A 72,089-nucleotide genomic window follows, 5' to 3' on the forward strand; every position below is an offset into this window, starting at 1 on the left:
AGGTATAACACCTCAGCCATGAGGGATGGGATATGTTGTTATGTGGTGCATGGGGACACCAAAGCCCTCTTGCGCTGGTGTCGTTCGCGGATCGGGGAATTAACTCAGCCAGAAGGCTAGTGAATTGGGTCGAGACAACAGAAGCAACTAGCAAGCATAACAAAAAAATGGTGTTATACACTACAGGCCATAAGGTCCGAGGCCCATTAGAGCTTGGATCGAAAACCCAGGCCACCCCAGTGGTGCTGGGTGTGGATATCGAACTGAAAAAATCTTCAGCGTCGCTTTAGGTGGCGTCACTTCAGTCGGTCATGGCATAGCGATGCACAGGGTTCAACTGGAACCCTAATTTTTGGATGGAAAGCAAGGTTTCGATGTTGGGGTCTGAGAAACCATAAGAATTCAAAGAATCGAAAATTCAACAATATTCATCGGATTTTTTGAGAAACCCATTGTCACCGACAATGGTTTGGTCTTAGAATACGACGACAGCTCATGGTTTTCTAGGAAAAACGATGGTGAGGCCATGGCCGACTGCAAGTGGCACTGTGTTCGTGGGTTCGACGCCAAAAACAACGTTGTCTTCTTCGACGGAGCAAGAGGCTGGGCTCCAATGCATCTCCACTCAAAAGCTCGCGTGTAGGCTCGGCTCCAGCAACACAAGTTGTTGGGCTCGGCAGCTTGATAGCTGCGACTCGCTAGGGTTTCATGAAAAATTGTTGTGTTCCTTCCGAGTGCAATATATGGTTAATATAATGGCACAAGTAAGGGTGTTGAACTATAGGGACTGATTAGAACTCTACAAATTACTTGCTTTATGTGGACCCTTACTAACAATGAAAATGAAAACTAAATTTAGATTTTTGTTTTGGAAGCTAAAGTAACTTCAAATGCAAGACAAGATAAAGATGAATGATAGATTGATTCAGAAACGATGGGAACGGAACTAGAGATACCAATTTCACCATTACAAGCCAATTCCATGAAATTTAAGTCAAAACGCATTCAACTCTCTTCGTTGTGATTATTTATGATCATCCATTTGATGTGTGGTTGTGATCAAGTACTCCTAATCTGCAACCTAGTTGTGATGTTCAATTTAGATTACCAATTAAGAATCCATTAAGAACAAGAAAACTTTAAGGAACCAAATAAATCACATGGCATGATGTATGCATAACAGTTTCTTCATTCATTCATATGTCCACCAAGATTAAGCATGATTTGTACTATAACCTTGATCAAATAATATGTAAGCAGCCCTAATGGTGATCAAACATTAAGATTAACAAATAAATTATACAATAAAATCAATGAATGAAACAAGAACATAGATTGGTAATTTGAACACTTTAACTTAATAACATAGAGTAGGTTTACAAGGCTTCATTGAAATCCCCAGCTATGAACTTAATTATACAACATGATTACAGAATATATTAATATCAAGAACAACATGAATGAAATTAAATTCTGATGTTGAACTTCTCCAAGAACAGCGCGGCTGCGTGGTTTCTTTGGTGGTTGTGGATGGTGAATGGAGAAAGGATTTTGTCTCTGGAAGAAAGGCCAAAGAAGGAGAAGAGAGAGAGCTATAGGCATCCCAAGGGGAAGCTTATGTAAAAGTGGCTAAAACTCTCAGTTTTATAAGGTTAAAGAGGCTGTTATAGAATGCCAAGACATCACAGTAATAGAGCATTTATTTCAAATGTTTTTTGCTGTTATTGGTCTCTTAAAGGGCCATGTTGATCACCATATTCAATTGTACACTTTGAATCTCTCTCTACATCAGAATCTTTATTTAATTCTCCACTTTCAGCACGATTTTGCCTCATTTACCCTCAAATGGCTCTAAAATACAATTAACTGCACATTAACACAAAAGAGAGTAAAACGCAACCAGTTTAACTAAAAAAATATCACAAATAGACTAGGAATAGATGGTATAAATCTATGAAATATATGAGTTATCAAAAACCCTAATTTTTCATATATTTTTTTCAATTTTAATTCAATTCCAGCTTATAAATCATGTATAATCAAGATATAATTCAATGTATAAATATATATTTGATACAATTCATGACAATATCAATTCACATAATTCAATAATTATTAATATAATGCATACACAATATATGTAGAATCTAAAATTTGTAAAACGTAAAGTTAGGTCATGCATTATGATGAATGTTCATGTTATTAGGGCTGCAAAAATATCGAGATAAAATTTATTGCTTTGGAAGAACTTGATTGCTTGATGATGTTGATGAACTAGTTTGATGCAGAAAATTTCACGTCAGATTCCTAAGCGCAACGATAGAAACGTGTTGATAACGTGTAGTAACTTATTTTATTTGACAAGGAAGAGAGAGGGGGCGGTAAGCAGAGTAAAGAGAGAGATGTGTGTATGAGGGATGTGTGTAGGGTTGTGTTATTCCCCCTACGCAATGCCTTTATTTATAGTAATAAGGGATGGAAGAATCCTTCTCCTTCAAGGACTACAATCCTAATACGGAAGAATAACTAGTATCAGATCTAATCTAGGATTTACACAATCACACTTTAACATAATAACTATAACACATTTGAAAATATATCTCTATAAATTTCAAAAAAATGAACATCAATTGCAATTTTAGAATTCAAAAACTCATGCCAATCAAAGTTTTCAAAATCAAGTGGCTTTTTACCAGAGTGGTAGAATTGTGTTGAGTCCTTACATGATGACGTAGGTTCAAACCTCGTTGGTAGCTAATTTAACATTTAATCTAACAAAATCTATCATTTGACAACAACAAAAATAATGTTTTCAGAATCAAATTAAATTTGGAACTTTCGAAATTATGTAACAAGATAAAAAATATCTCAGCTTCGAATCTCTCTCTTTTACCCACTCTAAAGAATAGAAACTTATACTAGTGTTTAATATATTTTGATGGCATATTATTTAATAGAAACGAAAGAATTGTAAGAAATAGGGAATATATTTTTGTATATATGTATTAGAATAGAGGAAGTAAGGAAAAAAAAATTGATAAACTAGTCTTCCTGGGTTAGTGGGACTGGCTCACCATATATATGTATTTTTTTAGTTTTATATTTATAAATTCATTGAATCTAGTGGCTAAGATCTAATATGATTAAATCCAAAGGTAAAAAAAAAAAAAGATCTAACGCTCCAAATTTAAATCCAATGGCTAAAGTAATTAAAACATATTATTTTATGTGTTTTATATTCTTTCATAGTGTTCGACGAGTTTCATGGTGTCGGTTTAGTGATTTTTTAATATTTAATCTAAATATTTTTAGGTTAAAATGTTCATAAAACTAAATCAAGATAGTCTACATAATTTATTTTACTTTTAAAAAATTACTTTAAGAACAAAATTATTCTAAATTCATTTTTTAATAATCTTAGGCTAAAAATTTAACCCATGAGGGTTGGAGGAGAAAAAATGTTTCTACATTAAAACCTAAATTTTCAGAGTTAAAAATTTTAAGTTTTAACCCAAAGATTGGAGATGGTCTTAGTTGGCCTGATTTTGGATTTTCAAATACTAACTTACGGAATTTAAAAGGAACCCTGCATTCCTTTTTATTCATATGTGTTTGTATGATTCAAATATGCGTATTATTTTTTTTTTGTCAAACGATAGATTTTGTTAGATTAGCCACCGACGGAGTTTGAACCCACACTATCATGCAAGGGCTCAATACTTTTCCCCCACTGTGGTAAATGACCACTTGCGATTCAAATATCCGTGTTAGTTAACAAAGGAAACTCAAAAAATTTTAAAAATCCAATTTTAATTCCCTGCAAGTAAAGATGCCATAAACTTCACCCATCTTTACTTGGATTAATTTGGAACTTTTGGATTCCAAATAACTAACATACATTCTAAATTAAAATCTTATAACTAATACTTTATTTCTAAACCAAACCTAACAATTGCAGATTATTACTTGCAAATATTAATGAAAGTTTGCTTGATCATGATACTAACAAACACATTAAATAGTTTGAAGAAGTACAAAACAAACACTAATTAATAATTTTCTTCGATAAAAGCCAAATTCCAAAATTGGGTTGGCTTTGACACTAACATGACTATTTTATTATTCGTGTTTACATGTTGGTTTTTGTGTCAAGTAATGCTCAATCCAAACTCACTTTGTATCAAATTCAATTTGTATTATCGTATTGATCTTTCAAAGTTGCGATCGTTAATCATAAAATTGCATTAACCATGCATTAATAAGTTTAGATTTTTGAGCAATCTTTAGCTCATTCTCTTATATGTAACTTATTACGACTTTTATACATTTACATATATGTGTTATTTCATTATATTTCTAAATGTTTTATAAGAGAGAGAAAGATCTAGAGTTTGCTTTGTGAATGTGGGGGTTGCAATTGTTTCTTCATATTGAAATAATGGTCACATGGAACTTGAGAAGAAGAAAAGAAAAGAAAAGACCCAAAATTAAGCCTCCATATAGAGCCATCATTTGCGCAAACACATTCCCATAGAATTTTGTTCTAATAATTTTCTAATTCTCGTATCCCATATACCTTCCCAAATCTTTCACTAATTTGATTTGACCATGTTATCTCTCATTTGACTCCAAAATAATTAAGCACTAATATGCTCTCATTATACCCCGATAATAATTAATGCAAAGATATAATTTCGAAAATAAATTATTCCGTGTTTCCATCCACTGCCACATATCTTATTTGGTATCTAATAATTCATTTACCAACAGATTTTTTTTTGACACATTTAGTATTATAAATTGGAGGTTTTTTTTTTTTTTTTTATTCTTTTTTAAATTTGCTGGCTAATGTTTACATCTTTAGTAAGAGGACTAAACACCTATTCGGAGAAGAGAACACCCCATCTATGCGTACCTGTATTTTTAGTTGCATACGAGGCTATGGATCGAATGTGCAACTTCAGAATAATGCGGAACATAAGAGAAAACAATCGTAATACTTCAAAACTTAGCTTCAGCGCACTCATTTCTCCACGCAACATTTGACGAAACCAACTTTTTCTTCAACTCTATTTCTTGTGGCGCAAGACCCACTCACGTAAGAAACAGCTATAACAGGGAAGTACAATTCTGCAGCAGCATAGTTACAACATTTATATACATTCCAATGATCAATAAATAATAGCATACTAGCAGTGACGGACGCATAATTTTTCATTTGGGGGCATACACAAGGATAAATTCCAGTGTTCTAAACAATAATCATTGATAACATCTAGGTTAGGTTCGGGTGCAGGATTTCCAAGTCTTTAGGGAGCAATGCCAAGTTAGTTAGAAGAGGAGATTAAAAGGCTATTCGCACATTACAAAGACATGTGAGCGAGATTCAAATCTCTCTCTATTTGGAATGAATTATTGCACATCCCTTTCATATGTCTTAGTAATACTCATGAAGAACGTTTCAAATTCTCTCTATCCAAATTTTTAACAATTGAAAGATGGTCGAAGAAAAATTCTCTATTTGACATGTCTTCTTCCTATACATATGAATTTCATTGGACCCAAAAATAATCCAGCGGAAGAATTTTTTTTAGCTAGAATTACATATCCACAGGACCACAGATGAAATTTTGAAAAGGATCATGATCCCTATTGGGGTTTAATTAGGTCCACTATTGAGTAATATAAATCCTTCTCCAATGGAATCGAACAGAAACTTCAATAGGACGGTTCTGCTAGCAGCTTAGACACGGGGTGAAATTAAACTCTGTTAGATTGAATCAAAATTCTAAAAACACTCGTATTTTTGTGAAATGTGTCTTACAAACGATGTGACTAAAAATTATTCACTACTCTATAGTTTTTTTTCAAGAAATTGACTCGCAATTGTTATACCACAGGTTCGCAAATTATTGATAATTGTTGTAGACCTATTTGATCAAACTAATCTAAGAGATTGGAGAGAGAGGGGGCCGGTGGTATTGAGAGAGAAGAGAGAGTGATTTAATTGTGAAGTGTGTTTGTATCACCCATTGTGCCTTTATTTATAGTAGTAGGATAGGCAAAAACCTTTCCCTTTAGGATTACAACTCTTAATAGGCAATCAACTCCTAATAGGACTAGGATTTACACAATCACATTTCTATTCTAAATATGACTGCAACACTCCTCCTTGAGTGTGTAAATACTCAACAAACCATTGCCTCCTAATAAGAATATAAGATACATTCATATATTTACTAGGATTTACACAATCACATCCTATTCTAAATATGACCGCAACAATAATGATTTTTTGAATATACTAAGTTAATTTTTGTCTTTAAAACCTCCAAGGTCAAGAGAATAAATAATTAAACATATGTTAAGAGAACCAAAAATAATTTAACGAAATAGAGAAAATATCATATAGAAAGATTCACCACAAAAGACCTACTTAATAAAGAGCCCTGCATGTGACCTAATCAAGATTACGATGAGTCGTCTAAATTACCAATATCTATCCATATTTGATCAATAAATCAATACTTTAGCCTTGGTTCATTTGTTTTTCCATTTTTATTAGTTTGTACATGTAATAGCGTCCGGACAAATATCATTTCCATTTTTATTATTTGGTGGAATATTTGAACTCCTCCAAATTTATTATTTAAATTGATTAATTATTTGATGGAGTTTGGTCAACCGAACTTCTCATAATATGAAAAGAGTAGAATCTCACCAAGAGAACACAAAAAGTTGGTATTATGGGTGGGAATAGAAAATGACATAAATCCAAACCAATTACAAAGTAATATGTATGTGTACGCGTATGGAATTAACAATTTGGGGAAGATCGATCTCTTCTAAAATTATTTTCAACAAACTAATATAACACATTTTTTAAATCAAATTCACGCATCATCATATGTAGTGGAGAATACACAAATCCGCTTACCTGTAAAAGAATGAACAATTGTATGCAACCAAAGATCAGAGGGGGTGTGCCAATCAAAGACTCTCTAACGATCAATTTAGTAAGCAATATTATGAGACTAAGTAGTATGCAAGAGAATAAGTAAGCGAAAATTACGCTACCAAAGATGAACCTTAAAATGGTGTATTTATACTAGTCAAGATACAAACCATTTAAGATATGGAATCTGTATCAAACCCAGAGAATCCCGTAGGATATCTAGGAGTGGATATTGCATCTTCTTACGAGTATGATTACTTGCGGCGCATACCAATCCTTAGATTGTAAGAACTCCAAGAATATTCGAAACTTATTGATTCCTTTCTGGATTAGGTTTCCGTGTCTTACAGAACAAGTATGGCCAATCTTAGCAAAGTTGTCGAACTTTGCCCACTGTTTCGCAACAGGATGATGGTGTCATCATTATTCATTTGTGCAGTCTCTTTGGGGAAGTTGTTGAGTCCATGACCAGATTTATGAGGTATTCATTTTCTAATTCACCTTACTCCAACTTCGGAAAATAATGGTCCAACAATTGCACTTAACTATGTATCTGAAAATGGCTTGTTCCCCTTAAGGATGGATAGTTACCCAAAGACCATGCCTTTCAGGGTAGATAGGAATACATACCAGATTCTCATGGCATCTTGACTTCGTAACTCACAAACTTTCGAAGTATATACAAACATATTTGACGGTTGGATCGTGCAAATTAGTTTGATAGAATGCATGCACTTTTATAAAGCATCGACCCCAAAACACTGGTGTTTTTCTATACTACCGTGTATCTGCTATTTTAAATATTTTGAATTGGTAATAGGGTTTGATCATCTTATCCTTGTACGGTTGAGGATTGTAATTTTGAAGTATATACAAATATATTTGATGGTTGGACCTAAAACGACTGTTAAATCGTGAATTTTAGTTTCTAATCATCGAATCATTTTGTCCCATTACCTAATCTCCGAACGTATTTTTGGGTATTTTTTGCGTAGGAGATGTCAAAGTATATGCAAACATGCTTGATAGTTGGATCATGCAAATTAGTTTCATAGAATGCGTATCCCCTTGTAAAGCATCGATTCCAAAACACTTAAGTGTTTTTTTTTTTTGTACTTCCACTAAAGTACAATGTAAGTTTTTGTTGTATCCGTTATTTGAAATATTTTAAAGGGTTCATTCATCTTATTCTTGTAGGCTTGAGGATTGTATTTGCAAAAAATGAACTAAATCCGACCTAAAACAACAGTTAAATTGTGAACTTTAGTTTATAACCGTCGAATAATTTCATTCTGTTACCTATCCTCCGAAGTTTTTTTGGTGACTTTTTGTGTAGGAGATCTCGAATTATATGCAAACATGTTTGATGGTTGGATCATGCAAACTAGTTTCGTAGAATGTGTGTCCCCTTGTAAAGCATCGACCAAAAACCTTTGGTGCTTTTTCTCTACTTTTATGTACGCTTTCGAGAAAAAAAGGCTCAAACATAGGGTTTAGAGCTTTAGAACCCATCACAAAAATACTGAGAAAAGAAGAGAAATTTACATGATATCAATCAATGCGTGATACAAGATAAATTTGATTTTGCAATGCCTAATGCATTTGTTGGGGATTACAAAACACGTAGAGTTTATTCTTCACTTAATTACAATGAAAAAAGGCTTAGCCATAGGATTTAGAGCTTTTAAAAAAGGCTTAGCCACAAGGTTCTGAACTTAGAAAAAAGGCACAACCTTTCGTGAAAAAAAAGGCTCAGCCATAGGGTTTAGAGCTTTGGAACCCACTACGGTAATATCCTCTCCATATTCTTCCACATGAACATCATATTAAATTTTGTCACCACCTTCTTCGACATTATAGTGATATTGTTACCATGTTCTTCCACATTGTGGTGGTATAATGTGTACTTACTTCCTGGACCTCCATAACTAAAGGTGCACCTACTTCCCCTAGCTATCCGTGTGGGCCTAGGTACCGTCATATTCTGATTGTGGACTTCGGCCACCATAGCCATACCTTTACTGCTAATGTTTTTCATGACATACTTGGAGACCTTGTGCAAAGTGGTGAAATGGTCGGGTTTGACTAATGGGAAAATGAGTTATGGAAGCAAAGAAGGGAAGAAAGACAAAGAGGAAGGCACAAAGTAGAAAGAGGAAGAGGAAGGTACTGAGGAGAAAAAGGAAGAGGAAGGCACATACTTATAAATTGATGAACAAGGGTTTGCCCAGTGAACCACTCTGTCAGGTAAGTAATAGGTAAACATCGAGCAAAGGTTGAGTTGATGGATATTTATTACATGTCATTATTGGGCTTTTGACCACCAACAGTACACTTAGCCGACGAACGATGTTGTCGGGCAAACCCTTCCTAGCCGACAAATACTTAATTCGTTGGGTAAACCCTCTGTTGTTGCGTGCCTTTATTTGCATCTTCACGCTAAAATATTGCTCGACAACGTATTACTTGCTCGACAACAATTGTCCATCACGTAAAATTTTTTAGTAAACCCTAAACGTTGACCATCTTCGCCCTACCAACTAAAATATTCATCGGAGAAAGTCCTTTACGAAATTTGTTCCGTCTCGTAAATGTTTGTAAGAACAAGCCCTATTTTCTAGCAGTGAGCATTTCATTCTATTATGTTAGGGCTCACTTTGTATCTTATTTATTTACAACCAATAAAACAAGTGTCATATAATGTACGACATCATACGATTATGAACATTTTGCAAAATAACTTACGCACACAAAACACATATCATTGACCCATGAACTTAAATAATGGTTGAGATTATCAGAGTCTGTAGAAGTTTTGAGACCTTTATTGTCCCACATCGGGAAACCTTGGCATTTATATAGGTCTAGTCCTTATTCTAAACCCTATATAGCTCTTAGAAAGAGTTGTGTATTTTCAAATACACTCAACAGGTATTTGAAAGGGTGTGAAACAACCTATATATTTTCAATCACAGTTTCCAAATAAGATTTATCCTTTCTTACTCCTTCTCTTCCGTACAAAACTTCCAGAGAGTAAACACACAAAACAATTCGCCAGAATTCTATAATCCAGTGTAGGTTGTAGAATTAGATAGTTGTATCCTGGTCGAGCAAAGGTCGTAGAACCACAAGCATAAGAATGGGACGGAAATACTATTCGAAGGACATAGCTTAAATGCTAGCCTCTATCTGTGATTCAATCAAGTTAGTATCATTTTAATTCTTGTATTTATTTCTGCTATTTTATTCTGTATTGCAAGTATATTTTGTTAATAAAGAATTTAGTATTTCAAGTTTTGTTATTTTTATTTATTTCTGAATTGTTCTCCAACAATCTTCGAACAGTATGGAACAATCAGGAATTAAACCTCATTCTGAAAAAGCCTGAGAAATTTAAGGGTGGTGACTGTAAAAGATGGTAACATAAAATGTTGTTTTATTTGACAACTCTGAATCTGGCTAATGTTATGCGTGAGAATGTGCCTAGTGCGGAACGAGATAATATTCTTGCAGAAACTTTGACAATTATAGATGCCTAGAATCATAATGATTTCCTCTGCAAAAATTATATTCTAAATACATTAGATGATTCGTTGTATGATGTCTATGTGGTGTGCAAAATAGCCAAGGAACTTTGGGAATCACTTGAGAAAAAATATAAAACAGAGGATGCCGGTTCAAAGAAATTTGTTGTGGGCAAATTTTTGGACTACAAAATGGTAGATTCCAAGTCCGTTGTCTCTCAAACTGAAGATCCCCAGGAAATCATCCATGACATTCATGTTGAAGGGATGGTGATCAATAAGTCTTTTCAAGTAGCGTCTTTTATAGAGAAATTGCCACCTTCTTGGAAGGAGTTTAAGAATTATCTCAAGCATAAACATAAGGAGATAACCCTCAAGGATCTCACTGTAAGGCTGAGAATTGAGGAAGATAACCATTAGAATGAGAAGAGCCTGGTTTCGAGTATGGAAGCTAAGGCGAATGTCGTTGAAAGAAGTTCATTAAAGCAAAGGCCGAAATTCTAGAAAACTAAGAAGGAAAAAAAACTTTGTCCCTGCTGTGAAAGGCAAAGACTTCAAGAAAATTGAGGGAAGTTGTTGGGTTTGTGGAAAGCAAGGCCATAGGGCTCAAGAATGTCGTCATTGAAAGGATCAATGTCCTGGAAATCAAGGCAACAATAACCGTACAAACCTGATTGAAAATGATACGGATGCCTTGGTTGCAATGATTTCTGAAATCAACCTTGTATTTGACCACGCTGATTGGTGGATATATTTCGGTGTGACTCACCATGTATGTGGTGACAGAAATATGTTCTCTTCGTACCAGAAAGCCAAAGGGAACGAGCAGCTATTTATGGGAAATGTGTTTGCATCTGCTGTGGTTGGAATAGGGAAATGTGTTCTGAAATTCACTTCTGGAAAGGAATTAACCCTCCTTGATGTGCTGCATGTACCCGATATAAGGAAGAATCATGTTTCTGGTCCTATCCTTTGTAATAAGGGATTCAAACTAGTTTTTGAGTCCAATAAGTTTGTAATAACTAAATGGGGAATGTTTGTAAGAAAGGGTGAACTTGCTGATGGATTATTCAAACTGATTGTACTTGCTAATGTTATGAATGAAATAAATAACACTTCTGCTTATATTGTTGATTCATCTAATTTATGGCACTCTAGGTTAGGACATGTAAATTTTCGTACTCTTTTTAGAATGCATAATTTAGGTTTGCCGCCCAAACTTGATTATTTAGATACTGTTAAATGTGAGACTTGTACAGAATAGAAATTTGCAAGTCAAGGCTTTAAATCAATGCATGAAAAATCCAATGATTTGTTAGATTTAATTCATATCGACTTGTGTGATTTTAGATCATATCCAACTCGTGGTGGAAAGAACTATTATGCAACATTTGTAGATGATTTCAGTAAGTATTGTTATGGTTATTTACTTCATAGTAAAGATGAGACCTTGGATATGTTTAAGACTTATCAGACAGAGGTTGAGAATCAACTTAACAAGAAGATTAAAGTCTTAAAGTCCGATATGGGAGGAGAATATGAGTCTCATGCCTTTGATGAATTTTGTGCCACACATGGCATAATTCATCAAGCAACAACCCCTTATACACCACAACACAACGGTGTTGCCGAACGAAAAAAATAGGACTTTTAAAGACATGATCAATTTCATGTTGAATAGCTCTGGGCTTCCACACAATTTGTGAGGTGAAGCTTTACTTACTGCATATAAAATTTTGAATCGAATTCCATCTAAAACGAGAAAGGAGTCACCATATGAATTATGGAAAGGAAGAACCCCCCAACTTTTAAATTGCTTAAAGTGTAGGGTTGCCTAGTAATAGTACAAGTCTCATTGCCAAAAAGAACAAATTAGGGCCTAAAACTATAGATTGTGTTCTTATTGGTTTTGCATTTAATAGTTCAGCTTATAGATTCTTAGTTTTTCATTCCGAAGTAAGCGATATACATGTCAATACTATTATAGAATCTATAAATGCAATATTTTTTTAGGATATATTTCCATATAAAATGGGCAAGTTTAATTTCTTGAAAAAGAGATTACATGATGATGTATCTGAGGTTAATGACGAACCATGAGAATATGATGATGGTTCATCCTCATCTAGAGTTCAAGAAGAAGAAGAACTTGAACCTAAAAGGAGTAAAAGGACAAAAATTCGAAAAGACTTTGGGCCTGATTTTGTGACCTTATTAACTGAGACAGAACCTCAATCATTCAAGGAGGCCATGTTGATTCCTGAAGCTCTATTTTGGAAGGATGCAGTTAACAGTGAAGTAGATTCCATTATGAAAAATCATACATGGGAATTAGTCGATTTGCCCCTGGGTAATAAGCCAATTGGGTACAAATGGATCTTTAAGAAGAAATTAAAACCAGATGGTACAATTGATAAATATAAGGCTCGCTTGGTAGCTAAAGGATACCATCAAAAACATGGTTTAGATTTCTTTGATACATACTCGCCTGTAATGAGAATTACTTCGATAAAATTGTTGATTGCTATAGCTACACTCCATAACATGGAAATACATCAAATGGAAGTAAAGATGGCATTCTTAAATGGAGACTTAGATGAGGAAATATATATATGGAACAACCCGAGGGGTTTGTGGTTAAAAGTCAAGAACACAAAGTTTGTAAACTTGTGAAATCGCTATATGGGCTTAAACAAGCTCCAAAGCAATGGCATGAGAAATTTGACCATGATCACACGTGGGTTTAAGATAAATGAGTGTAATAAGTGTGTGTACACAAAAACTCAAAATAATGCTTGCGTTTTGTTGTGTTTATATGTAGATGATATGCTTATAATGGGGACTAACAATGAGATAATAAATTGGACCAAGAAGATATTGAAATCAAGTTTCGATATGAAAGATCTTGGTCTAGCTGATGTGATTCTTGGTATGAAAATCAAAAGAAACCAAGAAGGTTATATTCTTACACAATCCCATTATATAGAAGCTACACTTAGGAAATATGGTCATTTGGAAAGTAAAGATGCAATTACTACTTTTGATGTCAATAACAAACTAAAGAAAAGTAGTGGTGATGCTATATCTCAACGTGAATATTCACAAGTTATTGGAAGCCTTATGTACATTATGAACTATACAAGGCCTGATATAGCATACTCAGTGAGTAGACTAAGTAGATATACATGCAACCAGAGGCATGATCATTGGGAAACTTTAATTTGAGTATTGAATTATGGATTGCATTATACGGGGTATCCTCCTGTGCTTGAAGGATTTACTGATGTGAATTGGATATCCGATAGTACTGATACAAAATCCACAAGTGGATATGTATTTACTTTGGGAAGAGCAGCAATATCTTAGAAATCTTCCAAACAAACGTGCATAGCCCGATCAACGATGGAATCAGAATTTATAGCTCTCGATAAGGCTAGAGAAAAAGCTGAGTGGCTAAGAGATTTTTTGGAAGATGTTCCCATATGGCCTAAACCTATAACGACAATATGTATACACTATGATAGTTTAGCTGCACAATATCGAGCTAAAAACAGAGTATACAATGGGAAGTCTAGACAAATTAGACGTGGCTCTCTGGTGGTGTAATTTGTATTGACTATGTTAAGTCAAAAGATAATATTGCGGATCCGCTTACTAAAGGTTTGTCTAGAGAGCAAGTTAAGCATACATCGAGGGCAATGGGTTTAAAGCCAATAGAGTAAAATGAAACTGGCAAACAAAATCCTAACCTAGTTGATTGAAGATCCCATGGTCTAGGTTCAATAGGCAAACTGCTTTGGCTAGATTCAAAGAAGAAACACACTTACATACCCATTCCTACGATGGAAGAAGTGTGGTGGTTGCTGATGGGTGTAGGATACATTAGTTTAATGATATTGATACTTGTAAATCAAGTGGATTAGTAGCAGCCTATTCTTAATCAATATCACCTATATGAGAGTAAATGTGGGGTTGCATTTATGAGAATTACATGGTTACATTCTCTAAAGCTCTCAGGACTAAAAAGAACACAAACGTATGAATTTGTGATGTATTGGCGTGGCATATGTTTTGCTTATTGTCTTGGTTTACTATGGAGATGAACAGTTCAAGATTTTATATTCACTGCGTCATCTAGTAAATCTGATAAGTATATACTAAGGTAGGTTCAAATCCAAAAGACACCTCTCCTAATATATGTCACATCTATTGTTTACTCTCGTATCTTAGTTTCTCTAGGACCAAATAGTCGTCTAAAAAATGTAGGGTATTGTAGGAGTTTTGAGACCTTTATTGTCCCACATCCGGAAACATTGAGTTCTCAAAGGCCTTTATATAGGCTCAGTCCTTGATACTAGTAGTTAAGATTTGGACCATTTGGAAAATGATTAAAGGCTTGGGCCTTATGGTTGTGTGGATTAGGTTTGTATAATATAGCCTAATACAATTAATATTAATTAATCAAGATCCGCGTTGCGGCACTTGGGGCCTTGGAAGTTAAAATTAATCAAAGTTCATTATTTTTTATTTCGGATTAAGTTTTTTAATTAACATATTAATTTAAAAATAAAATAAAAATAAAAATAAAAATAAAACGTTTTGATTAAGAGACACAGCTCTTAGAAAGAGTTGTGTATTTTCAAATACGCTTAACAGGTATTTGAAATGATGTGAAACAACCTATATATTTGCAATCACACTTTCCAAACAAAATTTATCCTTTCTTCCTCCTTCTCTTCCGTACAAATTTTCAGAGAGTAAACGCACAAAATAATTCGCCAAAATTCTATAATCCAGTGCAGGTTGTAGAATTAGATAGTTGTGCCTTGATCAAGCAGACGTCGTAGAACCATAGGCACAAGAGTGGGACGGAAATACTGTTCGAATAACATAGCTTAACCGCTAGCCTCTATCTGTGATTCAATCAAGTTAGTATTATTTTAATTCTTATATTTATTTATGTAATTTCATTCTGTATTGCAAGGATATTTTGTTAATAAAGAATTTAGTATTTTCAAGTTCTGTTATGTTTATTTATTTCTGAATTGTTCTCCAACAGAGTCAACCCATGTGGAACCACAATGAATAAGGTGATTGCAGAATAAAGTGAGGTGATAATGTCTATCTGTCAAGTCTTTACATGATGAAGATAGAGGTTTCTTAAGCAGACTCCTTTAAAAGTGGCATTTTTTATGGACTCTCTATCACTTCATATTTTTTGCACAATGTTTTATAATGTTGGCACGAAATTGACATTAAACTGTGAGGTGGCAGAGAATCCAATAAAGAGTCATACTTTAAGAGAATCTCCTTAATATTTCTCGAGGTGCCATATATTCCTTTTGAACTCTTGACAACTAAATAAAGCTCCCCCCTCCCTCGCGGTCGCAATTCACCCAATACAATCATGGGGGGCGATGGCAAAAAACAGAGTTGTGGATCAGACGCTGGCGAAATTTCCACCATTGGCTGAGATGTTTAGTCGACTCTTTCCCTCGTGACGGAGTCCGAACTCCTACGAACGAGCAAACAAGGAGGAAAGAGACCCTAGCAAATCGTCATAATTAGTGGACAAGTGTAAGCTTTGCAGCCTGATAATATGGAGTAATGTGCACAATGTTTCTTGATTATGATTTTATTGTTACACCTAAAAGTGTACTACAAAACGTTGAATGAAATTCGATTGTTGTGCAAGTAAATTTGGGGTTCAGATAAAACTATTCTTCAAAATTTAAGCCAGACATTGTTTTAAATGGGTTGTAAAACAGGTGGTGGTAAAATCTCCATTTTGTAAATTTTGTGCAATCCATGCAACTTGAGTGTCTCTTTTTTTTGTTTCTTCTAATTTATTATTAAGTTTTTCGTTTGTGAATATATACGAGGGATGCTACCAATCTTTGAATTTAGACATGGGAAATGTTATTGGCATTTCAAAAATCTCATTCTACACTCCTTACAAGAGTTTTTTATTTTTTTTCAAATATGGAAAGTTTGAAGTGTAGAATGAGATTTTTAAAGTGTCATTAACAATTATCTCAAACATTTTCACTTCTTTATGTTTTTTACAGAGACACGTGCCACTCAAATAGATAAGTCACAAAAAGACCATAGAGAGTTTTTGGTGCAGAAGATTTGAAATATATACTGGTAGCATGATTGTTATTGACCTTTTTACGTGGCATTGATGTACTTTTATTTTTCCATTATAGACATGATTCTATATTTTGGATTTTTGTGTCATGAGATTTTTTAACTTTTATTTGCTTTTGGTTTTGATTAATTCAGTTTTGCTCTTTTACGGTTTTTATGTCCACCCCTATTAACTAAAAAAGGTATCCCACTACATTGACGGAAGACTAATTCTTCTCCTCATGCAACTCGGTGCCACATGATATGCAGTGTACTTTTGGCCTCCCTATCAAATAGTACACCATAATAGATTTTGTGGCCAAAAAAATTGAGTCATTAGAGTTCAAACTCAGGTTGACCCTTCAACCCTAAAACTAGTATTAATCTCTACATAGTAAATTTGTAATCTAATATTATGTAAATGAAACTTTAGTAATCTAACATTGACAGAAGGCTAATTCTTCTCCTCATGCAACTCGGTACCACATGATGTGCCGCGTACTTTTGGCCTCCAGATCAAATAGTACACCATAGTAGAGTTCGTGACCAAAAAAATTGCAGTCATTCGAGTTCAAACACATGTTGACCCTCCAACCCTAAAACTAGTATTAATCTCTCCATAGTAAATTTGTCTAATATTATGTAAATGAAATTTTAGTTTGACCCAAAAAAATATTAATGAAATTATACAAGAACATAATGGTCCAAATCAGATTAGTATCAACATTGATTCCATATGATTCATGTATAAGCCAGAAAACGGATCATCACGCATGTTTCATGCCCCTAAGCTAATTTCTTAATTATCTAAGAAAATAATACTATAATATACAGATAAAAAAATTGCAACTAATTCCATAACTGTAATAACTGAAATGGTATCAGAATATGTATTTTAATTTGGAGTCAGATTTGTTCCCTCTGTGGGAGAGAATCTGATGCGAGTTACATGGGGACACATGTGATCACATGAGGTTTGGAGTTAGGGTTCAGAAATTGGTCAACAAATTGCTTTTGTTGAAGAAATTCTACCAAAGCATGTGCTTCCAAGCTAAATAATTAAATAGGTGAACCAACCCATAAGAATAATTAATCCAACTTAAAATAATACATTCATATCCACACTGTTGTGAAATTGAGAATATGAGTAATGGAATATAAAATAAATAAGATACAATATTTACAAGGTTCAGTAAGAGTGCTTACATCTTCGGGGCAGCAGTAATACTTTCTCTCATTATCTGAAATAATAGGAGTAAAAGATAATCCTTACCATTTTTCTTTACTCTTCAATTTTCTTTTTGTTGCTAGTGGCCTTGGCTGTCATTATATGGGCAAATGAATAGGTAATTACATCATTGCTTACACAGGCATGATGACATTGCTCACAGGGGCATGATGTCATCCACTCAAACCAAATAATGGACATCCATATTTACAACACACACAAATTTGTCTTCTTTTTTAAGATTTACCCAAAACAAGTTGGATGCCAAGTGTGGCTGAACAAACGGGGTTGGAGAAACAAATTGGTATGAACTCGTCATCTACTAAATTTAGATTTAAAATATCTCATTTACAAATTAAAAGAAATAACACCAGACCGTAGTACTAAGTAGACTTGGTTATTTAGAAGTTCGTAATTGTCAAACGCAGCCGTTTACAAAGTGTCCCGCAAGAAATCCTCTTTATGTGAATTTTGTGAAATTTGGTATTATTGCTCTGCTAGGCTAGTGCTTGTTCTAGCCTGACCCGTTGTACACCTCTAGTTATCCATTGTGATCTCAAAACTGGCAACATTATATGCTCCATGCAGCAATGATGTCAAAAATTACAGAACAAAAGGCATAGCTAAACAAGTGTGCGACGAAACATTATATGAACAGAACGTTGAAAAATGAGTTTACAATTCAAAACTTGTAGATTCCGTATGAGTTCCGTTCTCTAAAACACTTGATTTCAAATCTAAGGATTCATGGTATCAATCATTGGAATTGATATCAAGCATTCATATTAAAAACACTAAAAGCGCATTCATGTAGTCTTCACCCTTGATGCAAACTTTAAAGACGAGTGACCATATTCCTTGGTCTCCATAGGACGAAGAGAACATCACTGATCTGTACATACATCAAATCCACAGTAACAGTTCAATCAAACAGATGTGTCTGCAACAGGCTTTGTTCAAAGCAATCAGGCAAATCCACTATATTTACCTTGTACCGTAATACATTCTACCACTTTTTACAAATGAAGATTCGGGGCAGGAGCAGTACTTTTGAGATCACTCCCACCAAACTGTTCTTCCCTGCTACCATCCCTATAAAGAATGCTCCCTCGATGTCCCGTTACAAAATGAAAGCGAACTCTGAAACCTATCCTGCCCCTTTACCTATCCCAACCAGCCTAGTATAAGTTTACAATTCTAACTGGAAATAAGAACACCACACCCAGGACAATGGAAGTTACAATGAAGAAAAGCACCTGAAGTGGCGAAAAATTTGGGGCGGATTTACAGGAGTTGAAAGAATTGAAGCTTCGGTTAAATCCTTGTCAAAAACGTGTACCACAAAGAGGAAGATTGTGGAAGTGACTGCCTTACTCCTGTAAAAATTGGAAGTCTGGATTGTCCGAAAGTTCTGCGGGAGGTTTTACATCTGAATAGCTCTCGTCTTGCATGGAACTCGATATATCTTCAATTGAAAAAGGAATGCTGCATTCACAAAGCATGGTTAGTAGAAGTTTCCAACATCAGCATTCATAAACGGAAATAAAACAAAGAAAAGAGACTTCCTAACCTGGAATTGTCATCCAGCAAGAAGGAGCTGCTATCATCACTGCTGGAGTCATCTGTCATTAGAAAGTTCATGCTAGAAATGACCTGCAAAAGGAAAGCAGTTTCACTATGTCAGACTATTATGATTAAGCTTTGCAGTTTCCAATCAAATTTTCAGTTTTCTCAACTCACATCAGGGGAAACACTTTGCGTGTTGTAATCATCATCCAAAAATAGTGTGCATACTCTATGAAGTTGTTGAACACTCAAGACCTGAAGAGAGAAGCATAAATGAGCTAGAGACAGTGCAAACAAGAAAATCAAATTTATTTGTAAATGAACCGAAGTCTATTAACAAGAATCCGCAGCTTCAGCCAGATGCGGACAAAAAATTCATTTCATCTTCCAGTTTCACAGAGAGACTTACAGGGCATAGGTCATTTGTTAGTTCATCATAGGAGATTCTGGACTTTTGGTGTAGAACCTGCAGAGATCAAATAAGTCTTCAGTTCAGAACTAGCTAACAACCAAATGAAAATAGATTAGCAGATGAATTTCCAATTTGAATTCAGTACCGTGCCCATTAATTTAATTAATAACCATCTTTGTACAGGAAAACGTAATCATGAAATAAGGTGACTACATTTCTCCACATTTCAATTTCAAAAATATAGAGAAAATTCGACAAAAGCAATCCTTCATTCCTTAAATAAATGAGTGTCAGAAATGTTGCTACTTGCACAATGAAAAATCAAAGTTTGGATACTTTGGAATAATTCAAATGCGAACAACCTACAAGTTGACAAGCAATGCAAAACACTTCATACAAATCTGTGATGGGAGATAAGCAAGAAAGGGAAATCCATGCCAATTTTAACTCTCTAGAGTTAACACAATTGCTCCATCTGTTGTATTTGAGTATAACGATGTTAACAGTTACAAAATTCATAACATTGTCACATTTCTTCCTTATCTGGTCTTATATTCCTCTTGATGAATAAGAAATATTTTTATTTTCATAATCCTTATATTTTTAATAACAAAGCATAAAGATATAAAGAATAAATGGTTATTAATATTTCCAGTCTTTGTATAAATATTAAATACCAGTTGGTGTGAATTGTACAATAACTACCAACAAGAACCATCAGAAGCAACACAACCGAGAAACGTACCAAGAATCCTACAGCCTGCCTAACATATTTGAGTTCATCCCATGATGAGGCAGCATACTGCAATGAGATGAAACGTCAACCAGAAATGATCAAAAGAAAGAATGACAGAACAACCAAAACTATTTTCAAGATGGAAGGCAGGGAGGATTGTAGGGACTTAAAAAAAAATTGAAAATTAACCTTTCACTGCTGGTAAGTTTAAAACAGTACCTCTTCTTTTGCTAGGCTACACCATAGCTCCAATTCAGCTAGCCCATTCTTCACATATTGGCCATTGCTGAAGGTGCAGCACTCTCGACGAAGAAGAAGGCTGCAGCAGAATCAAGCAATAAATCAGCCACAAGTTAACCCGGTCATATTTAATTTTTGTAATATTTATTGACAAATATAAGAGAGTAACTTACCTATTAAAAATCTGTACATTGATGTATGAGAACATTTGAGTAAATATCTTCTGAACAATAATTGGAGGCACCTGAAAGAAGGTCATTCATTGGATTAAAATGTCGCAAGGGGATACTAACCACCTTAAAAGTGTCACGAATATTGCTTACACAATTTTCTTTAAATGTAGTGAGAAACCCATTAAGATTTGCGATGATGCTATTCCAAGGATTAGCCCGAGGACTGTTCCCAGTTGATCCTTCAGGTGATTTTGAAACACCACCTTTTGCCGTTTTGGGTGCCTGAATCATCAAGGAAACACGTGACCCGACTTAATTAAATGATACCATAAAATATAATAAACTGAAATGTTTCATGTAAGAGATCTCTAGCATATTTAACCACAATGATTCATCAATCAAAGCTAATTCTTGGCAACCAAATTTTTGACACATCAAACACATTACCTAACTTGCATTCTCACCAACAAAATGAATCACAAACCTAACCAAACCAGTATAGAAGGCATCCGTGTTAACATAGCATATGGTAAAAATTTCCTGCCCTTGGCAAAAATTTATGAAAATGACCAGAGGTAATCTTCACACTAGCATTTAAATCACATGCCTACTTCTAGAAGGTATGAACCCAGGAGTATAGCAAAAGTTAACAGGAGAAATTAAAGCTGAAAGCAATTACTTTTCCATCCTAGGACTTAAAAGAATGTAAGAACTAAGCTAAAAACTCATGCCAAGTTCCAATGGTGTAATGCCAAACTTCATTGTACCTGGATGCAAGAAGAAAGATGAAGTGACAATTCCTTCTTCAAATTGTCTCGGACGATTCCATATATCTTTTCTACATATGCTGTAAGTTGCTGCTTAAAGAGCAAAGCTGGATACTTGGCCTCAACCTGACGTACTAAATCAGAAGCACCAACTGAAAGATTGGCAGAAGAAGATCGGAAGCCCTACAAAGCAAGAACATCATATGACAACAGGCACAAGAAGAAAGAAATCAGATACCCAGAAAAAAAAAAAATCAAAATGATACATGAATAAAATAGATTTCATTACTTGGGTCATCCTTCCAAATAAAGATGTAGGGGTAGGAGGCTTTCGTGGAGCAGTTCTTAAACTCCGCTGGAGCAAGAACAACAATGTAGATGTATTGGAAAGCCAATAAGCCATATGATCATTGTTATCCTGGTCCTGTAAAGAAACATGTCATCAAACTCAAGTTCTGAAAACAGTGCAGCATAAAGTCCCAAATTGCTTTGGACCCCTGCATTTCTTAAAAAACCAAATCTTGTTTTCTCTTGATAGCTTCAAAAGCTTTTATTTTATTGATTTGGTTAACCACTATAAATATGTGGTTATCCACTTAAATAAATAGTGGTCCTTCATGAATATGTGGACACATCTTTAGAGAGTTTCCTGTGTGCTATACAAAATTCAACAGTTCGTATTCAGATTCAAGTAATTGATAGTAACCCAAAGAAATCACTGAGGGAAAGCACCCCCCCATTAAATTAGAATTCATGATCAAATACACTCATCAGTTAGCATAGAAGTCTTGTCAAAAAAGTTCAATGCAACAGAGTTGTGAAGGGGTCTAACCCCCTCCTATCTGCTTTGATGACTGGTTCAGTTCTAATACATTAGTAAGACAAAATTTATAATGGATATTAATTTACCTCAATTGCAGAACCAATTATCTGAATAAGTCGGTCAAATACACTAGTTTTTTCCGCTTCAAATAATCTCCAGTGCAGAAGACATTTGTATGTTGTTATTGCTGCAACTGGCTTTCCTTCACTGAATCCAAGATTACCTGTAACTAATTTCATAAGAGTATCTACACCCTCCTGCACCACATAGATGAATAATACAGAAGCAGAATAAGCTTCAAGAGAAAAAGTAAAGAAAAAATAAAATAGATAAGAGTAAAACCAAATAAAAGAAAATCTAAAAATTGGAAAGAATGACTTGCTTCTCAAATACATACATGTTGCCTTTCAATTTGGGATCTCCTGAAAGACTCTGAGCCAAATTTCTTGGACGGTGTAGTTCTCAGTGGTTCCTACATTAAATCAAACCTTAGGATCGTACAAAGAACAACAAATAAACAGCTATGGTAAACAAGACTTGATTTAAATTATTCACTTACATGATGACCATTCCCCAAAGGCTGCAATTATAGGGGGAGAAACAAAAATCAATAAAATGTTCTTAGCAGGACCAATGCAAAAAAAAAAAAAAAAACATTCTTGTGGGAAGCCTACCTGAGCTGGTGCTCCAGCCAAATGCTCTGACATTTTCATAGAAGCTGACATCTTTAATGCTTGCTGACGCAAAATATGGTCCTCGGTTTCTATGTCAGAAAGTTTTTCTTCTAGCCTGAGGAATGATACAGGCAACAAACTATATTAGAATAACAAAGCACAATTAAGCATAAAAATTAACTATTCAATTAATTGACTGAGTAACAATCAGTGATGCATCCTAATCCAATGTGACAGAAGTCGAGAAAGAACCTCTGCATGGCAGTCTTCAAATCAATTATCTTCGATTCTGCCTCCGTAGCCTGCTTGAGCCGCTGTTCACTAAGCCTGCTTGTTTCTTCAAACTTTTTCTCTGTTTCATCAATCTTCTTTTCCAGTGAATCTACCAGAGCCTGAAAGATCAGAGCTAAAAATCATTAAGAAAAAAGAAACAAGGCAAAAAAACCTCAGACAATTGTGTACTTGAAAGCAATCACAAACTAATCACTTTATATACCTGAAATACCAAAACTAAAAAGCATATGAGAGTTTCAGTGCCTTTACCTTAAGCTGCTCATTTTCGGCAGTAAGCTTATTGACTATTTCCTGATCCACAACTGAAATCTCCTGTACAACTGGCAGTTGTTCAGCTACTTTTGCTGCAGCCTCAGCCGCTTTTGCTGCCTCCTCTGATGCTTTTGCTGCAGCCTCACGTTCCTTCATAAGCAGGGATTTAGTTTCTTGAAATTCGAGTTGCATCTCTTTAAAAGCAGACTGCAACTTCGCATTTTCCTTTGTTTTGGCCTCTTCCATGTCAGCCTGCATTTAAAGAATCCCTCTCTTGTTATGCATATACCATATTTTTTTCAGACTTGATATATAGAAGTCAAAATAGATTTATTGCTCTTGTGCTTCTTGTCAAACTAAGATCCTTAATCAAGAAGGATCCAAATGGATGTATAAATAACAATTCAAACCAAAGGTACATGGTGAACCAATGATATAGGACAGTACACAAGATGGTGAACCTATGATCTTTGGTGGCCTTTGATGGTAGAAATGCGAACAAATATAAGAGGTTTACAGAATAGGAAGATAAAAAACTTAATCTGAGAGACAATAAAATAGAGGAGAAGATAGTATAAAAATAGATTTGTTATTGATAGACTCTTGCAGTATGATTATTATTTGAACCAAATAAGCTTTATTGTTAGACTTGGAAAGATGGTTTAGTACTAATCCTTTCAAAGAGTACTTTTTTTTCTAACTATAAAGTTGTTACTGCATCAACCAAATTTCATAGAGAACTCCGAGCAGAAAACATAAAAACACAATTCTTCTTCAGCCTACATACAGAATGCTTTTGCAGGCTTACAACCTTTGATCAAACATTTCAAAGGAACGTACATGAGGAAAACTTTATCAAGTGGAAAAGATTGGAGTATTCACCAGGAAATCATATCACCATAGTTTTTTTGGTAGGTAACTTTAGCTGATTGGCATATCCTTCAAATATTGATTACATGATTGCAGTCGACGTAGCTATGTAGGATACTATGCATTAACATATTACAGAGAAGATAGGGATCATTACCCTCATTCGCTTCTCCAGTTGCAGGCGCCAGGTTAGCTCTTCAACTTCCTTTTCCAACTTATTTTTGGCTTCTTGGAGAGCACCAGTTTCCTTAGCAGCCTGCAGAAAAAGACAAGTTAATTAAAAAATATAATGCTCATTTTGCATATACACTCTGTTTGAAACCACTGTACATTGGTTTGTAACAAAATTTCAAATATGATACCAGACAAAGACAGATCGGGCTGGTTTAATGGAGCAGACTTGACCATGATTTTCATTTATTGATACTATTTTTTAGTATGAGTCTTCTAGATGGTGGAACCCATCACTTACACAAGATAAAGGAAGTCCATAAAACCAGATCAGACATGTTTAGCTTTTTTTCTTCTTGTTAAAGAAATCGCCAGTTTTTTAGCCTTTTCAATTGAGTTCTAGTACTTTGTTATTTCAAACACAAAATATAAATGTATATATAACAAAGTTGTGGACTCAAACCACCAAATGAACTGAAATTTGAATTCCATTGTGTTCCGAACAAGGCCAAAGAAGCATAGAAACTGAGTCAAGATCTTGAGGTGTTTTAGGTTGAGAATTGAACAGTAGAAAAATAGAACTTGGCAAAAGAAAACATACACAAGTGCTAGAGAGAACATTATTGACAGCGGAGCATGATCATTGATCAAACTACAGTTACCTGCTCTTGTAGCAAGCTAGCTAAATTACTAAACTAAATAAAATTTTCACCCTTCAATGAAAACCAACAAATTTAACCAGATTGCGGAAGTGGATCATAGGCAAGACAAAAGCTTGTTAAAGACAAATAACATAGAAATTTATAAAGCACAAGACACCATGAGAAAATACCGCCAGATTGCAACATATGGAAACGAAATTAACAAGCAGACCCACAAAGGTAAGACAAGGCATCAAAAGAGTAAGCGAAGAAAATCAAACACTGAAAAATTCAGAAGAAAGAAAGAAGGTATCACCATCTTTAGCTTCCGCAACTCTCTACGAGCAACTACTCGTCTCCAACCACATTGTATGGAAATAGCTGCTTTCTTCATCCTCAAATAACGAGCATGTGCTAAGTGTTTCCGGCAATGACTCTGTAATAATATTCTGAATCAATGGGTAAAACAATAAAAGCATAAAAGAGATTACAAAATAAAACCAACAGAGAACTACAACAACCGGCCATAACTAAAGAAAACCTAAAATATAAATTTCCGGATCAGGATCTTGTACATTTGGTTTTCTCTTTTGATAGCCTCTCTCTCAATAGAGATTTCTCTTCTCTATCACATGAATTTGGGAAACAAAACAAATCAATAAAATTTATTCGTTTTGATAAGCTTTTTTATAACACATTTCCTTATATTGTACAAGAAAAAGATAAAGAAATTGTATTCAGATATTCAGCAAATGAAGAAACCCCGAAAATATCAGAAATCATTGCTATATTAGAAAAGTAATCTTCACCTGTATCACTGTTGCAGCCCTTGTTTTCTTCCTGGAACTAAGCTCCTTACGAGCAGCCAACCCTCGCATACCAATTTGAATACAAACAGCTGAAGAGCACAAGTTTTTATAACCATTCCTAGAAAGATAAGAGCGACCATATTTCTGAATAATCACAGAAGCAGCTTCCCTTCTCATGTTTTCATATCGGTGGCGTGCAACTTGTCCTGCAATCAGTCAAAGAAAACAAAAGTTTTAGTAACAGATCTTGGGCTATAAGGCAACAAATCTCCTAGAAGCACAAGGTGAAAATTCTTGCTTACCTCTACATAAGCCTTGGATTTGGATGGCAGACAACCGCAACAAGACAAATTTTTTGCGACATAGGTAGGAGCGAACTTTTCTCTGGATAACGCTAGCCGATCTTCCCAATAACTCACTTCTATATGCATCTAGTTCTGCCATCTGACCAGCCCTGAGGAACACTTTTGTTTTCCCAACCTGCAACAGGAACATATCAGAAATATTGGCTTTGTTAACCCTACAAAAGATTATAGGTCAGGATCATGTAATGATCGGTGATACAAAGCAGCTTGACTCCTGAAAAAGTAGATTTTCCAATTGTAGTGCAGTAGCTCAGTCTTACGTGACAAGAAAAACTGCCATCCATTTTAAGCAAATGTATGCAGATAAACAACTTCTGGAGTGGAAATATAATGAGTTCCACTTAATCATTTAACCATTTAAAAAAATATGATAACATCTAACTTTAGCTCCAGATAACAGTGTGAAAGAAACAGAACTGTTTGAAATACCTGATATCCCTTGAGGTTGACCTTTTGTAAGAGCTTCTTGCATGCAGTGACCTCATCAACGCTGAAAATAATGAATTAAGAAAGTTAACAGAAGTTTAACATAAAAACAAGAAGAAGGAATCCTGACACTAAAAAAAACAACGATGAAAACTAGCCTACAAAACAATAGAATTGTCTCCATAAAACAGGACCTTAAGTCCAAAGATATTAGAGTATCACAGATCAGTTGTTTTCGAACTAGTGAGAGCTTCTAGACAAGATAAATGTTGAAATTCCAAATATATTGAAGCCCAAAGTGATGATTCAAAACTAACTTTACCCTGCAACTCCTCCATACCAATATAGTTTTCAAAAAACTTGTTTTCCCGCAACCATAAAACTGTTATAGTTTGTGCTGCATATGTAGTCCATTACTCTTGTACAACATCAAAACACACCCATAAAAATGAAAAACAGACAACAACATAGATACATAGTTGTAGCAGTGTTGCATAAATCTTTGTAGTAAATATAGAGAACATTAATCATGTTTAGTTCATTGTGCGGTCAATGCAATCAACTGTTGCAGGACACCCACGAAGTTCTACATGGGTAGTGCACATACAGTACATTCATTTCATTGTGTTAACTACAACATGGAGTCAATGGGATCAATTGGCGGAGACATCAATGATGTTCCAGAAAGATAAATAGATAGATCGATAGTCCATTAATGCAGGTTGGGAATTGTGGGATAAGTTCTGGTCACCAATAGACAGCAACATGCATCAAAGCATTACAGAAAAGCCCAGAGTCTAGATTACCTTACAGATGCATGAAAGCAAAGAATATACATATACATATATATAGCCCACTTACAAATGCATGAAATCAAGAATACACACACACACACACACATATATACATAGAGAGAGAGAGATTAATTGATGTTCAGAGAATTTGGTGAAACTACCTTCCATTTAGAACCTCAGGTGCCAGAATTTTAAAACGACTTGTAAATTCTCCAAAGGTCTTTCTAGTTGGATATCCAGCACAACTAATCCGAATTGCCTCCATTACTCCCTGGGATTAGATACATAACAATTCAGGTTGCATTATTGTGCAAGGCGTAACTGGTAAGATTTTTTTTCTTTTTGGGACTACACAATATGCTTACCCCACAGCAAAGCTGCTGTAAAACAGCGGTATTTTCAAATATGGCAGGTTTGAGTTGATTATTTGGCTTTACACAGCGTATGTAGTGAGGCTCAATGGCACTTAGCGTTTCAAGCAATGATTGCAGTTGTTGCTGTTCAAGAAGACAATAAAGAATAAAAACAAAATGAACATAAACAAAATTTAATTGATCACTGAGCATAAGCTTAATTAGAAATTTGGAACAGAAAGGGACCTTGAATCGAGAACCTATTGATGAGAACTTTGATTGTTTGGCAGATTCTTCGGGTAAAGGAGGGAACAAGCCTGAAACAAAAGGGCATTTGGAGGCACTAAGGAGTGCTTGATGCTCTGCAACAACATAATCTTTGTTCTTATCCAGGAAGAACTCTGTTTGATAAGTAACCTGAAAACCAAATTTTCCAACGACATAAATATCAAGCAAGTTGATAACTTCTCCATGGTAGGATTTGATTAGTCTGATGCAGTTTGTACAAGAGGTTAGGGTTGAATTCAAAACTTACATCACCGGCATAATGGCAAATGGTAAAGTCGGTAGGCGACAATTTTGGCTTGTTAAAACGTTTATGGTCTTTAAAAGTTTGATAAAGCTTCTGTGAAAATGTTTCGTGGGTTGATCTCGGGAACATACTACAAAGAATAACATAAGCTTGTCACCAAATCACAAGAAATAGATCAAAATACTTCCTAGTAAATAGTCAACAAGTTGGTATCTAAGGAGGACGGAGGGGGTATCGTATTAATTTTTATATTCCAGTGCATACCAAGCCTCATCCAGAAGAGCAATGATGCCACCGGGCTTCTGAAATAATAAAAGCATATATCAGAAATAAAAAAAACACGATATTGCAAGCAAATAAAATAATATGTTTAATTCAAAGAAATGAGCAGACCTTAATTAAAATTATTGAAAACTGGCATACCTTTTCAATGAGATCAAGAACATCCTGATTATCGATGAACTCTATGTAACTCCAATCAATTTCTTCTTTAGTATATTCTTCTTGCTCCATCTTGAACACATGCTGTCAAGCAGAATGTTGACACTTAATTGAGTAAATGAGAGTAGTCTGGAGGATCCAAGAATACCAAAGAATACTTATTATGTATCCATTCCCACACCTGGTTGAAATGCTGCTGCAATTTTTCATTTGTCAAATTGATACAAAATTGCTCGAAGCTGCACATCAGTTAACGGTTTTGAAATTAAACACGAGAAGTGAACTCAAGAATATAAAAAAAGCAACCAGGCCAACCTAAGAAGTGATAAAGAACAGAGCCGTCACAGAAATGTGCAGGCAGTTAATTTTTGCATGAGTAGATAACGCATAGAAGAAAAGGCTGTGATATCAGTTTAAAGCTTTCTGAACCAGATGTGATAGCACGAATAAAACACTTGGAACATTATTAGAAGCAAAGGCTGTAATATCAGTTGAAAGTTTTCTGAACCAGATGTGACTGCACAAATAAAACACTTCAAACATTGTTCAGGATTTTGGCGTAAAGGAAAAAAAATCTCTGGATTTAAATGGCATCATACAGCCACAAAGGGAGAACTTTCTCGATCAAGATCCCAATCCAAAAAACAGAAGGAATCGATGCAGTCCTCTGCAATAATTTAACCTTTTAAACGATGAAATAAAAGCATACCAGTTAAGCACCTGTTTGTCTTGAAACTCTCGAATCCATAAATATCCAGAACTCCAATCAAATATTTTGAATCAGGATCCTGACCAATAGTGTTGTTTATCTTGTTCACAAGCCTGGGGCAATTAGTTCACCACATTAGGAAAACATTAAGAACTAGATTATATCAATGCAGAAAATTTTTTGCTGAACAATGAACTAACTAGTATATTCCTACCAATCAAATAATCTTGAATAAACAATTTTGGCCAATGCATCTCTACTGATGGCTGCAGAATCTGGATCTAAGCTTTTCTTTATGGTCTCATCACGGGTTACCATCACACGTTTGCACAGAGAATCTTCAAGAGATTGCTCATCACACCTAACATAGATTGTAGACAAAAGCTCAGCCATTTACTTAAGAAAACATCAAAAACCACATGTGGATATTTACCAAAAAAAAAAAAACATATAAAGTAATGGACACGAACATGAAAAGTTCAGCAGCAGTTTTGAGATGGAACCGAGAGTTATCATCCTTGGGTTCAGAAGAATCAGATTCATTCCCCTTTGCAAAGTTAACATTGCCTAAATGAAGTATTGCAGCTACAACTCGAAATATTCCATCCTAAAAAAAGCAGAACAAAAGTCAAGATATTTGATAGAATATTTAATGTTCATAAGCAATCCAGTGACATACCTGCTCCTCAGAACTGATCCCAACCACATCCATAGCTTTCCTAGTTGTGAGATACTCCTCTGAATCGTCCACCCCATCCAGCTCATAGCAGTTGGACTGATTTAAATAATGAAATGTTCTTGGATTTCCCAATTTGTACTTCTCAAAATCCTGAATGTGGGCACAAAAAAACATGCAAATGTTAAATTTATATGAAGAACTAGTCATGTCATTTTGATAATGAACTGTTCTTAGGTTTAATTATTTCGAACTAAACTCCCACTCTAAATGACTCGGAGTGACACTACCAGCAACAAAAAGTTCACATGAATGCACCAAACAGCTAGTAACAAACTAGAAATCCATATCAATTTTGGAATAGTGAGCACTGAGCAGTAGGATAACTTAGTTAATACAATTAGGATCTATATTATCCAGTGATTTTCTGGTTTTTTCTAATTCTAAGTATTTACTTTTTAGCCAAAGAACAATTAATCATGGCTTTCTATTATAGAACCAGACCATATGAAGAATACATTGTATGTGTATAGGAGATCATTTCACCTCTGGAGGTGCAGAACAGAGCATATAAAAGCAATGGTAATTTCTCTCTGGATCAGATACTTGACAAACTCTGGATCGCTCCAATAAATAAGTTCTAATGGCAGCTCCTGAGATTCTCCCTGTTTGATCAAACTGAATCTCCACGAACTTACCAAAACGACTGCAGTTATGTTAAGCTCAATCAGAGTGGGAAATTAACCCAATTGACTAGAAGATACAACAGAAAGATATACAAACTGCTCTCAATAATAACCTTCCACTGTAAGATTAGATATCCCATCAGATTAGACATCCCATCAGACTTATAAAAAAATAATTTTTAATAGTAATCCTGGTAGAAGAAAAAGGAAACAGGTTCCCACCTGGAATTATTGTTTCGGACAGTCTTTGCATTACCAAATGCTTCAAGAACAGGGTTAGACTGCCAATAATAATAACATAAAAAATAAGTGAAGAAATGGATTTTTTTACTAGCGCAAGTCACTTCCCAAAGAAAAGTCATGAATAATAGACATCTCAGATGACAACAAAAATAGAACTGTAATGCTAGTTCCAACTGGATGCGTAAGAACATCATAAACTTGTTACCTCCAAGACTTGCTGTTCCACAGACCGCCCCTCCGATACAGCTCTTCCACCCATATAGGCAAGATAACGCATAAGCATCTTTGTACTCTCTGTTTTCCCGGCTCCACTTTCCCCACTGACCAAAATTGCCTGGCTTATTCCCTCGTTAATCATCTGTCTGCATTAAAAAATAAATAAAAATTTATTGAAGTTGCACCACACAGTCAAAAGGTGAAGCAAATGGCAAAGTTCAACAAAGTACCTATAGGCAGCATCAGCAATAGCAAAAGGGTGTGGGCTCAGCTCACCTAAAGCCACACCTTTATACTGTTCCATCATATGATTATCATATAAATGAGGTAGTCTCCGGAAGGGGTTCACAGCTATCAATATACTTCCTGTATAAGTCTGGAAACACAACTACGGAGTTTAGCTCTGTCTGCAATCAAAGTTATACCTTTGAAAATGAAATTGTCAATCACAGTATTGACTGTGCACCAAAAGTTAATAGATTATCCATGTTTAAAAACCATAGCTGAGAAGTGAAGAGAATGCAATTTTGGCAAATAAATGGCATAGATGACCTTAAGGAATTCACATATATTTGAGGTCAAAAGGATTTAAACTAAAACAAATCTACCAATCGGTCAACAAAGTGGGGGTATGTCTGGGTAGTACTCACATATATTTCGTTTACACAGTATCGACTTTTTAAATTCTGCAAAACCCCTGGTTCATGCAGATAAGCCAACTTAGTCATATCATCTACACCACATTGAGGAAATTCAGGATCCTGTGGGTAGACGCTGGATGCTTTGGCTGTAACCTACAACAAAAGGGGAAAAAATAGTCGATGAGATGATCATGATATTCAACAATACACAAGGATAATCAGTCACTAGTTTTCATGCATATATATATATATGCAATAAATATGATGGCTCTGTCTGTGTCAAAGGAAACGTAAACTGAGGAACAGGAAATACATGCAATCAAATGAAAATTGTGTCATTATGCAATCAACAAAGAACATTATTTGATTTGAAGTGGATATATTATGACCCTAAAACATTCTACCAATCTAGTAAGTGCTTTTAACATTATTCGGTATCATTTTTCCTACAAACATGATAGGTCTTTTAAGTCCTCTATGTGATACTTCTTCATTTACATTTTTTTGGTGCTAAACAATGTCATACTGAAGTTCAACATTAAGTTATATATTAGCTATTATACAGCTAACAAAAGCAGAAGCAAGGCTCAAGAGGATTTGGAAAACAAAAGCAGCACTGACCGTCTTCCCTGATGTACAGTTTATTTCAATCTCTTCATCATTGACTCCTACAACTTCGCCATCAATCCAGGCTTCCTCAGAATCCTCGACCCAAACATGAGATCCTACTGCCAAATTGACATTGGCAGCCTGTGTGGACAATGAAATAATTAGCACGTCCATAAGAAAGAGCAAGCCAGATCTTTAATTTTAAAATCACCAAGAAATCGATACACATCAGACATGAAAATCAAGGATTAGACAGTTGTGATACAATTATAATTCTGAACTCAAAATAAGATTCTACAACAAAACTGTGACGTGTTCCTCGTTTAGCATACATTGCATTTGAGATACTTAAGAATCGCATTCTAATTGAAGGAAGCATCACACGCCTTATCCAGGAAATCTAAATGCTGGATGCACTTCTGGTGTAGCATTGATAGCATCCATGCATATGGATAAAAGGTGGATTTACAGTTTTAGAAGATCTTTTAGAATCATAATCTTTTCAATTGTCAAGGTAAGAATGAGTGAACCACTAAACATGTTGTAAAAAGAGACTCAATATTTTATTTTTCTTATTGATAAATATTCCATCCAAATGAATCAATAAGGCACTGCCTTAGGACACATGAAGCATGCTAGGGAGTAGCATTAGTGTTTCAAGCCAGACATCCATTTACTTCATGACTGAGATTTTTGATCGCTTGCATTAACCTTTGCTTCATGGCTGGTAGGTTAATGCAATCCGAACTCCTGCAATGGCAACAATGCAGCTCTCTTTTACGCCAATTATGTCGAGAAAAGCTAGTAGCGTTATCATGGCGAAAAGCCATTCCTTCGGTAAAATATTTCTAGCCCGACTATCTCCTCTCCTAGTTTACACTAAACTACTCAGAAAAACAGCTAATTTCAAACAGTTCCTACCCCATGTTAGCTCACTGAAGCAACAAACTATAATCAAACATTTCCGAAATTTTAACAAACATTTCCGAAATTTTAACTGCCATAAACTATAATCAAACAGTTCCTACCCCATGTTAGCTCACTGAAGCAACAAAATAACGCCAGTTTCAGCTTAACTGAGCGAGAATCAAGTCGCATTCAGAAAACATCAATGCATTGACCTAGGATTAAGAAATTAAATTGCAAAAGCAGCAAATTGTTCAAAATTTAAATTATTATAGAGAGAAAATTCAAAAACTTGGTGACCAAGAAAATGAGAGAAAGATACCATTGCGGACAAAAAATCTGATTAGATTCAGATCCGAGGCCGAGCTCCCAAAACCCTAGAATCCCTCAACAACGGCCACGACCCAATGCCGAAAAAACCATGGATTCTTCTCTTCAGAGGGAACCGTACGAAGAAAATCCACCAATGTGTGCCCAAATTATCGGTTTTTCAAATTTCGGAGCTGCAGCAGCACGCATGTAAGAGGACGACAATGTCGCTCCGACTGTACGGAAATCACGGTGATAAAACTGTATCTGGTGTATGAGGAGGAAATGGAAGAAGGTCTCTCACATGGGAAATGTTGTTGCAGAGGGGTAGCAATGGCGGACCTTTTATCCTCCCCGAACGAGAAAGCAGAAGATCCTCTGCAACTATTTTCCCTCTGATTTTCTCTCTCGCTCGCGCTTCCCTTCTGCACTCTCTCTTCCTCGCCGTTGGCCCTCTCTCCCTCTCTCTCCTCGCTTTCTCTCTCTATCTCGCTCGCTCTCGGCCTCTGTTTCGCTTCTGTCTGCCAAAAGCCTAACAACATGAACGCGTAACTCAACATTATGTATGAAGTTACCATATTAACCTTGGATTGGTCATTTAATTCCGATTAGTGCCCCTTTCCCCAACCTTGTGGAACTACTGATTATGTATGAAGTATTTATGACCATAAGGAAGTATTTATGACCATAAGGCATTGTACTTTAATTATAAATAGTTAGAAATTTTATTTTGTATCCAAATGGGTTCAAGCATGCTTTCTCTAGAGAAAAAATAAATAAATATAGCGTGCATTTAATAAGAATGTGTAAGTTCAAGTGAGTTCTAACAAGACGGCTTCTCATCTACATTTCATTTTAGACGTCATTTTTCTTATTTTTTGCTTTCCGAAAATATACTCTCACTAAAGTATGTGTATTTTACGTTTTGTTATATGATAGGGATGAAATTGGTGAAAAAATTGAGATCTAATTGCTATATTTATGACATACTTAATTTCGAACAAAATTAGGGTTAGGCATGGACGGGTTCGAGAGTTTGCCTATATTGTCCAAATTACAAATTTGATAAAATTAGTTATAAATGGTCCTGATCCAAGTTTTGAACAATGATACATTTACACTAAAAATATAGGGAATAAATCGGTTGCGAACTCGTTATTTTCAATATTTAAAATATCTGTATCGGTGAAAATATTGATCTGCAAATTTGTGAAAATATTTATGAACATATAGAAATCAATATTGGTTGCCTGCGATGGAAATTATGGAAAATTGCTCAAAAATGTGAAAATTTAAAATGATGCTTTAGGGAATGTCATATGTATGAATTAAGAATTAATGATTAAATACTATGTAAAAATAAGTATGTGATATGTGAGAAGAAAAAAATCTTTGTAATGACAACTAATACAATTAAGCATCTCATTAGAATGAATAAATTATACATAACATAATTGAAACTTTCATCATGAAAACAACACAAGTCTCATTGAATTAAACTAATACCATAAAGAAAAAAAGCTAAACCATAAAGAATGCATAACACTGATAGTAAATCTTCATCTTTCATTTTGATTAGACCTTCCTGCCTAGTACTTCCAACTGCACCAATGCCTAACCCGTTTCTCTACACTAATCTTGGGTGACATGAGTAAAGACATCTTCGCCGATAAATGGGCTCAAGTATGTAACTCCATCATATTCTTGCACATCGCCTCCATCGTTAAGTCATTTGTCTTACTCCCCACCACCATCATCATCTCCGTTATAATTTCTTCCACCGGTAGCAGTACATTTTACAAAGAAAGTAATTTATTCCTCATCACAATACAAAATGTACATATTACACTTAACAAACAAAGTTATCTAGTCCTAGTGGTATTCTTCTTCACTTGTAAGTGAGATGTGTTAGAGCATCCCCAATAGGGGCTTTATTCTCCATGAGGCTACTACATGTAGATCCACCACTGAGGCTAACAACTTCCTTTCTTGAGTAGCATAAAATCAGGCTACATCTAGCCCCAAAAAATAGTGGGTCCCACAAAAAAAGTAGCAACCTATGTGAGCAAAATTCTAGCAATCTTTCTCCATTTGCGAATACACTTATACTTTCCTTTTATTATTACTTTAATTCTTTTTTCTTACTTATTTTTCTTGCAATTTGGCTAATTAATGATTGTTTAAATTTCATAAGAATTAAATTTTCAAATTGATTTAACGTTCATGGGCATTGATGGGTGAAAATTTCAAATAATTTTTTTTTTTAAATTGTATGATCCTAATTTACCAATTGGTGCTAGGTAAATTATTGTGTTATACGTGAAAATTAAATTATTTCAGAGGGCGAAATGGGGGTTTGTTTATTTCAACGGATGAGTTTGAGATAAGAGAATCTAATCTAATCCAACGAACGATTTATAAGTGAAGAAATCTAACTTTATCACAATTTGAACTTTTTTGGTTGAAGGGTTCATAAAAAATAAAAAAAATAGAAAATAAAAAAAAAAAAAATTTAAGATAGCACGTTCAAAAATCAACTTAAGAAGAGCTAACACAAATAAAAATTATTGCTTAATCAAATTACTACATAAATATATATACCCGAAGATATAATCCCTCATTGGAAGAGATTCTTTTATAAAGCCCCAAAAATTCATCGGAGCTCTAAAATGAGATATATCCACCACTTTTCTAGCACCATATAGAGCCCCTCACTAAGAATGCTCTTAGGTTCAATTCTCGTCAAATGCGAATTTGAACGACATTATACTAGCTTATATCGTTTGTTCAACACAAAAATATAAAATAATATATGAATGTTAATTTCCAACCACTAAAGAAAACAAAAATTTGGAATTACGTAAAGTAAAAAGTTGAAAAGTTCATATTTGGTATAACCACCCAATTAAGTAAATGTAACTCATTCAGGTAATCATGTCAAAATTGGTTTTCATTTCGCATCTTTTCCTTTCAAGTGAAAATTCATTTTCATCAACAAACTAATGCCAACGTGGTTATTCCCTCCTGGTCCTAAGGGCAAATTCGTAAACTAAACTAGCCTTCTCCTTCCCACCAAATGGGGCACAACACAACTACTTCCCGCTGGTTTAGTTGATTTTGCGGGCCCCGGGGCGGGATAGACGGCCCAGATCACTTCTTTTTCCAATCCAAGACCTCTTCTCTTCTGGTGAATGTTCAGTCGCTTTTGAACGTCGTTTTATCGCTTCCATAACCATGAGGACACGTGTCGTCTCCTCAACTAACATTTCTCTGTCGATATAGGGTGATGGCCGTTGGATTAGTTGTAAAAGAACGGTTTGACCACCACCTATGCGGGTGCGGTTGGTACCCATTTTGAATTTGCAATGGTAATGTGATGTGGACTCAAACATGAAAGTGAAGCACAAATACTAAGGTTGTAATTCCGGCGGGTTAGACCGGATAGATGGTCAACCCAATCCTAGCCTAACATTTTCAAATTAGGCTTAAGTTGAGTTTGAATTCATGCAAGTTTATTCGGACCTGAGTTTTTAATTGGGTCTATTTTCATGGGATTTAGGTTTGCTCAATTTCATCAAGTTTAATTTCGTAACACATTATTTAACATGATTTTTCAAATTTTGATAAAATTGTTTAAATTCAATTTTTGCACATTATCATCCATGCAAAAGTTAAACCAAATAGCATGGAGACAAATTTCTAACGTTTCAACCATGCGAAATTGAAATATAATTACAAGACAATACCAAAGTTTCAATAAAATTGTAAAAACAACATCATTCATTGTCAAATCAAAACCAAACAACAAGCTGCAAGTACAGCCCTCCCAAACTTGTACCTAGCTTATATAATATGAAATGGGACGAGTTATATATGCATGAGTGAATTCGGGGTAGAAATCAGGTTGAATTTGAGTTGATATGGAAGGGTAAAACATCAACCCAACCCAGTAAATGATCAAGTTTGAACAAGTTTGTAGTTCATTCTAACCTGTTCGGTCAAGTTTGAAATATGGTTGGACATGAGAAAATTCGAGTTAACCCAACCCAAGTTGCACTGCCAACAAATATGATGGAAGAAGAAATATTATTTGAGGCATCCATCTTGATAATAATTTTGGAATAGATGTAATGACATTCTAATTTTTCTTTAAGTGGTGCGAAAATAAACGATTGAGATTTAAAATAAAATATCGTAGAAATGAAATATAATAACTAAAATACTTGTAACACTGAATGCTACATACCATTAAAGCCACAAACGTTCTTTTCTTTATCCAAATATATTTTTTTCTTATTATAGTTGATTTTACCATTTTACTACTTTAAACTATATTAAATAGAAGTGGAAATGAAATGATCAGAACCTAAACCGTGTTGAGTTAAAAAAGAATGCGTTATTCATCGAGGCAATCGACTGTTTTACCTTGATGCATATGGTTTTGATTGCTAACCTTAGTAACTAACTATTTACGGAAACCTAGCTTACTGCAAGATTGGTATATGGAGACTAAGCGATCAACAAAATAACCCAAATTATAATTTCCCCTCTAAAGTTTGGTACTTTAGCTTTAATTCTTGTTAAAAGCTATTACTTTCAAAAGGATCACACATAACCATTAAAAAGAGGGAAATTATAATTTACAGTTAGAAAGTCGTGGCTAAGCCACCAACTGATATCTTTTTTTTTTTAAATAAAAGAAATTAACTTAGAGAGAGATTACTGAGACTCGAAAAAAAAAGTCATTTTGTATTTTTCATAATTGTATTTTCATCAAAAAAAAAAATTATAATGAAAAATGACTGTTTTAGAATGCCAAAACACTCTTAACTTTACCAAACAAAGAACTTAAGGCAATTAACAGAAGTAAATGTATAGTTCACCGCAGAAAAGACAATGCGTTCCCGTCTTCCCATTTTGGGAAGAAAAGTTTAAAGATACATATTTATTTTCTTGGCCACTTTCTTTGCCCATTCATTACTACCTGACAAAGTAAAGACTTTCTCCTACTGCAAAGTACAAAATATCATGATAATTTGGGCTGAAAAGAAGGGGATGAACTGAACAGCATGCAAGTTCAACTTAAAAGCTCAAAGAGACATGATTACATTATTATCAAATAAAAATGTTATTCTTACGGTATATTTGTATTATTTTTCTAATAAGAATATGATTCACATAAGTTAATAAACTCTATTTTTATCAGAGAGACGATAAAAATATATAATAAGTATAGTATTACTCGTCACCAAATGAATTCTCTATTTTTTTTGTTTGTTAAAGTGGGGAGTCGCAGAGCTCTCACTTGTCACATATTATCTTGTATGTAATTATGCGAGCCTCATCCATTAATTTTTAAGGAAAACTAATGAAAAATTCAAAAAAAAAAACTTTAGTTCTAATGAAAAATGACAAATAAAAGTGTAGTGAATGGTACCAGAAAAAGGTAAAAATGTGGTTTTTTGTTAAAAATGAATGGTAAATGAAGTGTTTCGTTAAAACTCTTTAATTTTTATCGATGAGGTACATGTGGTGTGAATTTTACTATGAAATTCTACATATAATCGTCGCATTTGAACAATTTATACTAAATAGGTATGTTTGATAATTCATTTTATGTTTTAGTTTTTATTTTTATTTGTTGTGCTAAAGATATGAGAAATGTATGCAGAGAATGGAAGAGATTAGGGATGGTCACTTTAGTGGTCTACCACCAACTCATGAGTTGGACATTTAAAATGTATTTTTTGGTAGAAACCCGACCCTCCATTTTACAGGTGAGTTGGTTAGGATTAAAATATTAGTAATTAACGACAATGTTGACTTGCCAGGAAATGTTTCTAAAATCTTTGACCAAAGCAAGATGGTGAATGGACAATGATCCAAATCAACTTGGTAAGAATAGAAACGTCACATAGGCAAGTGTGTATAAAATAAGCCTAAGTAATGTGACAAAGGGCATTGGATCATAGCCCCTAAACTGATTCTCTCTTCCTAGAGTAGGAATGGCATAGCTCATCATTCTTGATCTTCATTCATCCATTACCTTAATCGGGTCGGTCCTGAGAATTTGGTAATCTTAGATGAGCCTTTGAATTGGGCCCTAGAATGCACTGAACCCTAACACTTTATACATAAATATGAATAAAAAAAATTGCTAAATACATGAAAAAATATTTCTACATCAAATACCAATAAAAATTAATCTAAAAGAATATATATAAACATTATTTAAATATTACATTTGAAAGGCCAAAAATAAAAATATAAAATTCTTATTAGGAATGGCTTTTCAAGTTTTGAATCGAGGACAACGAGCAACCCCTGCACCTTTACCACCACACCAACAGTATTTATAAACAAATAGATATAATATAAAATTTTGGGGCCTCTAGGCGGTCGCCTTACCTGGCTACCCTCAGGGGCGGCCCTACCTTAATTCTAAGGTGAACTACGCTGGTTTGATCCCATGGAGATGTAGTACTCGGCGAACGTGGCTTAGATACTATGACATAGATAGTTTGTCTTTGTAGGAGTTTTGAGACCCCTCTTGTCCCACATCGGGCAACAGTAGTTTTTCACTAGCCTTTATATAAGCTTATTCATTCTTCTTAGTAATTAGAACTTGGACCATTTGGAATGAGGATTGAGGTTTGGGCCACTAATTGTGTGGATTAGGCTTAATGATTACACTATAATATTAATATAAATTAATATTAATTAATCAAGACAAGGGCCTTGGGCCACTTGGGGCCAAGAAATTAAAATTAATCTGATCAATTAGTTTTAATTTTGAATTAAGTTTTTAATTAAATTAATTAAAAACGTTTTGATTAATAGACACAACTATTTGGAAAGAGTTGTATAGCTTCAGATACATCCAAAAGGTGTTTGAAGACGTATGAAAGAGCCTATATAACTGGAGTCCTCGGTTCCATCAAAAATCATCTTTTCTTCCTCCTTATCTTCCGTACAAAATTTCCAGAGAGTAAACACACAAAGCAATTCGCTAGAGTTGTACAATCCAGTGCGGGTTGTAGAATTAGGTAATTGTATCCTAGTCGAGCAGACATTGTAGAACCATAAGCACAATAATGAGACGGAAATACTGTTTGAATGACATAGCGTTTGCGCTAGCCTCTACCTTCAATTCATTCAAGTTAGTATCATTTTAATTTCTTTGTAATTATTGTGTAATTGCATTCTGTATTGCAACTATTTTTTAATAATAAAGTCTAAGTATTTCTGTTCTGTATTTCTGTTATTTTATTGTTTCTAAATTATTCTCCAACAATCTTCAAACAGTATGGAACAATTAGGAACTAAACCTCATTCTGAGAAGCCTGAGAAATTTAAGGGCGAAGACTTCAAAAGATGACAGCAGAAGATGCTGTTTTATTTGACAACACTGAATTTGGCTAATGTTTTGCGCGAGACAATGCCTACTGTAGATGGATAAAATATTTTTTCTGTAGAAACTTTGACGACCATAGATGCCTGGAATCATAATGATTTCGTCTGCAGAAACTATGTTCTCAATGCATTAAATGATTCGTTGTATGATGTCTATGTCGTATGCAAAACAGCCAAGGAACTTTGGGAATCACTTGAGAAAAAATATAAAACTGAGGATGCTGGTTCAAAGAAATTTGTCATGGGCAAATTTTTGGACTACAAAATGGTGGATTCCAAGTCTGTTGTCTCTCAAACTGAAGATCTCCAGAAAATCACCCATGACATTCATGTTGAAGGGATAGTGATCAATGAGTCTTTCCAAGTGGTGTCCTTTATAGAAAAACTGCCACCTTCTTGGAAAGAGTTCAAGAATTATCTCAAACACAAACGTAAGAAGATGACCCTTGAGGATCTCATTGTAAGGCTGAGAATTGAGGAAGATAATAGGAAAAATGAGAAGAGCCTGGTTTCAAGTATGAAAGCCAAGGCTAATGTTGTTGAAGGAAGTTCATCAAAGCAAAAGTCGAAGTTTCAGAAAACTAAGAAAAAGGAAAAACACTTTGTCCCTGGTGTGAAAGGCAAAGACTTCAAGAAAATCAAGGGAAGTTGCTGGGTTTGTGGAAAGCAAGGCCATAGGGCTCAAGAATGTTGCCATCGAAGGGATTAAGGTCCTGAAAATCAAGGCAACAACAACCACGCAAACCTGATTGAAAACAATGTGGATGCCTTGGCTGCAATGATTTCTGAAATCAACCTTGTATCTGACCACGCTGATTGGTGGATAGATACTGATGCAACTCGCCATGTGTGTGGTGACAGAAATATGTTCTCTTTGTATAAGAAAATCGAGGGAAACGAGCAGCTGTTTATGGGAAATGCATATGCATCTGTTGTGGCTGGAATAGGGAAATGTGTTCTGAAATTCATTTATGGGAAGGAATTAACCCTCCTTGACGTGCTGCATGTCCCCGATATAAGGAAGAATCTTGTTTCTGGTCCTATCCTTAGTAATAAAGGATTCAAACTAGTTTTTGAGTCCAATAAGTTTGTACTAACTAAAGGGGGAATGTTTGTAGGGAAGGGTTACCTTGCTGATAGATTATTCAAACTAAATGTACTTGCTAATGCTATGAATGAAATAAATAATGCTTTGGCTTATATTGTTGATTCGTCTAATTTATGGCACTCTAGGTTAGGACATGTAAATTTTAGTTCTTCTTTTAGAATGCATAATTTAGGTTTGCTGCCCAAAATTGATTATCTAGATAATGTTAAATGTGAAACTTGTACATAATCGAAATTTGCAAGTCAAAGCTTTAAATCAGTGCATGAAAAATCCAATGATTTGTTAGATTTAATTCATTGTGACTTGTGTGATTTTAGATCATATCCAACTCGTGGTGGAAAGAACTATTATGTAACATTTATAGATGATTTCAGTAAGTATTGTTATGTTTATTTACTTCATAGTAAAGATGATACCTTGGATATGTTTAAGACATATAAGGCAGAAGTTGAGAATCAACTTAACAAGAAGATTAAAGTCTTAAGGTCCGATAGGGGAGGAGAATATGAGTCCCATGCCTTTGCTGAATTTTGTGCCACACATGGCATAATTCATCAAACAACAGCCCCTTATACACTGCAACAAAATGGTGTTGCCGAATGAAAAAATAGTACTTTTAAAGACATGATCAATTCTATGTTGAATAGCTCTGGGCTTCCACACAATTTGTGGGGTGAAGCTTTACTTACTGCAAATAAAATTTTGAATCGAATCCCACCTAAAACAAGAAAGGAGTCACCATATGTATTATGGAAAGGAAGAACCCCCAACGTTTAAATTGCTTAAAGTGTGGGGTTACCTGGCAAAAGTACAAGTCTCATTGCCAAAGAGAACAAAATTAGGGCCTAAAACTATAGATTGTGTTTTTATTGGTTTTGCATCTAATAGTTCAGCTTATAGATTCTTAGGTTTTCATTCCAAAGTAAGTGATATACATGTCAATACTATTATAGAATCTATAAATGCAATATTTTTTGAGGATATATTTCCATACAAAATAGGCCAGTCTAATTTATTGAAAACGAGATTACATGATGATGTATTTGAGGTTAATGACGAACCTAGAGAACATGATGATGGTTCATCCTTGTCTAGAGTTGAAGAAGAAGAAGAACTTGAACCTAGAAGGAGTAAAAGGACAAAAATTCGAAAGGACTTTGGGCCTGATTTTGTGACCTTATTAACCAAGACAGAACCTCAATCATTCAAGGAGGCCATGTCCAGTCCTGAAGCTCCATTTTGGAAAGATGCAATTAACAATGAGATAGATTCCATTATGCAGAATCATACATGGGAATTAGTTAATTTGCCCTCTGGCAATAAGCCAATTGGGTACAAATGGATCTTTAAGAAGAAATTAAAACCTGATGGTACAATTGATAAATATAAGGCTCGTTTGGTAGCTAAAGGATACCGTCAAAAACATGGTTTGGATTTCTTTGATACATACTTGCCTGTAACAATAATTATGTCAATAAGACTGTTGATTGTTATAGCTGCACTCCATAACATGGAAATACATCAAATGGATGTAAAGACTGTGTTCTTAAATGGAGACTTAGATGAGGAAATATATATAGAACAACCCGAGGGGTTTGTGGTTAAAGGTCAAGAACACAAAGTTTGTAAACTTGTGAAATCACTATACGGGCTTAAACAAGCTCCAAAGTAATGGCATGAAAAATTTGACCATATTATGATCACACACGGTTTTAAGATAAATGAGTGTGATAAGTGTGTCTACACAAAAACTCAAAATAATGCTTGCGTTATGTTGTGTTTATATGTAGATGATATGCTTATAATGGGAACTAACAAAGAGATAATAAATTGGGCCAAGAAGATATTGAAATCAAGTTTCGATATGAAAGATCTTGGATTAGCTGATGATTCTTGGTGTAAAAATAAAAAGAAACCAAGAAGGATATATTCTTACACAGTCCCATTATATAGAAGCTACACTTAGAAAATATGGTCATTTGGAAAGTAAATATGCAATTACTCCTTTTGATGCCAATAGCAAACTTAAGAAGAATAGAGGAGATGCTATATCTCAACGTGAATACTCACAAGTTATTGGAAGCCTTATGTACATAATGAACTGTACAAGGCCTGATATAGCATACTCAGTGAGTAGACTGAGTAGATATACATGCAATCCTGGGCATGATCATTGGGAAGCTTTGATTCGAGTATTGAGATACTTAAAGCATACAATGAATTATGGATTACATTATACAAGGTATCCTCTTGTGCTTGAAGGATTTACTGATGCAAATTGGATATCGGATAGTAATGATACAAAATCCACAAGTGGATATGTATTTACTTTGGGAGGAACAGCAATATCTTGAAAATCTTCTAAACAAACATGCATAACCCGATCAACTATGGAATCAGAATTTATAGCTCTCGATATGGCTGGAGGAGAAGCTGAGTGGCTAAGAGATTTTTTGGAAGATGTTCCCATATGGCCTAAACCTATAATGACAATATGTATACACTATGATAGTTTAGCTGCACAATATCGAGCTAAAAATAGTGTATACAATGGGAAGTCTAGACAAATTAGACGAAAGCATAATACTCTAAAGCAATGACTCTCTAGTGGTGTAATTTCTATTGACTATGTTAAGTCAAAAGATAATATTGCGGATCCGCTTACTAAAGGTTTGTCTAGAGAGCAAGTTAAGCATACATCGAGGGGAATGGATTTAAAGCCAATAAAGTTAAATGAAACTGCCAAACGGAAACCTAACCTAGTTGATTGGAGATCCGATGGTCTAGGTTCAATAGGTACACTGGTTTGGCTAGATTCAAGAAGAAACACACTTACATACCCATTCCTATGATGGAAGAAGTGTGGTGACTGTTGATGGTGTAGGATACATTAGTTTAATGATATTGATACTTGTAAATCAGGTGGAATAGTAGCAGCCTATTCTTAATCAATATCACCGATATGAGAGTAAATGTGGGGTCGCATTTATGAGAATTACATGGCTACATTCTCTAAAGCTCTCATGAATCCAGGATTTGTTCAGGACCAAAATGAAAACAAACATATGAATTTGCAATGTGTTGGTGTGACATATGTTTTGCTTATTGTCTTGGTTTACTGCGGAGATGAACAGTTCAAGATTTTATATTCACTGCGTCATCTAGTAAATCTGATAAGTATATACTAAGGTAGGTTCAAGTCCAAAAGACACCTTTCCTGATGTATGTCACATCTATTGTTTACTCTTGTATCTTAGTGTTTCTAGGACCAAAGAGTTGTCTCAAATGTGGGGTATTGTATGAATTTTGAGACCCCTCTTGTCCCACATCGGGCAACAGTGGTTTTTCACTAGCCTTTATATAGGCTTATTCCTTCTTCTTAGTAATTAGAACTTGGACCATTTGGAATGAGGATTAAGGTTTGGGCCACTAATTGCGTGGATTAGGCTTGATGATTACACTATAATATTAATATTAATTAATATTAATCTAATCAATTAGTTTTAATTTTGAATTAAGTTTTTAATTAAATTAATTAAAAATGTTTTGATTAATAGACACAACTCTTTGGAAAGAGTTGTATAGCTTCAGATACATCCAAAAGGTGTTTGAAGAGGTATGAAAGAGCCTATATAACTGGAGTCCTCAGTTCCATAAAAAATCATCTTTTCTTCCTCCTTGTCTTCCGTACAAAACTAGAGAGTAAACACACAAGGCAATTCGCTAGAGTTGTATAATCCAGTGCGGGTTGTAGAATTAGGTAGTTGTATCCTGGTCGAGTAGACGTTGTAGAACCACAAGCACACGAGTGGGACGGAAATACTGTTCGAAGGACATAGCGTTTGCACTAGCCTCTACCTTCAATTTATTCGAGTTAGTATCATTTTAATTTTTTTTTGTAATTATTGTGTAATTGCATTCTGTATTGCAACTATTTTTGAATAATAAAGTATAAGTATTTCTGTTTTGTACTTCTGTTATTTTATTGTTTCTAAATTTTTCTCCAACATTCTTTGCATCCATCCAATCTAGAACACAAGATGATGGTGACGTAGATAGTTTGTCTTTGCAGTTTAGTCTCATAGAAGCTATTGGATCTATGACTGAATTCATGAGGTATTAGTATTTCGATCCGCCTTACTCCGGCCCTGAAAAATCATTATCTCACAAATACCAATTATCATTGGTATTTTGGTACTATGGAACATGGTACTCTCAATTTAACCTATATTCTCAGGAACTTACGCGCTCTCGTAGTTACCTCTTAATATATGTATGCAAACATTATTCATGAACTTAGAATCAAGATTACATCCGTAATTTCACTATAGTGATCCTGCTCCTATGAATTTTTGAACAAACAATAGCATCTACACTAGGGAGCTAAGTCTTGCAATGAGCTAGCTCACCTGTGATTTTAATTATGGAGCAATCATTGTATTACCTTAAGTGATTCACTAGTCTTAATTGTATTTAGGCCATACATCCAACAATTATAGCTAGTGACTCTTCAAGGTTGAATCATGAAAATAATTATATTTTGATAAAAGAAAATATAAAAAAAATCTAGTAGTAATTCTCTTCAAATATTAGAAAATATCTCACATTCGATGTTCACGCTCTTTTTTTTTTTCTTTGAGTGCATCGATATTTTTACACTAGGGGGAGGGAGTTCGGCTAAGCTACACAATGGGCAAGCGAATTTGGTATTGAATTCGTCATCCACGATATTCAAACCTAAGACCTCTTACTTCTAAACGAAAATAAATATCACCAGATCGTAATACTAAATAACCGCTCTTATTAAAGAAATAAGTAAACAAAAGTGCATAACAAGTAAACAGAAGTACATAGTATTAATATTAGGACTAACTGCTGAGGACAACGAGTGAACCGCTGATTGCAAATAGATAATGACTCTCTATTCACACTCTTCAACTTGCAGCCACTTGGTGGCCCACTAGTCACTACCCCCACACTATTTGATATGAATTTCGCATAGAAAACACTATGCAGATTCTTAAGTGATGATTCGACTAACACGAATCTTAAGTGATGATTCGATTTCATATTAATTATTATATATTTTATCTTATTTTTGGTATATTTTGGTGAGATTTTGATGCTATGATTTGTATTTATATGTATGACATGTGAATCCATTTTGGGCATAATGTGACGCAACAGTAAGTTTTTAGTAATTCCAATTGGAGTGGGTTCGCAAGTTTGTCAAAAAGACTATACTAGAGTTTTAGCATTCTTTTTTTTTTTTTTTTTTTTTTTTTTTTCAAGGAGTTTTAGCATTTAATTTCAAAGCATTTGATCCTGAGTTTCAACATTTAATTCCAAAGCATTTAATCGAAAAGGATTAAAGGACTAGCATGCAATGCTGACAGATTGCCTGTTGGGCTTAATTGTAAACTTAGCATGAAAATGGCGTTTTTTTGGAATTTGGCCCTTCTACAAAGTAGTAGAGGACGTCCGAAAACAAGACCTTTAGAACCAGTTTTGAAGGTTATTTGGTCCAGAAATGTGGAGAATATTTGACTGGGTAGATTGGTTAGTTAGATTAGGATTTTGATTTTAAGTTATCACTTTGTTATTTAATTTCCATTTTCAGAAGAACTTATTTAGGTAGGATTATGAATAAAGGGCTGTTTATAACCACCCAACCAGCCATTAGGGTGTACGACGTGACATTGAGAGACAACCTGGCATAGGCTTGCTGATTTGCAGGTTTCAATTACATGGTGATTTCCATCCTTTTCTTCTCAATGATATTTTCTTTGATTTTAATTATATGATTATGAGTAACTAATTTCCTTTTGCTTGGGTGAGACCACGAGCCTTAACATGGTTATGTAGTCTTTATTGATTTATTTATGTTATTATATATGCATACCTTGAATTATTAATCACTGTATTAACATTATCTATATGTCATGATGATTGGCCACCATTAGGATATTTAGATAAGTAATTTAATGCAATTTCTGTTAGAGTTTCATCCTGAAATTGAGGAGGGCTTCTTGTGATTGCTACTTGTAATTTCACCTAAGGCGAGCATCATGTTGTTAAAGGTTGCATGGTTTTTCAAAAAGTTTTCACAAAACCTAATGAGTCTAGCATGTTTCTATTTGATCTGAACATCACATACAGATTGCATGTTAGATATACGTTTTCGAGAGAATATGCACTAAAAAAACCTAACATTCCAAGCATGTATGTGTAATTCATAAGTAATTGGTAGCAAGTGGCCATCTACCATAGTGGTGGAGAGAAGTGTTGCCTTTGCACCACGACATGGATTCGAACTTAGTCGGCTCCCTAATCTAACATCATGGCTTAACCTAGACTTTGCTTGAACCATTTATACTACAGTTACCTTGTTCTCTTGCAAATATTTTTAAATATTTTTATTCTTACTTTTACATGTGGTAAAAATTTTACGAGTGAGTACGATTTATTGCATTCGAATTGGAGTTAGAATAGTTAGAAGGGTAGGCCAAACTTAGAGAAGTTGGACTACCGTAGTGCACTCTCATAAATTGCAAACCACCAAACCTCTCCCAGTCCCTTTCAGAGTGGGAATCCAAAGAGATAACAATAAATATTGTAGTTCCACATATAGGGTGTAAACATATATAAACAAATATCCCCATAAACGTTTTGTTTGGTTATAAATTTATAAAATTGACTATCCATCTGCCTATCTATCTATCAAGGGACTTTTGGACACACACCACGGAATTTTACATCTTTTGGTGGTCCCCCAAGCTTCTTCTACAAGTAGTTCTTTCGATAGAATTACCATGGTAATTAAGCAGAATTATGATTAATTAAGTGTGTTATTTTGGAATAAATTAAAAATAATAATTTAGGAATGCACATTTTATACTTTGTGTAATCCGTACAGAAAAGGTTACTGTGGAAGAATGTAAATAAATGTTTAAATCTGGGTCGTTATTTAGAATATGCAAAATCATTGAAGGAATACTGAGTTCCATCTGAAGTACAAACTGTATAGGTTGGCTCTTACTCCTCGGACAACTAGTGCAATGACATTGCAAAAGTATTTTTACAATCTATTTGGAAATGGAATATTGGCTAATAACACACAGTTATTACAATATATGAAAAATATGGTTTGGTATACTGCAAAATTTTAAAAAATAAGGTGGATGTAGAAGGGTTCAGGGTTTTGCCGGGTGTCATGGTCCTTGCCCTTCGAGACAGGGTTGGCGCCTTAGAGCAACTCCACCGTTGGAGTTTGCTTGGGGAACAGGCCAGGAAAAAGGGCCCGAGAGCCCGGCTTCAATGCTCCAGCGTGGGGAGCCTAATGGGCAGGCCAGGCCCTAGCGCCGGGTCCGTGAGGAATTGCCAGCCCGAGAGCCCGAGTGGATGTGACACAAAGGCTGATGTCATCCTAGCGTCAGCCCAATTTTTTATTTTTTTTTGTCAGGCGCGTGCACCTCACCTGCGCCTGGGGGCGCGTCACCCGACATGGTTTCAACGCCTGGGGCCCGCAGCGCAGTTTCGAAAAGTTTCCGTTGGGAAGCCACGTGGCTTCCCACGATCCGTTCGATCTCAACGGCTCTTTAAATTGGATCGTCCAATTTGCAACGGTAATAAAAATAAAAATAAATCTTATTTAATATCAACTGTTGGATCTGAGATCAACAGTTGATATTATTCTACTTTATAAATAAATAAATAAAAGAAAAAATAGTTTTAAAATTAAGAAAAGTTACCGTTGTGACACGTGGCACAATCTGGAGTGTTGGAATTCAATTTTTTTTAAATCCAACGGCAGAGATTAATGAGTTCAATAAAAATTTAAAAAAAATTGTAAAAAATCCAAAAAAAAATCTGAAATTTTTTTAAAAAAATTGTTTTTACTTTTCTATAAATACCTTCTCATTATCATCTACCTTACACCACAATTTCATATTTTCTCAACTACTTTCAATCAAATTCCTATCTTTCTCTCAAAGTTTCAATCTAAAATTATTTTGTATTATTTAATAACTTTTCGGATAATGACACGTGGCGCAATGAGAACGATTAAAAATCTTATCTGAAATTATAATTAAAATTATTTTGTATTATTTTATAAATAAATAAAATACTAATATTTTATAAATAAATAAAATACTAATATTTTATTGCATATTGCCAGGGCTATTGAAGTGCAACGGTGGAGATGCAAAAAGGCGATTATTGTTCATTAAGGGCGGTTACTGTTCACTGGGTGGATAGCATAGTGTATTGCCTAGGGGGAGGTTTCACATGCTGGAACTGCTCTTACATGCAACCATTGCTAAGGTGCTAATCGTCGCCTAATCTTTCTCTACATTGCTTAAAAAAGGTCATTGTGTGAATGAAGTGTGTAGATATAAGATATAACATTAGTAAATAAAACACATGTTAAAACTTGCCATATGTTACACAAATACTTATGTTTGGTCACGTATTCCGTATTCGATACTTGATCGGATACAATACTTGCCCAATACTCGCCCAATACTCTCAGATTCTCGTCGGACACGTATCATGGTTAATGGACACGTGTACCCGGCTCTCACACTCCTTTTACTGTGTATTAAGAGGATTAGATTTCCAACTTTTCTTCTCCAACAACTTAAATGTACTTGAATTTGAATGATGAATTATGTTTTAAAATGTTTATTTTATTGCTATATATATATATATATATATATATATATATATATATATATATATATATATATATATATATATTTCTATTTGCAATATCCATAGCGTATCGTATCTTAATTTTTAGAGATTTTTTATATCACTGTGTCATATCGTATCGTATCGTCATATCCGTATCCATGCTTCATACTAAAATACTATATCATGTGGTTGTATGTCAGTAGTCAATACAAACAATAATTAGTTAAAGTTTTTTAACCAAATGGTACTAGTGCGTCTATGACAGTACTAATAGAATGTTATATATCATATCATATTAGTGCAAAATGTAGATAATGTAGACCCATGCACGCTTCTAAATAAGAAAATTAATTGCATGTGACTTTGGGAATAATCCAATTATATTGCACACAGATCATGTGTGTCCCAATTTGTGTTAAAATCATCACATGATGTTAGCATAAAAGACACTAGCAAGTCTCTTCACGATCCTCATTCATTGGCTCATTCATTCTCCTTCCATCAATTATTATTAACTTTGTGTAAGACTTGAGTGAGAACCTAACTAGCTTAGCCCTCTTATAAAAATAGACCACAACTCTCCATTAAGTGAAAGAGCAAGAGGAGCCTCTGACAAAATCTCCCCCTTGGATAAAATTTATGTCACAAAGGCTCCTCTGAGAAAAGAGAGCGGGAGTGCGAAAATCACTGGCAGATGGGCGGGTTTGCGAGCAAGAAGAGGGGTAATTTAAGTGAGAGAAATGTTGGTGGGTTGAGAGATAAGGTGAGGAGTATTCAAGAGGAGATGAGTGGGATGGTGTGTGAGAGGAAGAAGGAGAGTGCGGCATATGAGAGGGACATGATGGTGTTCGCATTCAAGGAGGCTGAGTGGAAGCAGGAGAAGAAGAAGATGAGGGAGGAGGTGAAGATGCTGAGGAAGGTTGTGGAAGAGAAGGAGGAAAGGATTAGGGGAATGGAGGATTGTGGTGGGGTTGTGGTGATGGGAGGTGGGAATGTTAATAAGAGTGGTGATGGTGGTGGTGGGGAGAATAGTAGTAAAGAGTGGGAAGTGTTGTTGGGGAGTGTTTTTCTGGCTGAGCAAATGAGGGAGGAGAGAGCAAGGAGGGATGAGACCGTGGAGAAGTGGAAGCAGCTTTATCTGGCTATTAAGGTGGAGCTTGATGATCTCATTCAGAGAACACATTGTGGTAACTCTCTCTCTCTCTCTCTCTCTCTCTCTCTCTCTCTCTCTACATACACAGTCACACAAACACAGAAAGCACAGGTACTCAGTCACTTCCAAGCAATCTCTAATCTGCATAATTCTCATAAACATGTATCAGGATATGAGGCGAACTTTCTGATTGCGATTTGGTCTAGAAGCACCCAGTCTTAATTTTGTTGGAATATGACGGTTGTTCAATCTCAGAAAACATGATGGCAATTTTCATAGTTATATTATTGTTAATGATAACCCACATCATAGTTCAGCAGTTGGTGGGTCTTACTTTTTCCTTAAAATAAAAAAAAAAATAAAAAAAAAAAAAAAAAATCATAAAAAACCAGAAATTTTCATCATTACAATTACCTACAAGCGTATTTAATCGTTTTTCCAGTTACATTTGAGGGAATCGAACCTGAACTTATGAATTCTTTACTAATGTGTATACATATACATTTATATGTATAATATTTATTCATGTATCGATGTGATGGAGATTTGGTATTTACCGCAGGAAATGGGCTGTATTGGAAGGCAGAGGAAGAAGACATAGTAGAAGAGCTAAAGAGAGAGCTCAAAGCCAAGGAAGAAATGATTGCATCTCTAAAATCCAAAATAGCTTCAATGGAGCATGAACATTTCAAGAAGGAAAGAGAGATCGACATATTAAGGCAGAGCTTACGAATCATCAGCTGCAAGAAGACAATGCACGCCCCTAAGAATGTTTCTAGAGATTCACAGCTCGTGAAACTGAAACAGGCCAGAAAATTGTAATCATCATGTTTAGATGTAAACTCAAAGTTTCGAGTTCAGTTATGTGTAACGGAACGAAATTATAAATTATGAATAATTTGGCACGATTACATAATTGTGTTTGTAGCTCTGGTGATTAAGAATGTAAATTATACGCAGAGGCAAAAGTTTAAGTCTCCTCTCTTTCTTTGAGCTAATTTGAATTATTGGATAAGAGACTTCTAATACATGTGATGTACGTGTTATGCTTTTATAGAAGGATTATCAACTAACAATTAATCAATATTAACATTATCCGCAACTTAATCATATGCACAATCCGACGTTTTATGTAATATTTTATTCTATCAGATTTCCAACGTGGGATTTTACATTCTTCAAGAGTATGAAATATGGATCCTAACTCATGCTCAAGCAAATCAAGGATACAAATTGCTTCACAGAACAAGTCACAAGAGCAATCCAGCAAAAGCATAACAGAGGAGAAATATTGGTCTCTCAAGAAGTCAGATGCATAAATGACGGGTCCCAAATGTGGGCCCCACCAGAGGCCCAGGGATTATTCCTGTCGATAATTTTTCAATAGAGGACCACAACCTCAGTGGTGTCTTATCTTCCTTTTTTCTGGACGGTGGTAGTTATCTCCCTTGGTCTAAAACTATAGCCTATAGTATTTATTTAGGAATTATGAATTAGGAATAAGGACAAAGGGGGCCGCCTACTAGGCTCCAAATTTTAGCATTTGCAAATTTGCAATGCAAGTGAAAGTCTTTTCTGTCTCCATCATTGCAAGTGCTGTCAATTCTGTTTGTGTTGACAACCAATTAAGAGCATGCTCTTAATTTACTAGGATGCGGAACTTGTGAATGTAAGCTTAGTACACATTGTTGGCCCCTTCTTTGATAGGTTAAGCTTCAAGGGTTTAGTGCTTAATACGATCTCAGGTCAGAAAATTGATAAAATGTATTATTATGTGTTACTTACAAATGGATCGTTCTGCTATTAATGATATTGAGACCTTTTATGATAACACTCAATGCATGTCGGGTTGTGTACGTTATTATGTTGGGACAATATCGGTGTGATTAGTAGTGGGCTACAGACTTGACTTTGAAATCTTGACAACAACAACAACAACAACAACAACACAACAAAGCCTTTTCCCACCAGTGGGGTCGGCTGTGGGGAGATACAACACAAGGACTTCCCAGGTGGTCACCCAACTCATTTAACTTCAGAGTTCGGATGGAATCTGGTGCATGTGAGCTGGTATGATCGCATCCCAAGGATCCGGTGCATGTGACCCTGAAATCTTGACGTGGTATAAAAATAGCTTCTCCCCACCCCAACCGATCCATTTGTGAACAAGATCCTAACCTGACGTTGACATAGTATCAGATAGACTTCTCCAAAATCTTGAAATTTTGTGGTTGTTTAACATATTATCAAAGTCTTCTTTGCAAGTAATCGAGAGTTTGATTCTTGTTTTCAACTCGTTTGTTAGTTATGCCGGGTAGGGTGGGTGTTCCACCCATCTGCTTGTTTGTCTTCCTTTATTGGTATCACTCTCCGCGTGTAGGAATAGCATGCAAGTAAGGAAGAGAATGTTGTTAAGCTTGACAATATTGTTAGTTCATTATCTTACAATTAAGTTTTCAAATCCTAGTTGTCTAACACAGTATCAGAGTCTTCTTTGTAAGCGGTCATGACCTCTAAAATCTCGTTTGCAATTTCCTTTTTTTTTTTTTTTTTGGAGCAAGTTTGCAATTTCTTGTAGGGTGGTGCTGCACTGCACTTATATGTTGTCTCTCTTACTCTATTGCTATGCCTCTCAACGTGCAAAATTGATGCGAGAAAGGAATTGGTGTAAGTTTGATGTACATTATCGACCCAGTTTATGATAACTTAAGCTTTTGAATGTGTTTCTAACAGTTAACATTTCAGAATTGGGAAACTTTTGATACTTGACCTATTTGTTGGTATTGTTTGACCCAAAACAAAAAGGAGACTCTTGATATTAGAAGTAAACTAAAACTTTTGAGTTACAAATGGCTGCTGATCTTTATAAACATGTATAGAATGTAAAGCTTTGGATAAATTTATGGTAACTGACTAATGTTGGTATGTTGTAGGTACAATACCTGAAACTATTGGTAATTACCAATTAATACATTCGACGAAAGGCATGCTTAAGCGTCGCACACGCCACGTAGTGGTCGATCTTATAGAAGTTCCGCCAGAAGCGACTAGTTGCTTCCCGGATGCCTCTTTACTTTGGCATGGTCTAGTCTGGTCTTCAGCTAACTTTCGCATTCACTTGTTCTTCGGACAGCGTCCTTGCTGCAACTTGGTAATTCGATCTCACATTCTGGAAAGAAAGACGAGGTTAACAACTGACATTGAGAGGGAGATATTACAACAAATAGATAGTTACAACTCATGGCAATATGTGTTGCAATTAAAAATAGCCTGCAAACACCAAAAAATACCCCCGAAATATGACTACTGAAGAAATATTATATATGAACTCAATCAGATGAATGTACCTCTAGTAATGTGATGTAGTAAAAATCCTCCATGTGCTGCATAAGTGCAGTCCCATCTCTGACTGAACGGAATATGTTTATTTCGGTCTGTAATATTTTCTCGATAAGCTCCTTCTCACCCTTCATCTGTAGGAAAAACAAAAACTTGGTCAAACTTCTGATAAAATTCAGAAAGCCAAGCCTCGTCGATAACTCCTGGTGAGATCTAGTGACCTATCAAGACAACAGTTTTTTCTGGTTATTTTCATTGGTTTTATCTGCAACATGAAAGTCATTATGAACAGCTTGGTTGTTACTAACATCATGAACACGCCAAGCCTGATTCATTTTAATTTCTTGAGGAATTTTATCTTATGAATGGTTCTTTTGTTAATTTCTTAATATATAATTGAAATCAATGATATAAAATTATGAATATGCAGCATATCTGAAGATTGGATTTATGAATGGACATACGAATCTGACATTAGAAATCCATAAGCAAACGTACTAGCAAAATGAAAAAGATTGAATGACGAGAAACGTACGAATTCACCGACAAGTACATCTGGTGTGTACTCCCCAATCACATCAGCTTGGTAACCATCTTCAGAGAGCTCCATATTTCCCTGGATGGAATTATTAGCTCAGATTTAAGTAAAAATGTACTATATTCACACAAGCAAGCACCCCAAAAACATTTCAAACAGCTTTCGAAGTAAACTTTAAATGGCGACAAGTCTTAGAACCTAATCAGAGAGAGACAATTCTGCATCCTAAAGCACGAGATTTATAAATTTGATATCACAAGTTTCTAGAGGAACATATCATTTAGCTTGGAAATATTTAGCTTGTTACTGCCGACATCATAGTCTCCTAGATATTGCAAGGGCATCATTTACTCTATCCACAAATAATACATCTATGAATTAACTATAAGTGCTGTTGGAGAGTAAATGGAAAACTTTCCTAGACAACAAAATGAATTACTCACCAAGGCATTTCTTAGGTCTCCTGTTGCTAGGTAAACAGGTTGAGCTACATGGCAGTATCCCATCAGGCGGGGGATTGTAGGGATGATGTCTCTGTGGTTTACAACTCTCCAGCTATCTTTGACTTTCTGCAAAGGTAAGTTTTGTATGCTGAATAAATATTCACCAGAAAAATACACATGTAGCATACAAAATGTATATACGCGTGGGTGTGTGTGTTCACACGCTCGATTATTATTTTAATTTCATGAGGGAAATTATTACAACGTGGATCTGACTTCATGATTCCTCTAAATACAAGTCCAAAGTAGTCAAATCGAACTATCATAAAACTCTAATAACAATACACGCACACACATAAGCGCACACGCACGCATATATATGGTAATTATATCATCCAACAGTTAGAATGACAGAGAGTGGGTTGGGAAATTTTCTGCTAATGAATAAATTCCTTTATAACAATCCTATATTTTAAAATTATTTTCTGCTTGACTCTACCGAGACTAGCAGCTACATTTTATACTAGGAATAGAAGATGAGTTGTTCCAAGTTGCAACCAGAGATGACTGCAGCAGAAATGAAAATCGAGCCGTGGAAAAAGAAAGCTGAGGACATTTACCCAAATACTTCAATGAAGAATTAAAAGCGCATGCTGGAAACAACTAGGAAATCCCAATTCCAATGCTTACCTCGTTATAAATTTCGGCAAATACTTTGTTACCAACCCTAGGAGATCCGAAGTTATACATGGTCACAGAAATCAGTCCACGCCTAATAAACAGAAAAAGATAAAAAAAACAAAGGTCTATTACCATAGAATTAAATTAATTGAATTAATGTTAGATAGTGGTGTAATGCATCTTCCAATATAACATAGAGATGCACTGTGGCAGTTTGCTTGTGTGAAAGTACGACAACATCAGTGGCACGAGACATCAGTCTCTAACAACTATCATCAAATATCTGTACTTCTATTTTGTTTATTTTCATCAAAAAAGTCCCAAGCATGTGCTGGAAATTGATGGATTACACATTTTAAACTAAGAAATCTTCAAAAGTATAACAGGATGAATAAAACAAGCACAACTTACAGAAATAAGAGAAAACTGGGTTAGTACAAGTTATGATCAGAGTCCAACATAATCTATGGTTAAAAGTGATCATGTACAGACATGCTCTTTTGCATACACGAATAGATACTTCCACTCACAAATTCCAACAAAAAGTATAATGAATTCACTGCATAGAAAATAAGAACTCACTTTGCTAGCTGACTTGAGGAAAGTTCAAGAGCCAGGAGGGTCGACAATGCACCACCTAGACTATGACCCGTTATATAAACATGCCATTTGTCCAGCGGCTCAGCAATATCATCACTGTCAAAACGAAGTGAACTCTCATACTTGCCAATCCACAAATAAAGAAAACATGTGCTTTGGAAATCTCAAGGAGAAAGTAGAATAAAAATTGATAAATAAATAACATCTAATCTGTTTTTTTTTTTTTTGAACAAACGATACCCTAAACTAGTCTAAAGGTTCCAAGGATTTTATCTTCAAAATGACTTCAGTGCTTATTAATAAATATTTAACATCTTACTTAGATAAATCAAACTGAAGCAAATCTGTGTGATTCTTGTAGATATTGACTGTCCTATACTACTTGACTTGTATGCAATTAGGAAACAAGCTAAATTAAATAAGAAAAATAAATCTAAAAAAAGTTAGAACTTACAAATAACCAATTGCCAATTTCATGAGAGAGACGATCCTTATCCTGACAGAATCATATGCCCTTAAGAAACCACTATGAACCTGAAATTATCTAGTCACCATCAGTAAATGCATAGAGACTGTGTTTCATCAATAATCCGTTCATTTCACCCACAAAAGAATAGATTTTCCTTACTTGAACTTCTTGTTTGAAGTCTCCGCCTATTCTTTCTGGATTTAGCCTATAAAGGTATAAAATCCAACATTTGTAAGAAACTATAATACTTAACTTAATGGGGCATATCTAAAACTGTGGAACATTAAGTGAGACAATATAATAAACAAGTACTCAGAAACTTAGTGCATAAGAGATTGTTTAAACCTGGACCGTTTGACAACCCAGCTAAAGTGACTGGGTCATGGGTCACCATTCTGACCGTGGTTGGACCATAACATAATATAATGGTTAATAAAATATAAGTGATCGGTAGCATCAAGCAAGTGTTACCATCTAACGTACAGACCTGTGGTTTGAATCCAAAATTTAACTTTCAATACATACTTTTCTTTCAAAGAATAACTAGCCGGTTTTCCTCAAGCACAACTAGTTCAAAGGGTTTTCTTATCAATAACTAGCTCAAAGGTTTGTCCACCAAAAAAATTCAAGATTGGTCCAACTTCCAAGTGGGTGGTTAAGCATAACAAGATTTCCTGTAGGACGTGTACTAATACGGACGGGATGGTTTTTTCTGCTAATCCGAACAGGAACCCAGACCATTCAAGAAATTGGTTGACCTTGCCTGGTTTTAAAAATCTACTTACATAGTTACATGCATTATGACTCCAAAGAAAATTAGGAGGGATGATCATAAATCACTAATGTCAATTAAATAAACAAACCGATTATAACTTGATAAGTAAATAGATATTACCCAGTAGGAGCTACCATCAGATCTGTTCGCAAGTCCTTCCATCTTGACTGCAACAATTAGAGTCCAGGCATTTAGAACCAGAAGATACATAACCAAACTCCATTATAGAACAAAAAATATATATAACCTGCCTGTTCTGTTCCCCTGAAAGCAATAACTAGTCTTTTCCGAGCAGAATCACGCCAAATTGCCACCTGCAGTTTCCTATAATGTAATTATCCACAATATATATCTCACAGTTTATTGACAGCATCTTGCCAGTGCCACATGTAGGTGTCATGATTCTTCAGATTTAGAGGGATCAACTATAATACTTTCAGAGGGAAAAGTCCTTACCTGTGTGTCTGTTGTTGCATTATCTAAGAAACATAGTTTCTCAAACTCGGACTTTATGAAACTTGGGTGTCCCAAAGAAGTAGCAAGCATCGCCCAAGCCTCCATGGCACTTTCTGCACTAGAAAAGAGTTCTTTCATCTCCTCTGCAGCCCGTGCGCTAGCAATCTCCTCGGTTGTGGGATCAGTCAAGGCATCATCTTCTACATTGCTACTATCCTCTACTTTAGTTTCACTCGTTCCTACCGCATTTGATTCTGTGTTTGATTCAGATACTGCAGCAGTTAGAACCATAAATGTTCCTAAAACAGAATCAGTTTGCTTTAATAGATCCCTTGTTGCTTTCTTAATATCTGGAAGTGAAGACTGAATCATGCTAATGGAAAGTGAGCTAGTTGTTTTATCCTTATCAACATCTAAGCCTTCTGGAGTTGCAAGCCCTGATTCAATATAAGATGCTTCTGCTATCTCTCGTGACTGCAAACCAAATCTGTTTAATATATCAAACCCATCCCACTTTAATTTCTCTGGAACTGGCAGACCAAATTTCTCGGCAACATTTTGATTGATTTCATTGGCAAATTTCTTCCAGAAATTCTTATCTGATTGTGTTTCTTCACCAACTTGTTTCAATGGTTCAGGGGTATGTCCATTCTCCACACCACCATTATCTATGCTGGACTCGTCTACATTGCTGCTTGCATTGAAGCCTGCATTATCTAAAAAACCTTCTGCTACGCTACCCATCTGGGAAGTCACATCTGACACACCAGCAGAATTAGATTTCCCAGTGCCTTTTGTGTCATTCACATCACCGCTTGCAATTAAATTCTTCATAAGGTTTGCATTATTGAATGACTTTAGCTGCCCAAAAGCATATTCCACAAATTGACGTGCTTGCACAGTGTCCGAGCCAGCAAACATTTTTTTCATAGCAGGTTCAAAACCATTTTTACGGAGAAAGTCGGAAACAAAGGGGACCCTACTCCACCACTTTTTTGCCTCATCAATTTCATCAAAAGTTTTATAGTTGACCTGAAAGTTCAATACTAGCAGTTACAACTCAAATAGAACAGTATACTAAAACAGAATTTCAATGTAAAACTATAAAGCAGGTCCACTAAGACCATCACAGCAAATACAAATTAGAACAACAGCATTATATGAAAGAATTTTGCAAGAACCAAACACAAACAATTTACAAAAACTTTCATTACAAGCAGAGAAATATTAGGACTTCAATAATGACAGCAAAGTACTTAAAACAGAGTATTAAGTGTCAACTTAAGTCACTGAAAGAACTGACAACTACAAGGAGTATGTACCACACAATTGCTGTGGTGATTCTCTTTCTTCTTTTTTTCTTCAAAATTTCATGTTTTTTCTCTTAAAGGAAATGGTTACTCCAGTTGGATTTCCCGAGAATATGAGAGATTAGAAAACAGCTATGGAAAAGGAGACCAAAGTAAGGCATTCCAGAAGTAGAACAATCTCATTCCTTCCAGAAATCCTGAGGCACCTCCGGGATTGTTTTAGAACAAGATTTTCAGTGAAGGGAACTTTTTCATGGCTTAGACTTGTATTGTATGGTGTGGGTGTGTGTGTGTGTGTGTGTGTCCATAAAGGGCGAGCTATAACAACCTTACACAGAAGTCAGAACATGTGGTTTTTTTGTTATACATGATATCCTAAACCAAAGTAAGGGGCATTCTCACAACAGGAAACAAGGCAATGCCTCTTTCTCTCTGGAAGCATCTACCTATATCACAATTTTATTTCACCAGAGATACTTACCTCTAAAAGTACTTTTCCACCGCCTCCCATTCCTTCCAATTCCACCAGTACTTCATGCAAATTTCCTAGAAAAATACATATATGATATTTGATCATTTTGACAAGAAAAAAAAAAATATAGCCTCATCTATAAACATTAACAGTCCTAATGGAATCATGACAAACTAAAATACAATGACATTTCCCTATTTTTAGTAGCCACCGAATCATCCTCTAGAGCCTATACCAATAGTACTACAAACATAATACCTTGATTACTGAATGGACTAATAAAACCAACCCAATAATCTGGCAAGATAATGATCCATCATTTTAAAACACGAACACCATGTAAATGATGGACTTGAAATTTACCATCACAAAGGTCTTCTAGACTGATGCTCGCATTCCCCATTCGTTTATGTGGACTTACAAGGTTTGCATCCCAAGCTGCAACCTAAAAATTGATGCCAGATATGAGGAAATTAGAGAAAAGAATATGATCAAGAGCTAACATGCCAAGAATGTTAAGTCCTTAAGAAAAGATCTTCAGCTTCAAGAGTAAATAGTTAAACAACTTTGTATCGACAACTGTGTATCATTAATATTGTAGCTAACTGGCCGGAAAAAGGAAATATCCTTTCAGCACAAACAGTTAAAATTTCTCTTCAAACACAGAGAGATGAAAAGAAATGAAATAATAAGCAAGAGCTTTCTGCACTAAGTAAACAAGTATATATTTTATATTTTAGTGAGAATACATGTTGACCTGAAGATTTTTGGTAGGAGGCAGCTTGATATTAAAACTGAAGTCCTCGTTCCATGTTGGCTCTTTTGTCCTGCCCCCACATTATTCGTAAAAACAATATAACAAAATCAAACTTATGAGTTGAATTAAAGCAAATGCTCATGAAATTTTATGGATCCTGGTAATAATATGTTAAGCAAACTCTGGCCTTTTAAAATTAAACATTATAGTATCAAACTTACCCCCATTTAACCTTGCTTTTTACGACTTGACCATCTAATGTCATAATTACATATGGATCACTTGTTCCCTAGAAGCATACGAAAAGGTCAAAATAGATCAGCAAAGGAAAAGGAAAACAGGAAAAAATAGGAAACATGAAGTATACAAGATTACAGAACACTGTCGTATAAATTGATCACTGTAATATTGAATGCAAAAAGGGTTGAAACATAACAAACCCATGGATCCATGGCTGGTAACTCGAGACCTTTTTTCAGTTTAACAGATAATTCGCCATCATAGATCTCACGTATAAATGACCTGCGTTCATTAAAAGCATATTTTGTCATAAAAGTAACCAGTTTATCAGCTAATGTGTTACTTGCACCTAGAAACATGAATCAGTACGACTTAGATATGAATCACTGACATGCAAATATAAATTAACATCATTTTATCGGAGTTGGATACGTCTATATCTACAACAGATCGAAAAATTATATTTCTATGTCTTTAAAAGTGAAGTGAATGCATACTCTGAAAGATACACTGTCTTACAATCTGCAGCATCAACTTCATGCCTTCCAACATTATCCTGAACAAAACAATTCCAACAAACCGGATGAATTTGAAACTAAACCGCTCAAGGTAATCCACCATCAGAATCCCAACAAGGCCGATGATACGAAACTTAAACCTTTCATTTCACTAACCAATTAATGCAAGACAATTATAAAAAATAAAAAAAATGTGATGCTGTTAACTTACTTTTTTCCAATTTTTTAATTTCCTCACACTTAACAGCTAAATTCCTATCCGTTTCCTCAATTTTCTTCAATTTTCTCAGAAAATAAACAATTTATCATGACCCAAGGAGCAAAAAGTGGAAACTGTAATTGATAAACACTTACAGGAGGGCTCGAGTAGGCCTCGAAAGCAAAACCTGCAAGAACCACTGCCAAATTAATATCAAAAGGAGGCCTCTCACTTCCTTCCTCACCATCAACCTTTTCAATCTCAGCGCCAGCTCTGCAAACGCAGCAAAACGAGTAAATTCCATCATTGCCCCTCCCATTTCCTCTGAGAGTAAAAACCCTATCTTTCCCGGGCAATGAAGCCGGGAAGCGCAGAGAAAGGTTGGGGAATCGAAGGTTGCGGAGTTTGGGGGCAGTGAGAGAGGAGATGCAGCGGCGGTGGAGTTGAAGATGGTAATGGTGGGTTTGCAGAGACGCCATGGCTGAGTTGCAGAGTGGAAGAGAGAGGGTGGTGACGGCAGATATGTAATTTTGTGGAGAAATGGAGGAGGTTTTTGTAGAGGTTTGGAGATTTTTGCAGAAGAGTATGTGCTCGGTTCTTCGTGTAGTTAGTGGAGGGGAGTGGAAGCCCTGAGAATGAGCTAAGCTTTACCGTTACTGTCGTTACCCTTTGACAGTTATGGATGTCTCAATCAAATTTGTTTAATTTTTGAATAAAAAAATCAAATTTATTTTTTATTTATTGAAAATCTTAAAAAATCTAGTAAGTGATGGCATTTTGTCTATTTGAATGTCTAATATTTTGTGAAATTGATGACATGCTAGCATTATATGTGAGACTTGTTTCTAAACCGACGTATAACCATACTTAAATACAGTTTTAGTTTAGACCAAATTGTGTGATTGATTGTCGTTTTATCGTTTTGAAATACAAAAAAATCAATTTAGGAGAACCCAAAGCCACACAATCAATATCAAATTTTCATATCACGTTAGCCCATGAAGAGGCCTCGAAAGTTATAGGACTAACTGCATTTTTAATCTACCTCATGATCAAGAGGCCTCTAATTGTACACAACACTATATTGTTTTAGAATTTGAAACACGAGTCGTTCGCATGGTGAGAGAAAGACATTATTTTGAATCCCATTTGTGTGTTAATTGTATGGACATTTTGAACCTTTTAAGGCAAGAATATTACTCAAATACGAAGTGCAAAGAGGGTGTAGTGACATTGAGAAGTTATAGTAATCTCTTTTTTTATTTATGCGAACATTCACAACAATAGAATCATCAAGAACCCGAGGTTATACCTGCAAAGTTTTCCACGTTGCATGCTTTCCTCTCATGGTTTCACCTCGACCAAATTGACCGTTTGGTTGATATCCTTGTGCATCTTTTGCCTGCTCATGCATACCAGAATTTCACCCTTCAATGTTTCACAGAGGTTGTCATCGTAGCACTTACTTCTAATATTGTATCACCACCGAATGGGGTGCATGTTAAGATGTATAATGCGGTCATCGGGTGGTTACGGAGTACCCGTCCCTTGTACTTGGATCATACAAATCTAGACATCGTGGAAATCGTTAACAATTTGGCACTGTTTCTCACTTGTTTTACAAGTCATCACGTTGGATGCTTGAATCATCCCATGTGATTGGTCTTGAATATCTTATAAAGTTTTCATACGTGGATGACACCCAATTTTTTGAGGTTTGCTTAGACTTTTGGAGTTTCTTTGTTTCAGAACCAGATATTGTTACACCGAAGCGCCCGGTGAGTTTTCTTGCTGCTGCTGCTGTTGTTGACGATGGCTAGACATCTCGCTTAAAAACTCTCTAGCGTGGGAAATATATCTCGGTATCATGACGAAGTTGAGGTTGGTCATTATTGGAAGAAAGCATGGGTGTATGTATGGTACATTGGCTGTCATAGTTGTCATAGTGGTGACAGTTGTTGATTGTCCTCACCTTTACTTTTCCATGTTTTCTGCTTTACTTTTCCATGTTTTCTGCTTTGCTTTTCCTTTCTTTCTGCTTTGCTTTTCCTTGTTTTCGGCTTCTGTTTCTTTTCCTTTCTTCCGCTCATTTATATGAGCTTTCCTTGTACTTGGTTTCACATAATACAAAATATAGACATTCAAAATTCAATATGGTATCAGAGCAGTGACCCTAACCGGCTTGTCTCTGTGGTGTTCTCTTGAGAGATTTGTGAGCTTCTTGTCCTTCAATCATGGCTGAAGAAAGCTTAGTAAATTTGGAAGGAGACGGCTTTCATGCTACTCCACCATCACCACACTCAGATATTGATATCAACCCAAATCAACGTCTTAGTTCTGTCTTGCTAAATGAGTTTAACTATCTTCCATGGGAGAGAGCAGTTTCTCTTGCTCTGGGAGGACGATCAAAGCTTGGTTATGTTATTGGTGCTATTCCAATGCCTGAGACTACCTCACCGGAGTATGATGCTTGGCTATGCAAAGACCAGTTGGTCATGTCGTGGCTACTCAATTCCATGGATCGTAAGATTGCAGAAATTTTTAGCTATGCTGAATCCTCCATGACTCTTTGGAAAAATCTCAAAGAAATGTATGGAAATCAGAACAATGCGGCTAGAGTGTTTCAGTTAAAGAAGGACATTGTTGGTTTGCAACAGGAAGGGAAGCCATTTGTGCAACATCTTGGAAAGCTGACCACTATGTGGAACGAGCTGAATGTGTATCGACCACACACCATCGACGCTGCTGTGCTAACTAAAACAGCCGAGGAAGACAAAATATTCCAACTCCTAGCAAGCCTGAGCCCTGAATTCGAAGATCTTCGAAGCCATATCCTCATGAATCCCGACCTGCCTTCTTTTTCAAGTGTGTGTGCCACAATTCAAAGAGAAGAGGTTCGAAGGAAAGTCATGACCTTGGACATGAAGGCAAATATACCAGAAGCTAGGGCTTACTTCTCTAACCAAAAACTTGGTGAGGAGAGAGGCTACAAAGGAAAGAAAACTGGCTTAAAATGTAGCCATTGTGATGCTGGTGGGCACTCAAGAGACCGATGCTGGATTCTTCATCCAGAGTTAAAACCAAAGTTTCCTAGGGATAACAAAGGTGTCTCGAAAGGCTCGTACAACCCTTCTTACAAGGCAAATCATGTTGCCACAACTTCTTCTGATGGAGCACTGAAGTTCACCACTAATCCAGCTGCACTGATCAACGAGTTTGCTATGTTTCTTCACAAGAAACAAGGTCTTGGAGATAGTGAAGGACCACTAAATCAGTGTGACAACAATCAAACTACACTACTAGGACAGTTTGCTGGCTTCCTGGCTGGAAATGAAGGCGTGGTACAAATGGACATCCCAGGTATCTTACACTCCTTCTCAACTGCTCTCAACATTGGTAATGTGCATGATTATTGGATTATAGATTCTGGAGCCACTGATCATATGACTAACAAGTCTACAAACTTGCATAAATTTGAAAATTTTTCTATTCCATCTCAAGTGTCAGTTGCCAATGGAAAAAATGCTATGGTTGTGGGAAAAGGAAAAATACATTTGATCTCAAGTGATGTCGAGTCTGAGGCTCTTTATGTTCCCTCATTCCCTTTTCAACTTTTATCTGTTAGCAAGATCACAAACTCATTAAATTGTCTTGCCATTTTCTCTCCCAAAAATGTGATCTTTCAGGATGTAGTCACCAAGAAGACGATTGGTGAAGGATTTTTCTTAAATGGTCTCTACTATCTTTCCAAGCATATTCAAGTTCCCAAGGTTTTTCAAGTCACTTCAAGCTTAGCTCAAGAACAACAACTTTGGCACCAACGTCTAGCACATCCTTCTGAAAAAGTTCTATCCACCTTGTTCCCAAATATGTGCAAAGTTACAAGTCCTTGTGATGTTTGTCATTTTTCTAAGTTTACTAGATTACCATTTACTTCCTCTTTGTCTAGGGCTAGTAACCCTTTTGAAATCGTGCATTCCGATGTTTGGGGACCAACTATAGAGTCTTTTGATGGATACAAATATTTTGTAACTTTTGTGGATGATTTCACAAGGATTACTTGGTTGTATCTTTTGAAATTTAAAAGTGAAGTGATGGAAGTTTTTCAAGATTTTCATAGACTTGTGGCCACCCAATTTGCTTCAAAAATTCATATTTTACGATCAGATAACGGCACAGAATATATGTCTCATAACATGTCACACTACTTAAGCACGCATGGTATATTACACCAAACAAGCTGTGTTGGAACACCTCAACAAAATGGGGTGGCCGAGAGGAAGAATAGAGATCTACTTGAGAAGACTAGAGCTCTTATGTTTCACATGAATGTGCCTAAGAAGTTTTGGTCTCAAGGAGTCCTTACTGCGGCATATCTCATCAATAGATTGCCTAGTAAAGTGTTGAATTTTAAATCACCTTATGAGGTCTTGAAAAATAGAAAGATCAACTTTTCCCATTTGAGAGTCTTTGGGTGTACATGCTTTGTTCACATTCAAACTCAAAATCGTGACAAGCTAGACCCAAGGGCTGCCAAATGTGTCTTTCTAGGTTATTCATCTACCCAAAAAGGTTACAAGTGCTATAATTCAACAACTAGAAAAATGGTTGTTTCAAGGGATGTTAAATTTGAACATGTTCCTTACTTCTCACAATCACTGGATTACTCTAGACAGGGGGAGCATTTGATGGACTTATTTCCTTTTCTATATCCAAACGGAGAAGATGCAACATGCACTCCTAGTGATCATGTGCCGAATGATGTTAACCTTCACTCGGTGGAACATCTTGAAGATGAAAACCCTTCCTCATCGGAGATTCACACTGCACCCTCCAGTGATCCTTCCAACCATGATGTTGTTCAAATACCTGTAGTTCAATCTCCTACAGTTCGTCGCAATCCTGGACGAGAGAGGAAACTTCCATCCAAGTTGCATGATTATGTGACCTACACTGCCAGGTATCCCGTGACTGATGTTATTGATTATAGCAAAGTCTCATCTTCTTTTGCTACATTCCTAAGTGCCATTAATGAAGCTCGAGAACCTCAAAGTTTTCAAGAAGCCAATCTTCACAGTGAGTGGAGAAATGCTATGGCAGAGGAGCTTCAAGCCCTCCATGAAAATAACACATAGACTATAGTGAAACTTCCAAAAGGAAAGAAGGCAGTGGGGAGTCGTTGGGTGTACAAAACTAAGTTTCATTCAGATGGCACAATCGAAAGGAATAAGGCTCGATTGGTTGCTCGAGGTTTTACACAAACCTATGGCGTCGATTATAAAGAGACATTTGCTCCGGTGGAAAAAATGAACACTGTTAGAGTATTGTTGTCGGTTGCAATTAACAATGCATGCCTCTCTTTCAAATGGATATTAAAAATGCTTTCCTGCATGGTGAACTTGAAGAAGAGGTTTACATGAAGCTACCCCCAGGTCATCCTCAATCAAACAATCCAGAAATGGTGTGCAAACTCCATAAATCCATTTATGGTCTCAAGCAAAGTCCACGTGCATGGTATGCCAAGCTCAGTCATGTTCTGGAAAGGGTTGGTTTTTGTCGAAGTATTGCGGATTCTTCCCTATTTGTTCGTTCCAGCTTAGTGGGTAAACTAGTTGTGCTCATTTATGTTGATGATCTAATTGTGACTGGTGATAATATGTCAGAGATTAATGCTCTTAAACAGTATCTCAACAACAAGTTTGCTATCAAGGATCTTGGCACTCTCAAATACTTTCTGGGCATCGAGATGGCACACTCTCACAAGGGTTTCTTCCTCAACCAACGCAAGTATGTCATGGATCTTCTTCACGAAGCAAAAATGACAGATTGCAAGCCTGCTCGTACCCCCTTGGATAGCAACTTGAAGCTAAAAACTCACAGTGATCCAGTTCCCAATTTAAGTTACTATCAAAGAATGGTTGGCAAACTCATTTATCTGACTATCACACGTCCTGATATATCATATGCTGTCAGCATTGTTAGCCAGTTTATGCACTCTCCAAGCATGGATCATTTGAAGATTGTTCATCGTGTGCTACGTTATCTTAAGGGTTCCATTGGTAGAGGAATTCTTATGCGCAACAATAGTCACACTCAGATCTCAGGCTATACCGATGCTGACTGGGCAGGCAATTCTCTCGATCGCAAGTCTACCACTGGGTTTTGTACGTTTGTGGGAGGCAACCTAGTTACCTGGAAAAGCAAGAAACAAAGTGTTGTTGCACGCTCTAGTGCAGAGGCAGAGTATCGTGCTATGGCGTCCACTGCTTGTGAACTTATTTGGCTCAAAAGCCTTCTGTTGACTTTAGGTTTTCCTCATCAACAACCCATGTCCCTACACTGTGATAATCAGGTCGCGATGCACATTGCATCGAATCCTGTATTCCATGAGCGAACTAAACATATTGAAGTTGATTGTCACTACGTCAGAAATCAAGTTCAGTCCAAGGTGATCGACACTCACTACACGCGCAGTCATGATCAACTTGCGGATATTTTCACAAAAGGATTACCCTCTGCTGATTTTCAACGTCTTTTGTTCAAGCTTGGATCAATTAATCCCTTTGATCCAGCTTGAGGGGGAGTATTGGAAGAAAGCATGGGTGTATGTATGGTACATTGGCTGTCATAGTTGTCATAGTGGTGACAGTTGTTGATTGTCCTCACCTTTACTTTTCCATGTTTTCTGCTTTACTTTTCCATGTTTTCTGCTTTGCTTTTCCTTTCTTTCTGCTTTGCTTTTCCTTGTTTTCGGCTTCTGTTTCTTTTCCTTTCTTCCGCTCATTTATATGAGCTTTCCTTGTACTTGGTTTCACATAATACAAAATATAGACATTCAAAATTCAATAGTCATGGTCTGTCGTATGGCTAAGCCAGGTGAAGAGCTTTGCCGTTGTTGAAGATGGTTGGAACCTTGTTGAACATGAGACCTTGGTGGACAATGATGACGTTGTTCAAGATAATAAGGTCATGAGGGAGACACTGGAAAATTTGTTACAGCTAATTGAACAATCAGTTTAGAGGATTTAAAGGGGACCTAGTAGTAGTTTACTTGGAGAAGAAGTATGGACGAATTAGGTATTAGCATTGAGCAATACTGAATACCGTTGTTAAATTTCTGGTGGGTGTTGTAGCTAGGATTAAACTATCTTATATACATATACATATGTATGTATGTGTGTGTGTGTTACCTATTACACAAAGTGATCAACGTTAATTGGATGTAATACTTAACAGATATATGATGGAGATTAATTAACAAAGGTAATTAAAGAAACCAACCTTGTTTGCATTGCATGGCAATATGGCACTTTTGCAGTAGTATTTAGCTTTTATTACATTGACTGCTGTAATGTGAAAGAAAAATGGAAAACAAACTACAGAATATATCTGTAGAGTTTATTACAACTGATGGCTTGAGCCTTCTTTCAAAGACTTCTCAGTCTGACACTAACAGACAAATTAACTTGAGTGTCCGGAATGATAAGGAATTAAGAGCAAGGAATACTCCTAATTAACAAAACCCTAACTCCATCGTAGATGCTAATTAGTTAATAAAACATCTTCACACATCATAACAGGAAGATGTGGCTGCTGCTGGTATATATCTTCTTCATTTCTTTTCATTCATTCCGAGTGTGTTCTTCACGCTGTCCATTGCACCGTGTGCCATGTTCATCACTTGCTCTCCAGTCTATAACAATTGAGAATAGCTCTATCAGAAGTTTACAAGGTTTATATATTGACTAAATCCAAGCATACATGATGATCATTCATTATTGCATACAAAAATATACCGAAAGGAGATCCCACTTGTTTGTATTATTGTCCGCGTACAGTTGAAAATTACTCGACAATCTTTTGACCACATTAGCTGATTACTAGATAACTTAATTACGCGTTTATTGACGACTGAGTACAATAATTAATCAATGTAACAAGTGGACTTTACCCGTTACATAATATGCGATCCTCTAAACTTAATTAGTTTAGTCCCTAAAGCATCGCTCAAATTTCTCATGCATATACATATATATACATATATATATATATGTGTGTGTGTGAGAGAGAAAGAGAGAGAAATAATTTACCTACATTAATATGTAAAATATCATTTTATTGACTTAATTAAGCATGTATAATAACATATATTAGACATGTTTTATGTTATTATATAGAAAAGATTAATGTTTTCTTTTTTTGTTTTTTGTAAAATCATTAATTCTCCCCTACCATCCATTCGCATGACATTAATTATGTACCTCAAACATTCAAATAGGGTTTATAAACATAAAAAATAAAAAAAAATAAAAAAATCAAATAGGGGTATTTTAGGCATCCGAAATTTTTTTAATGTGTGAAGTCAAACATAATTAATGAATTTGCTGATGTGGAATCTAATCAATGAGTTTATTCAAGAAAAAAACTTATGTCGGGTTTTATGTAAAGAAAATTAAGTTTTAGAGGCTAAAATCATATCTTCAGAAAGAAAAATATAGTTAACCTGCTGACCTGCTGAAGAAATCCAGCACTTTGGTCCTTTCCATGCTGGGCAGACTCCTTGGCTGATTGAGCTGCATCAGAAGTCGCGTTCCTAGCTTGATGTGCTGTTTCCTGTGTGGACTGCATCCACTCTTCTGCCTTAGCCTGCACCAACAACAACAGTAATATATGGCATTGTTTCACAAATTTCGGGGTACAATGATCTGGTCATTATCTAATAAATTATATTCTGAAACTTAAAGAGTGTTA

General features: G+C 35.5%; 5 protein-coding genes across 5 annotated transcripts in view; 2 read left to right on the top strand and 3 right to left on the bottom strand.

Moving 5' to 3' along the window:
* Positions 1–18,740: 18,740 nt before the first annotated feature.
* On the bottom strand, positions 18,741–32,433 carry LOC137736635 (myosin-6-like). The gene is made up of 37 exons (XM_068475872.1): positions 32,356–32,433; positions 31,936–32,081; positions 31,695–31,851; positions 31,469–31,527; positions 31,107–31,266; positions 30,564–30,713; positions 30,355–30,491; positions 30,099–30,245; positions 29,896–29,997; positions 29,357–29,414; positions 29,158–29,259; positions 28,999–29,036; positions 28,738–28,864; positions 28,449–28,619; positions 28,215–28,346; positions 28,011–28,120; positions 27,059–27,119; positions 26,567–26,744; positions 26,265–26,470; positions 25,772–25,891; positions 24,801–24,899; positions 23,771–24,025; positions 23,480–23,619; positions 23,228–23,342; positions 23,113–23,133; positions 22,951–23,025; positions 22,640–22,810; positions 22,020–22,154; positions 21,731–21,913; positions 21,114–21,245; positions 20,964–21,034; positions 20,770–20,869; positions 20,560–20,616; positions 19,812–19,868; positions 19,577–19,657; positions 19,407–19,489; positions 18,741–19,321 (listed from the first exon to the last, which is right to left on the bottom strand). Exons 1-37 carry the CDS (start codon positions 32,431–32,433, stop codon positions 19,207–19,209), a joined length of 4,329 nt encoding a protein of 1,442 aa, XP_068331973.1. The 3' UTR covers positions 18,741–19,206.
* Positions 32,434–51,959: 19,526 nt separating this feature from the next.
* Positions 51,960–53,534, top strand: LOC137738157 (uncharacterized). The gene is made up of 2 exons (XM_068477786.1): positions 51,960–52,575; positions 53,104–53,534. The coding sequence occupies exons 1-2, from the start codon at positions 52,083–52,085 to the stop codon at positions 53,361–53,363; spliced, it is 753 nt and encodes a 250-aa protein (XP_068333887.1). The 5' UTR covers positions 51,960–52,082; the 3' UTR covers positions 53,364–53,534.
* Positions 53,535–55,322: 1,788 nt separating this feature from the next.
* On the bottom strand, positions 55,323–63,966 carry LOC137737239 (uncharacterized). Its single transcript, XM_068476666.1, has 18 exons — positions 63,494–63,966; positions 63,119–63,177; positions 62,822–62,903; positions 62,603–62,670; positions 62,382–62,451; positions 61,988–62,069; positions 61,634–61,698; positions 59,843–60,874; positions 59,638–59,700; positions 59,507–59,553; positions 58,771–58,816; positions 58,597–58,676; positions 58,125–58,238; positions 57,552–57,633; positions 56,862–56,987; positions 56,416–56,496; positions 55,889–56,014; positions 55,323–55,710 (listed from the first exon to the last, which is right to left on the bottom strand). Exons 1-18 carry the CDS (start codon positions 63,815–63,817, stop codon positions 55,639–55,641), a joined length of 2,619 nt encoding a protein of 872 aa, XP_068332767.1. The 5' UTR covers positions 63,818–63,966; the 3' UTR covers positions 55,323–55,638.
* A 1,606-nt stretch (positions 63,967–65,572) lies between these two features.
* Positions 65,573–69,915, top strand: LOC137736086 (uncharacterized). Its single transcript, XM_068475421.1, has 3 exons — positions 65,573–67,070; positions 68,061–68,298; positions 68,934–69,915. The coding sequence occupies exons 1-3, from the start codon at positions 65,573–65,575 to the stop codon at positions 69,913–69,915; spliced, it is 2,718 nt and encodes a 905-aa protein (XP_068331522.1).
* Positions 69,916–70,605: 690 nt separating this feature from the next.
* LOC137736482 (late embryogenesis abundant protein 1) overlaps positions 70,606–72,089 on the bottom strand; it is a 1,751-nt gene continuing 267 nt past the window's right edge. The window contains exons 2-3 of the mRNA XM_068475746.1: positions 71,850–71,984; positions 70,606–71,031 (exon numbers count right to left, since the gene is read on the bottom strand). Of these exons, the coding sequence (XP_068331847.1) occupies positions 70,951–71,031; positions 71,850–71,984 (216 nt within the window). The 3' untranslated portion in view covers positions 70,606–70,950. The remainder of the gene's footprint in view (positions 71,032–71,849; positions 71,985–72,089) is intronic.

Source organism: Pyrus communis, chromosome 6 (genome assembly GCF_963583255.1).
Source record: "Pyrus communis chromosome 6, drPyrComm1.1, whole genome shotgun sequence".
Classification (NCBI taxonomy): domain Eukaryota; kingdom Viridiplantae; phylum Streptophyta; class Magnoliopsida; order Rosales; family Rosaceae; genus Pyrus; species Pyrus communis.

Coding starts and splice junctions, on each gene's coding strand:
- LOC137736635 (XM_068475872.1), bottom strand. CDS start 32,433: ATGACTAAGTTGGCTTATCTGCATGAACCAGGGGTTTTGCAGAATTTA. Junction 29,998..30,098: donor TATTCAAGATTATTTGATTG/GTAGGAATATAC, acceptor TAATTGCCCCAG/GCTTGTGAACAAGATAAACA. Junction 22,155..22,639: donor TAATTGGTTCTGCAATTGAG/GTAAATTAATAT, acceptor GTTTCTTTACAG/GACCAGGATAACAATGATCA.
- LOC137738157 (XM_068477786.1), top strand. CDS start 52,083: ATGGGCGGGTTTGCGAGCAAGAAGAGGGGTAATTTAAGTGAGAGAAAT. Junction 52,576..53,103: donor CATTCAGAGAACACATTGTG/GTAACTCTCTCT, acceptor TATTTACCGCAG/GAAATGGGCTGTATTGGAAG.
- LOC137737239 (XM_068476666.1), bottom strand. CDS start 63,817: ATGGCGTCTCTGCAAACCCACCATTACCATCTTCAACTCCACCGCCGC. Junction 62,452..62,602: donor AAAAGCAAGGTTAAATGGGG/GTAAGTTTGATA, acceptor ATGTGGGGGCAG/GACAAAAGAGCCAACATGGA. Junction 56,497..56,861: donor GAGACCTAAGAAATGCCTTG/GTGAGTAATTCA, acceptor AATTCCATCCAG/GGAAATATGGAGCTCTCTGA.
- LOC137736086 (XM_068475421.1), top strand. CDS start 65,573: ATGGCTGAAGAAAGCTTAGTAAATTTGGAAGGAGACGGCTTTCATGCT. Junction 67,071..68,060: donor TGAAGGATTTTTCTTAAATG/GTCTCTACTATC, acceptor ATCCAAACGGAG/AAGATGCAACATGCACTCCT. Junction 68,299..68,933: donor TATGTGACCTACACTGCCAG/GTATCCCGTGAC, acceptor TGTTCGTTCCAG/CTTAGTGGGTAAACTAGTTG.